The sequence below is a fragment of the Vigna unguiculata genome, chromosome 8 (genome assembly GCF_037176805.1).
Source record: "Vigna unguiculata cultivar grain cowpea cultivar isolate G323 ecotype 2 chromosome 8, ASM3717680v1, whole genome shotgun sequence".
Lineage (NCBI taxonomy): Eukaryota > Viridiplantae > Streptophyta > Magnoliopsida > Fabales > Fabaceae > Vigna > Vigna unguiculata.
This window is the reverse complement of record NC_140799.1, coordinates 33,552,208-33,613,155: the sequence shown is the minus strand read 5'-3', so window position 1 is coordinate 33,613,155 and position 60,948 is coordinate 33,552,208. Positions and strand designations below refer to the sequence as shown.

Here is a 60,948-nt window from a genome sequence, read left to right as displayed (position 1 = left end):
TGAAACGGAATATTGGCCTCGCACATTCTCCCCTCCGTGCCGGCGACGACGCCATTGCAGGTACAATTTTTCATTTTCCACCACTGAAAGTTGTTGGATTTTGCTTTGTGGATTGGTTTTGAGTTTTGAGCTCAATATTTATCATTTTCGTTCCCATTTGGTAGTGTTTTTCTTTCCCATATTTGGCCAGCCATTAGCACGTTCGGCCCCTAAGACCACTCTCCTCCAACTTCGATTTTGGTTTTGCAACGAGAGGTTAGCTTTACTTATCCTTCTTTTTGGATTTTGTAAGTGTGTTCATATTGTATGTTTAAAATTGATTTTTTTTTTTTACCGTTGTAGTTTAACATTTTGAATATTTTTTAGTTAGTTTTTTGGGTCTACTTTTTTATTTTGAATTTTTGTATTAATATTTACATAATTTTGAAAGAAATTTATGTTTATTGTTAGATTTCTTTTATTTAAAATATTTTCAATTTTATTTGATTTTTTAATACTATGGTTGCATTGTTGTTTTATATATGAAAATTTATTATAATTTTAATTAAATACTAAGCGAACCTTAGTTCCTATTTAAGATTTAGTACAAATGATTAAATTTTTAATCGTTTGTATTAAATCTTGAATTGTCCGATCGGACAGTTTGGAAGAATTATTTTTCATAATTTGTTATGATGCATACATTGAGGTTTATGCATAAATTTCACAAAATTTCGATTGAGGCTAATTTGTGTTGTTCTCTGGATGCATACTTGATTGTGATCATGATTAATCACTTTCATTTCGTGTACTTCAGAGACCAATGCGAAATGCTGTCGAAATTTTGTGAAATTTATGATGTTTGACTTATTTGTATGTGTTAGAAAATTATGAAAAATAATTTTTTCGAATGGGTAGGGCCTCACCTTGTGATAGTTAAAAGTTTGAGATTGATTGATTTTTTTATGAACATAGTATGGATCGAAGCTGGATGAATGAGCGTCGCATAAGTGAAAAGTATGAGAAGGGGGTTTCTGAGTTTTTACAATATGTTCAAGAACACGCAATCTCAAGTAACGGGACATATTTTTGTCCTTGTGTTCGTTGTCTTAATCAAATACGTCATGACTTGGGAACAATGCGTGATCATCTATTCATCTTTGGTATAATGAGAAGTTATACACTTTGGACTTGGCATGGAGAAGTATTAGACAAGCCTACGACGTCACGAGGAACAAATTATGTAGATGACTGGATGAATGATCATTTAGAAGATATGGTACGTGATGTTGGGGAGGAGAATTTTGGAAAAGTTCATTTATATGATTCTCTTAAGTCCGATTCAGAGGAAGAATTGTACCCAGGATGCACTAACTTTACGCGACTGTCAGCAACTTTGAAATTATTCAGTTTAAAAGCAAGGCATGGATGGACGGATACAAGTTTCACAGAATTGTTGGAGTTGTTAAAGGAGATGCTTCCAGAAAATAACACGTTACCTATCCGTAATTATGAGGCGAAGAAAGTTTTATGTCCAATGGGTTTGGAATATCAAAAGATACATGCATGCCCAAATGATTGTGTTTTATACAGAGAAGAGTTTGCTTCACTGAAGGCGTGTCCAACATGTGGTTTATCGCGGTTTAAAAAGAAAATTGATGGAAATAGTGGCGATGAAGACAAAGATGGTCCACCTGCTAAGGTGATGTGGTACCTTCCTATAATACCTAGATTCAAACGACTATTTTCCATTAAAGAAGATGCAAAAAACCTGAAATGGCATGTTGATGGAAGAAAGTGTGATAATCTTCTTCGACACCCAGCTGATTCTCCACAATGGAAGAAGACTGATGAAACATTTCCAGAATTTGGTGCTGAGCCAAGAAACTTAAGACTTGGACTTGCTACAGATGGTATGAATCCTTATGGGAACTTAAGTAGCAAACATAGTTCATGGCCAGTTTTGCTGATGATTTACAATTTATCTCCTTTGTTGTGCATGAAGAGGAAATATATGATGTTGTCTATGATGATATCGGGTCTCAGACAACCTGGAAATGACATTGATGTGTACCTAAAGTCGTTGATCGATGATTTGAAACTGTTATGGGAAGAAGGTGTCGATGTGTATGACTCATATTCTCAAGAATTGTTTTGTTTGCGTGCAATGTTGTTTTGCACCATAAATGATTTTCCAGCATATGGAAACTTGAGCGGTTACAGTGTTAAAGGTCATTTTGCATGTCCCATTTGTGAAAAAAACACGAGTTATATTCAATTGAAGCACGGTCAGAAAACTGTGTATACAAGACATCGAAAGTTCCTTCCTCGAAATCATCCTTATCGTAGAATGAAAAAAGCATTTAATGGAAGTCCTGAGGATGAAGTTGTAGCGAGACCCCGCAATGGTGAAGAAATATACAACCAAGTGGAAAACATTGACATTGTGTTTGGGAAACATCCAAAGAAAAAGACCACGGAGAAAAGCATTTGGAAGAAATGATCAATCTTCTTTAATCTTCCATATTGGTGTAAACTTGATGTACGACATTGTATAGACGTCATGCACGTTGAAAAAAATGTATGTGATAGCGTCATCGGGACTTTACTAAATGTAAAAGGAAAGACTAAGGATGGAGTTAAAGCACGACAAGATTTGGCTAAAATGGGCATCCGTTCTGAGTTACATGCACAATTAATTGGAAGACGAACCTACCTGCCTCCAGCTTGTCACACTCTTTCTAGAAAAGAGAAGCAAATTTTTTGTGAGTGTTTAAGAAGTGTGAATGTTTCCCAAGGTTACTCTTCAAATATTAGTAGCCTTATTTCTATGCAAGATTTAAAGTTAGTCGGTTTAAAGTCTCACGATTGTCATGTGTTGATGCAACAACTTTTACCAGTAGCTATTCGAGCCATCTTACCTACTTCTGTTAGAGGTATTCTAACACGCTTGTCTATGTTCTTCAATGCCATATGCAAGAAAGTTATTGACCCTCGAGTGTTAGACGATTTGGAAAATGAGGCCATTAGACTATTGTGTCAATTGGAAATGTATTTTCCACCTTCATTTTTCGATATCATGGTTCATTTGATAGTTCATCTTGTGAGGGAAATTCGATTATGTGGGCCAGTTTTCTTGAGATGGATGTACCCAGTGGAAAGATACATGAAGATCTTAAAGGGATATGTCAAGAATCAGTATCGACCAGAAGCTTCAATTATAGAGCAGTACATTGCAGAAGAAGCCATTGAATTCTGCTCAAGTTATATGCCAAGTTGTGAACCAATTGGAGTTCCTAAGACTAGACATGAAGGCAAATGTGAAGGTAAAGGTGTGCGTGGAGTGAAGATTCAAAGTGTTAGTAGAAAATTAGTTGATCAAGCCCATTTGTACATCTTAAACAACACTGTAGAGGTCATTCCTTAAATTACGCAACACATTGATGAAACGAAATCAGCAAATCCACGAATGAGTGAAAAATGGGCACTTAATGAACATAACAAAACATTCTTATCATGGTTTAAGAAAAAGGTTTATGCGACTCCAAATGTTTCTGAAACTCTATTGAGGCTAGCTCGTGGACCGAACAATGATGTCATTACATATGTAATATTGTCACATTTATAATATTTTATTTTTCTTGCTGTTTTAATATAATAGTCGTTAATTGAGTATATTTTCATTGTTAACATTTCCTAATGAAATGTTTCAGGTATGACAAGCTCTGGATCAGACCAGGAGGGACCTGGTAGATCTGTGACTCGGTTGCCGGATGTCACAAACCGACGAGAGAGGATGCCGGTCCACATTGATCCTCGATCGGGTGAACCCAGTGGGCCTTGGGAAAAAAAGTACCGTAGCTACATAGGAATGTTGGCCAAAACGAAAGTTTCTATTGCAATTGCATGTTGGGATGACGTCGCGGAGGTCAAGAAGAACCTCCTATGGCAGGATCTTGTGGTATGTTTACTTAAACCAACTATAGTATTTTTTTATGTTACTGTTAACATAACATATTTTATGTTTCAAACAGCACAAATTTGAGATTACTCCAAACACTGAGCGGATTAGAAAGAAAGTCTTATCTCACATAGCCACCAGATGGAGGGACTTCAAGGCAAGGCTCACACGTTTATATGTGTTTGGAGATAGACAACATGACACTCCTTGTGAGAAGTACAAAATCTCTGAGGAGGAATGGATGCAATTTCGTGCATGTAGAGAGTCTGGAGACTGGCAGGTTTGTTTGTTAAATTTGTTTATAGTGACACTAGTCATACATTTGTGTATTAAAACTATTAAATAATGTTATGTGTCACAGGAAAAAAGGACAGCAACCCAACAAAGACAAAAGCTTAATGATACACCACACGTACTCTCTCGAGGTGGTTATGCATTATTGGAGAAAAAATTGAAAAAGTCTCGTGCACAGTCTTTGGGACTTGAGTCCCCTGACCTAGTGGATGCAATTCCTAGGTACGAGATGTGGAAGGCTGCTCGGACTAAGTCCGATGAGCAAATGACATCACAATCTGCTCAAATCATATCTCAAAAAATAGTAAGTACAAACCTTATTTGACTATCATAGTTCATATGTTTCTCCTTTTGATTAAACTTTCTTTTGTGTTGTAGGATGAATTAATTGAGCAAGAGACTCAGGGTTCGTTTGTTGGCCATGGTCGGGACGATATACTCACAACGGCAATTGGAAGGCCAGAGCACCCAGGACGTGTGCGTGGTGTTGGAGGTGCCATTGGTCTTCGAGATTACTTTGGTCCTCCACAAAGAAGTAATGAATCGTTGAGTCAAGAGGCCTTGAGGAAGATGGAGCAACAAATGGAGGAAAGATTCAACCAACGCATGGGAATTATGGAGCAACGTTTTATGGAACAACTTCAACAACAACAACAAATACAAAGAACACTTGAAGAAAAGCTTCAGTCCATGCAGCAACAGAACATGGAATTACCCACTCAAGCTCCAACAGGACAACGTGTGAGTACAAAAGGCTCATGCTCTGGTGTAGATCATACTGACTACACAAGTCAGTATGAGTTATTGGTTGATGAAGACCCCCCGCGCGTAGTGGCCATAGGACGACAACTTCAGGGTGGGGAGACTATCCATGGTGTTCCTCTATTGCCCCAGTATGCGCGTGTGATGATTGATGAAATTCGATATCTCCATGCTCAAGTGCCTGTGCCAACTTCAGAAATCCAATTTGTTGGGGAAGCTTTAGGCACATTTATGGCTTGGCCTAAAGCATTGATCATGCCATACTTTAGCCCACCAAAGGTATTATGACATCATGTTTTTAGTAGTTCAATCTTACAATTTATAAAACTTTTAACGTCAAACCTTTCTAAATCTTTATTTCAGTCCACTCGTCCTGAAAAACAGCTGGTCCGACGTCCACGTGTTATACGTGAAGATGATGAAATGGCAGAAGCAGAAGATGATCCTCTAGGAAAGCTGCTTCTGAAATTACACAAGTTGAAAAGAGGACCGGTAGAGCTAGAGTGGGAGTTAAGAGTATTTGGCCTCCATTGTCATGTCCCATTGTACATAACCCTGAATGATGCACTAGAGATCATTACAGGAGACAAGATGTTAAATATTTCAGTCATACAACTATGGTGCATGTAAGATTTTTTTTCATTGTATTTCATATTTAAAGCAAGGAATTGGTACCTTTTAATATTATACCTAACTGTCTTCTTGTAGGTACATGGACAAAGTCATTGTGGACCAAGGTCGATCTTCCGTCTATGGATTCATTGAACCTCAAACAATTCAACCTTCGGGAAACTCACCTGACCACATCAAACTTTATTTGCAAACATGGATGGTTGAGTCAAATAGAGAGATCTACTTTGCGCCATACATTGATTCGTAAGTGTTTTTGCTAATAATATTTTGTGAAGTATTATTAATTATTTTGGCTAAGTACTTGTGATTGATGGTAGGTATCATTGGCAACTTTGTCTCATCATTCCAAGACAATGCCTAGTTGTATGGTTTTGTTCATGCCATAGGAAGATTCCACCAGCTTTTAAAAACATGTTACAAGAGTAAGTATTATTTTTTTTTTCAATCCTAACCTATGTATCTACTTAGTTATAAAAACTTATATATGTTTTATGTTTCCAAAATTTCATTAGAATTGTGGGTAAACCTAGAGGCCAACAACTTAAAGTCATATATCCAAAGGTTAGAACTCATTCATTTTAAAGTTATTAATTTCTGTATGTCAACTTATGACTTTGATGTGTTTATTTTATTTGTAATGTTCAGTGTAACAAGCAAGAAGATTCATGGGAATGTGGATATTATGTCATGTCTTGGATAAGAACAATCATTCGAGCTGCAGTTAAAGATGAATGGATAGAGGTAATTATATATATCTTTCACATATTATAAATCATATCAAACTTTAAAGAATGATATTCATACATAATGAAATTGTATTACTTTTTCAGCGATTCAAGAATCCATCACCTCTACCAGATGACATTATTCACACACTAAGACAGGAATGGGCAGCATATCTATTGGAGAGATGGAGTTGATACCACATGAATTAGAACTCGTTTTAAAAACTTTATTGTACAAGAATTTCATGTTGAAACTTTTAGTTTGTTGTTATTTATATTAGTTTAGAATATATGTTGAAACTTTAGTTCTATTATATATAACTGTAACTCTAAAATTGTGCTGAAAGTATTATGAAATTGTTCTGGGAATTTTCTGATTTTCAGGTGTGTGGATATTGTAAAAACAGTCAAATTTTTTAAAAAAAATGGAGCAGTTTGACGTCTGGTGTGCCCTAACAGACGTTATTTAACGTCGGACTGTACCAGGGCCGACGTTATTTAACGTCTGACAGTCTCTGACAGACGTTAAATTGCTCAGGTTTTTCCCTCTTTCTGGCGCGAAAATTGACGTCTGCTATTATTGGCCCCGACGTTGGATAACGTCGGACTCCTAAAGGACCGACGTCAAGTGACGTCTGCTCTTTTTCCGACGTTATTTTGACGTCACCCGATACGACGTCGGTGTTTGGGCAGACGTCAAAGGTCGAAAATGTCGGACGTTAAAAGGCTTTTTTGTGTTAGTGCAGATATATAGTGATGGGTGTAACAGGCAGAAGGTGAAAGTGTAAAACTGAAGAATTATCCATGCTTACAATGTTATATACATCCTTACAGGTAAATACAATCAGCAACCCTTTATATAATCCAAGCTTCTCAATGCATCAGTCTTCTGAAATGTATCTAATAAATGCATCAAGGTTCCCATCAGAGGACCCACCTGTGCCAATAGCTCTGTGACACATGGCCTTGATTTCACTTGCCCTGTCCCTGATCTGTTTTCCCTCTTGGCTTTCAAGATCCATAAACCTATTAACCAGCTTTTCTATCTTTTCTTTTGCCAAAATCTCTTCACTCTCCAACTTCTCTTGTTCCACCTTACACCCATTCCTCCACTCATCTACAATTTGGCTGCTATTTGGAACTTGATCCAAGAAAAGAGGGAATGTGAGCATTGGTACCCCAGCAAAGAGAGCTTCAAGAGTGGAATTCCATCCACAGTGGCTCCAAAATCCACCTATAGAAGAATGAGACAACACCTTCAATTGGTCACACCATGGCACCACCATACCCTTACCTCCACACTTGTCTTTCAACCAAGAAGCATCCGCTCTAGCCACCCAAAGATAACGAACGTTGCTACTGTTTAGTGCTTCAACAATTTGATCCATTTGGGCACTAGACACTGAAAGGAAACTGCCCAAAGAAATGTACAATACTGATTCAGGTGGCTGAGAATCTAGCCATTTTATATAGTCATGGTTATGATCATTGTTGATGGAAGAAGGGTTTTCTCCTAATTCTAGATATGGTATTGCAGGGCCAATAGGATAGACTGGAAATGAAAATATAGCTTTTAAGGATTCAATTGTTTCAGCTTCTAACTCATAGACTGTGGTGAGTAAAAGATAATTTGCTTTGGGAACCTTCGAAATACATTCCAATGCAAGCTGCAGGACTCGTTGATCATTTTCATGAAGCACAGTTCGAAGGTCTGCCAAATGAGCCGAAGAAATTCCGGGAACGTTCTCTACTTGTCCCTCTGCATCATTTATAAAACACCACAGATAAGACATGAACCTAAATATAATTGAATTACCCTTTTGAAGACAATAAGCAATGGTTTCATCCTTTAACAGTTATGCCAAATCACTACACCAGTCATCATAGTTAGAGATTGAAGACAAGAGATATAAGCAAACATTCTGCTAAATTATCACTACATCTCCAACTTAACATTTGTTAAGGAACGCAAATGCATCTTCTCCAACGAATATTCAACCAAATGTTTATGCATTAAGCTTCTTTTTCTTTTTCATGAATATAATACCACTGGCAAAGTAAATAAAAAAAATCAGAAGTAAAGAAGTGATATACCCAGCGTATCTTTGTCAACGTTCAAACGCCGTTGTTGTGCAAATACATCAAGGTGATGAAGCATGGAGTAAAACGACGCCGACATGGTCCAAAACGCAGCCACGGGAATATTCCTTCGATTTGCGAGGGCGATGGGCCAGCGCAGCTCAACGCAGCCTAGAATCACGGACGGCGGCGGCTCGAGCCGATCGAGGAGCCGATCAAAGGGCTCTTCCATGTTCGTCATGACGGCTTCGTAGAAAGCGGGAAAATTGGCGGCTTTGTGGCGCTCGTTAGGGATGACGTTGGGGATGGCGGCGAGGCGAATGGATTCCGGTTTGGAATCGGCGGCGATGAATCCAAGCCACTCCTCGGTGACCACGAAGGTTATGAGAATATCGCTGGGTCTTCTCGATGCCAGGATCTTGCACAGGTTCATCATGGGGTTGATGTGGCCTCTCCCCGGAAACGGCATGGCCACCACGTGGCACACGCTGCCGCTTCCGCCGCCGCTGACGGAGTTATGCATAGCCGGAGAAGTGTGTCAATTAGAGTCAGTGTTGGGTATTTCTTTGTCTTCTGGAGTGTTCTATGTGTTCGCATTTTTCTACACTGTGCACTATAGTATTAAACAACAACATGGCTGTTTTAAAAAGGTTAAATATGTTTTTGTAATTGGAAATTAGAAACAGTATTTTTTGAAAACTTTGAATGAACTAATTTGTTCTTCAATTATGTAAATATATAAATTTAGTTTTTTTAACCAAATTTTATTAAATTTAGTTGATATTTTAAACATATTTTATTATAATATTTTAATTTATTTACATTATTTGACACATATTTGCTTAGAAACGCGTTTGAAATGTTAAATAAATTTAAAAAAATTGGTTTAAAGAACTAAATCTATACATTTTTAAATATGAGGGACTAATTTGGTTTAAAGTTTTTAGAAAAGACTAATTCTAATTTTAACTAAAAATTGAAGGACAAAAACATATTTATCCCTTTAAATAATAACATATTTTGACACATAAATTTTAAACACGGGTCTACTTAGCTTTTTCAAAAATAATTTTTAATTTATTTTATGAAGTATTGATTAGGGTTTCATTTTTCACTAGAGGTGTCAATTTGGCCCCTAGCCTATGAGCCAGCTATGGCCCACTTTTCATAAAGCCCTTTTTAGGGGGCCCCCAAATGAGGGGGCAAAAAAAAGTCTCAGCCCCCAAAGCCCCTCTCTAGTGGGTTAGGGCTAGGGCTAAGGTGGGTTAGCCCCAAATAATACTACATCAAGTTAGAGTCAAAGATCAAGTCGAGCGACCCGGACGGCCCGATGACCCGGACGGACTCGACGACCCGGATGAACCCAATGATCAGGACGGGCCCAATGACAAGGACGGGCCCGACGACCAAGATGGGCCCAACGACCAGGGCGGGCCTGACAACCCGGACATGCCCGACAACACGAACGGGACAGACGACCCAGATAGGCCCGACAACCAGGACGGGCCTGACGAGCCGAATGGGACCGACGACCCGGACGGGCTCTACGACCTAGACCGGCCCAACCACCCGGACGGGCCCAACGATCCTAACAAGCTCGACGACCCGAATGAAACCAACGGCTCAGACGGGCCCGACGACCCGGATGGACACGATGACCTGGACGAGGCCGATGATAAGGATGGGCCCGACGACCTAAACGGGCCCGATGACCCGAAAGGGCCCGACGACCTAGATGGGCTCAACGACTCGAATAGTTCCGACGACCCAAACGGGCCTGACGACCCGAATGAGCTTGATGATCCAGATAGGCCCAACGACCCGAACGGGCCCGACGACCCGGACGAGACCGTTGATCCACACAAGCCCAACGCCTCGAACGAGCCCGACGACCCGGACGGGCCCGACGACATGGACGGGCCTAATCAGGTCATTGGTCCACTCTAGATCATCGGGGCGGTTCGGGTGAACGGGCCCGTTCGGATCATCGGTCTCGTTCGAATCGTTGGAAACGTCCAGGTCATTGGGCTCGTCCGTGTTGTCGGACCCGTCTGGGTCGTTGGGCCTGTTCAGGTCCTCGGGCCCATCCGAGTCATCGGGCCCATCCGTGTCGTTGGGACCGTCTGGTTCGTCGGGCCCTTCCGGGTTATCGGGCTTGTTTAGGTCATCGGGCTCATCCCGGTCGTCGGGTCCGTCCAGGTTGTGGGCCACGTTCAGGTTGTCGGGCTCGTCCGGGTTGTCAGGCCCATACGTGTCGTCTAGCCAGTCTTCGTCGTCGGGCCTGTCTAGGTCGTAGGACTCGTCCCAATCGTCGGGTCTGTAACATCCCTGAGGAATATTACTAAATAAATAATTAAAATAAACAATTAAATCTCAAAAGTCGCAATGTTATTATTCCCAACGCGGGAAAATTTACAATATAAAATTCGCGCGCCAAAATTTATAAAGTAGTAGTAATAAAGCTCTACAAGTTCCAAAATCCAAAGCCATAAATGAAAACATCATAAATATATAATGAAAAATCCTAGCTCTAATTCCCAAGCTAGCCCTCACTCCGTCGCCTGAGCATCCTCAGCATCACCTGTATCAACATCTGCTCCCATGTAACAAGTCACACAATCATCGCCATACACAAACAAAAAGGGTGAGCTGAGAAAATAAAAACAATATATAAACATATATATATTATCACCAAATAAGTCATACACCCAATCTTATACACTCTACAAAGTTCTTGGCCAAGACCTTAACCTCAAGACTTTTCAGCCTTCAATCACACAAATGGTTGGCCTTGGACCCGGGAATATGATGCTCACACGAACCTGCCCACTCGTGGTCCTGCCTCTACGAACCTCCTCGCTCGTAGTCCTGCTCTACGAACCTTTCCGCTCGTAGTCCTGCTCTACGGACCTACCCGCTCGTAGTCCAACACATGTGATCCACCAGCCCCGTACCTCCCCGTGCATGGCATCTCTCAAGTGTGAGCACGGAACATACGAACCTACCTTGCTCATATCCCCACGCGAGAGTAACTGGATATGAACCTCCCCGCTCATATCATCACATGTTAACCACCATCCATGAACCTACCCACTCATGGCACAACATCTCCCGATCCAAGTATAGCATCATTGCTAAATCTCAACACAACACAAGTCACAGTCTACTGGATTTCCGCCTGGCGCAACACCAAGCACCGCCAGGCGAAACTGGTCCAGACCGCCTAGCGATACAGTCCTCTTCGCCAGGCGCCAGACTTGCGCGCAACCCCTGTTCTCTCTGCTATCGCCTGGCGGTTACCCCTTGCCGCTAAGTGCCACTCTCACACAAACCCACTGTTGTGGCGTCTACCGCCTGACGGGTCACACTCTGCTGCCAGGCGCACTTGTGACAATATTCCACCCCTGTTACGCTTATCGCCTAGTGCACCTATCGTGTCGCCAGGCGCCATATCAGAAACAACACTTTACTGGTTTTTAGCACCTCAATTAGTCTGATTTGCTGCATAACTCAATTCCAAGGACCAAATAGAGACTCCAACATTGAATCCTCATTATGGTTAGTCTACAACTATTGTATGTAATCAAGTACCTATACTTTACAATGATCAATCCATCTATTCAAGTTTTCTCAATTAACAAGAGAATTATCATAATATAGCAACTCCATCCACACCTATGGAAACAACTAGCATTTCAATACCTTTAATCACACCCCCAAATATACCACACTGTAATGACCAACACTTTCCTTTCAATAGTCTTAATATATCTTTATTCCATGCTTATAGGATTGTCCATTTCCATAATACCCAACACCTAATTATTTTCCAATCCCTTTACCACAGCCCCACTAAAGGACTCAAGATTCACACTCAATACCTGCATAATGCTTGTTTAACTCTTAGCTAATTTCTAATACCTCACACCTATTTCTTACCTCATCCAATTATTATAATCCAATCATTCTAAAGTCCCCATTTTAATCGTCTTTCTATGCCCAATTCAACCACAATTCATTCACAAATAATTTCTCCCCAAAACAGACTCACAAATCTTCCCAACAGCCCTGTACGCCGCTACCAGAATTTCATAGAACAAACCCTGGCCTCGCTATCGCCTGGCGGCAAGCATAGCTCCGCCAGGCGGTACAACAATACCCATTTAAATGCATAATCCTCCATACCTGCCAGTGACTTCAAGCCTTTTATGAATCCATCCTTGTTGCCTAACACACCAAATTGCAGTAATACATATATGATAAACTGGACTTTCTATTCGCAATCAAATTCTTAATGTCTTTACTTAGCTTTTATCTTCTAGAATTAACCCCAATTAAATCCCTTCTCACACTTGAGCATATGATCACAGATTTCTATACACGGTATGTCCGAAACTTTGCCATGCCCTAAATTCGGGTTAATTTCATATCAACAATGCACCCAATATGATCTACACACATCAATTTCAGAAACCACAATGATTTCCACACGAACAACATCAAAACAACCCAGAAAGAACGCGAACAATGTCGCGTCGCCTGGCAGATATCCATCACTGCCAAGCGATTCAAGCCAAAACAAGAACAACACCCACTACTGATGAGCCGCCTAACAGTAGGGATTAAACCGCCAGGCGGTTTCTGGGAAAAACCCAGAAACTCGATAAAACAATGCAGAAAACAGATGGAAACATGCAATTTCGATCATTCAAGGCACAATATGGTGAATATGATTAAAAACACTCGAAAACAACTCCCCTTACATGGAATTCTCGCTCCAATTGAGATTCTCACTCTCCTTGCACACCTTCTTCCCTTTGCTAAAAAGAAGCACTTCAACTCTTCTCTCCTTGGCCTCTTTCACGAACTAGAATCACCCCCTCTCACTCTCAGAATTGTCTGCACTTTCCCAGGTTAATTTTCCTCTCCTTCTCTATTCTCTCTCAGGCATAATGTGCCCTAATTGTTCTTTAATTTTCTAAAACAAATTTTATTAAATAAAAATTATGACTAAGGCCATTCAATGGATATTAACCCATTGTGTTTCAGCCCCTACGTTGCCTCTCCATTAGCTGCTAGGTTTCCCAATCCTTTCATATTCATGCCAAAAGAAATTAGCAAAAAGAGGATGAATTTGTCCTTAGCAAGGTTTGAACTCACAACCCTACAATCACAAAGCAAGTGCACAACAAATTCAATTAATCATGTTTTGTGATAATAACTCTAATTCTAAGGTTATGTTATCACGTCCCACATCCAAATATAGAGCATAAAAATTCATAAATTCATAAAAATCACGTCGAACTCAAGTCCTCACACATAATCAAAGTACTCTCAACCACTTGAGCTAGTACTTTTTCACATCATAGCAATCCGCATTAAATACTTTAAATGCTTCTATTACCCGCAATTATTAAATAATTATTTAATTAACTATTTAATTTTCTCGGGTATTACAGGGTCGATACAGTTTGTCGTGCCCGTTTGGGTTGTTGGACTTGTCTAGATCATTGGGCCCGTTCGGGTCATCGGGTCGTCAAACCCATCTGGGTCGTCGGGCCCTTTCAGATTTTTGGGCCCGTCTGGGTAGTTGGGCCTATCCGAATCATTGGGCCCGTCTAGGTCGTATGGCTCGTCTGGGTCGTCGGGCTCATCGGGTCCGTTTGGGTCGTAGGATCCATCTGGGTCATCGGGCCCGTTCGGGTCGTCGGGCTCGTTCGGGTCGTCGGGCTTGTTTGGGTCATAGGCCCCGTCCGGTTCGTCGGGCCCATCCTGGTCGTTGGTCTCGTTTGGTTGTCGAGCTCGTCTGGATCGTCGAGCTCGTCCATGTCGTCGGGCCTGTCCATGTTGTCGGGTTTGTCTTGGTTGTCAGCCCGTTCAGGTCGTCGGGCCCGTTCGAGTTGTTGCGCCCGTTTGGATCATCAGGCTCGTCGTTCTTGTCGAGGTCGTCGAGCAGGTCCGGGTCGTTCGACCTATTCGGGTCGTCGTGCTTGTCCAGTTCGTTGGGCCTGTCCCTTAAATAGTAATATATTTCAAAAAAATAATATATTTTTCATGTGGAAGATGAAAGCCCATGGGTTGGCCCTGGCCCATAGGAATTTTGTAGGGTTTTTGGCCCTATAGGCTTCTTTGTTGAGAGCTTTTTTTCAATGTGGGCTTTTTTGGCCCTAGCTCGCATGGGCCAGGGCCAAACCCTGTGGGCTGGGCCAAATTGACACCTCTATTTTTCACAATGGCTTTAAAAGGTAATTGGTATCCATTTTTGTGCTACATTGGTTTGTTGACATCGATGGTCCATTAGTTCATTGTTTGTTTTTGTATTAGTAGGAGTATGTCGGCATCTTCGTAGAGATTTATTGTGATTGGGCTTATTTCTTTCATTTTTCTTCTCTACGACACCATTGTGGAAATTTATTGTGATTGGGCTAGTTTCTTTCATTTTTCTTCTCTACATGAAACAATGAAGAAAGAGTTGATGTTTGGTGTCACTTCGGGATCGATGCTTTTGTGCTTTTATACCTAATGGTGTTTTTTTCCACCCTTTTGAATCTCTGTAAGAACGCACCTCAGATCTACAATCCGCAAGGAAAAAAAATTATGGGTCGCTTTCATTTCCTTTAATCTACCAAGAAGAGATTTTTTTATTTGGTTATCGCTATGGTGAGAAGCTTCCGTAGATGGGTGTATGGGTGCGAAGGTTTCAATTTCAGAAAAACAACCCTTGCATTTGATGACTGACCTAACAAAAAATAAACAGGACAAACTAATTCTGCAACATAAGTGTGATACAATGAACAAATAAGTAAATAAGTGGGAAGTTAGGTTTTACTTTTTGTACAATTTTGTAAAACTTTTACCCATCAATATTTGTTGGTAGTCTAATGAGATATATTTCCTATGCACCACGAATTTCATTAAAAGTCACAAAAATCAACTCTCATCGCTTGCATTGGGTGACTGGCTTGAAAATAAAAATACGTCAAACCAAATATGCAACGTGAACAAATAAGTAGGGAGCTACATTTTACTTTTTGTATACTTTTTTAAAACTTTTACCAATTAATTTTTTTTTGTCTGTGGTAAAACACTCCCAATTGTGCCATACAACCACGACACAAATCCGCCTAAAGCAAACCAATCCACCATTAACCACGACAAGACCTCCATTTTCATGCACCTGGAGAACTCACCTCTATTACGCACACTATGAGCAAACCCTAACGCAGAACCATTGTCATCACTAGGGATGTTAACGGGGTGGGTAAGGTACGAGTAGTAGCTCCCCCGTACCCTATCTGCTGGATAAATATCCACCCCGTACCCGTACCCATATCCGTCGGGTATCCGTTATGCGGGTACCCGCCTATTTCTTTTATACCCGCCGGTATCCACGTTTAGTTACAAAATTATTTTTAAAAAAATATATTTAATCATAAATTCAAATAAAATAAAATAAAATACATCAATGTTATAAATTTTAAATAAAGTTCAAATAAACTCAAGTTCATACAAGTCCAAATAATTATAAAAGTAAATATAAAATGATGTTCAACACAATGGAAATTCTTTAATTAGTGTTTTAATCAACAAGCCCACTTTCTCCGATTGATTCCTGAAAAATAAACAAATTAACTAAATAATAAACCTCAACTGCCATGTACCAAGTATTCTTATTTTGATTCCATCATTTGACAACAAGCATACCATAAACACCATTGTCTATATAGGGCTTGATGTATATGCTCAATTTCAAAGAAAGGAAAGAGAAGAATGTCAATGGGTGTACCTGGAATAAGACAATGTACCAATACTTGAAGCTAGAAGAATGAAGATAAAAGACAAGACAAGATGTGCAGCTTAGAAAAAATTAGGTCAGAATGTTTTCTACTAATATATATATATATATATATATATATATATATATATATATATATATATATAAGGGTATTTTTATGAATTAAAGTTTAGCGGGTACGGGTATCCACGGATATGGATACTATGATACTCGTACCCGCCCCGTTAACATGCGGGTATAAAAAATACTCGTACTTGCAGGTAGTGCATATCCATTTTTAATATTTGTTTCCTACTCGTTGCGGGTTTTATCCGCGGATACCGGCGAGTACAATTTTTTTTGACATCCCTAGTCATCACGAACACAAATCGCACTTGTATCGTTGTGCCACTGTCAACTATCACACAAAATGTATTAACCACCTGTAGTAGTTCGTTTTCCAACATAGCGACGAAGCCTGTGTCCAAGCCAAAACCATCGTGAGCCAACTTAGGACTTCGACACACCTTAGCAATAACCAAATAAAAAAATATCACTTTTTGGTTGATTAAAGAGTTCTTGCAGAGATTCAAAAGGGGATAAAAACACCATTCTGGAGAAAAACACAAAGGGGTTGATCTCAAAGTGAGACAAAACATCAATTACTTCATCGTTGTTTCATGTGGAAGACAAAATGAAGGAAACAAGCTCAGTCACAATTAACCCCATAGCGACGCCGACATACTCCTACCAATGCAAGAACAAACAACGAACCAATGGACCATAAAGGCCAACGAACCAATGCAACACGGAAATGGAAGGCACACACAAGCAAATGGAAGGCATAAATGGAAAGTCATAGCGACTCTATACCAAGTACCTTTGAAAGCCATTGTAGAAAAAATGGAACCATAGTCAATACTTTAAAAAATAAATTAAAAGTTACTTTAAAAAAAACATGTAAGCCCGTGTCAAAAGTGTGTCAAAATATCATTTCCAAAAAAATAATGCTTAAGTGTGTTCCAGGTGACATCAATTGTCCTGTTACAGAGGCCAAGTGGGCAAAGTCACAATCGAATCGTGACATTTAAGTCTTACTCTCTTAAGTAAAAAGAGTTCCCCCTGACTAATGACTATAACTTTTTGCCTAGTGCGCCTAGTAGGAAATGTTGGGCTAATAAAAATAACACGTTTTGAAAAGTCCCACATTGCCTAGGATAACCTAAGGGGTGGGTGTTAGTGACTATATAATGGGCTCTAAGTCTAAGTCTAGGATAACCTTGTGTTTATTTTATTTAGATATATCATGTCAACAGGGCGGGTAAGGTACGGGAAATAGCTTTTTCGTACCCTAGCCACAGAATAAATATCTGCCATGTACTTGTATCCATATCCGTGCAGATATCCATTATACGGGTACCCGCATATTTTTTTAATATCGGATATCCACGGGTACTCGCAGGTATTTACCATAAAAAAATTTAATATTTAACAACATATTTTAACTATAAAATCACATAAAAATACAATGCATAACATTCATAAATTTCATACAAAGTGCAAATAATCCATTTAAATATTATTGAATGACAGTTTACAAAGAAATGAAGATTCTTTAAAACCAATTGATAAAATATAACACATTCAAAATCAATGTGTTAATGTTTCAATCACGTTTTTTTAATTTACATGAGAGTATAGCGGGTACGGGTATCCATAGGTATAGATACTATGATACTCGTACCCGCCCCATTAACATGCAGGTATAAAAATACTCACAAATATTCATTTTTTATCTGTTGCGGACTTTATCTACGGATACCCGTGAGTATGAATTTTTTTTTACATCCCTAGATATATATGTGATTTCCTTTATTATTACTGTTATACTAAATTATGTATTCATTTTTATTATATTAATAATACTAATTAAATATATAAATTTTTTGTGTATTATTTTGACTCCTAAATAAATATTGGTCTAAGATCGGAGAGGTAGAGAAAGGTAAAGGAATGTGATGGAAAGTAAAGAAAGATAGAGAAGAAAAAAACCAAATAATTTCAAGATAAAAATAACTTAAATAACATGTTTATAAAGACATTCATCTCAATTCAACCTAATGAAATCGATTGAGTTTTTTTTTTCTCTAAAAGAAATAATGATTCAATCGAATAAAAATAATACAAAACTCAACTGAAAAAGAAATATAAAACTCAATTAAATTAAAAATTATAAAAGTAAAAAAATCTAAATATAAATACTAAATTACTAATTAAACTTAAACATATCCATTAGATAATTACTTAAAATATAATATTTATGCACGAGATAATTAATTATATTTGTCCCTTACCACTTTTTACTCCAAGCGTTGAGTCATTTACTAACGTTTCTCTCTTTTCAATACCAACCATGTCACTTCCCTTTTTCCTTCTTGCTTTTCATGTAAACCAGTAAAAGATCAAATTTAATATTTTATAATAATTTTTTCAACTTGGAATCATTGACTCTTTTCTTCCTTGATTTTGTATGTGGGTTTGAACAATTGGTTAAAGATATGGTAAAAACTTCCATTTTTTCCATGGTATGGATTTGAATTTATCGAAATCACTTGTACAATATTAAATGGTTCTATCTGGTACGTTGGTATGAAAAACAAAAAAAAAAAAACTTTAATAACTAATTTCTGACATCGAAAAATTAATAAATATTCTGTATCAATATCACACTTATTATAGAATGAGCTATTCTGTATATTTAAAATAAAAAAGGAGAAAACATATATATTCCCAAAAAGAGGAAAATATAATTCACTAAAATGAGCTATTCACACATAGTGAAATCCCTACCAATTTCTTTGTCAGTCATAGTTTAACAGAGAAGGAATCTATATTCACTATCACAATTGTACTTTGAACAGGTCAACATTTGGAAAGTAACATGAAAATATCTCCAACTAACATATAATTCAGAAAAAATATACACTTTTTTTGTAGTTCACTTGCGAGATATGTCATGCTTACATGCTTAAGGTACAAACATAACCGAAAAGTTCATCACGCAACTAAATTGGCAAAGATAAAATGCTACTTTTAGTGCTGAACGTTTACTTAAGTAGTTAATTAGTACCCAAAAGATAGATTTGTAAGGAAATTAATAAAAAAGAAGATTAATTTTAATTAGTAGTATGAAGTTCTTGTGGAATATTATATGATTTGAGAATCGAATCTTTAAACCACTTTTGTACGAAATCAAATCATACCAAATCATAAAACACTTTTCTACAAAAAAAAATGAAAAAGAGAAAGACGGTGGTAGATCCACCATAACTTTTTTTTCGTGGTGTTTTCTATTATTCTCGTTTTGAAAACCGATGGGTATATTCATTTGAAAGTTGGAATCAATATATCAGGATGATCAACGACCATAGACCACACACCTTGGAAATAGGCAAAGGAGAAAGACAAGAACAAGAGATGTTAAGGTTTAATCATTAACCTAATCCTGTTTTATTAATTTGACGGTAACAAAAAACTATAAACTTTAGCGGTTAAACTAGTAAATTTAGTGTAGTTTCATCTCTGTCTTTGTTATCTTCCGAATCTGTTTATAATTAAAATTTGCAGTTTTTTTACACATAACATCAAAATAGTAAAGTACAGATAAAAAAGAGCACCAAATTAAAACAACAAGCGTGGACCTGAAGACACATAAAACTCCAAAATTGTTTTTCTTTTTTATAAATTTGAAACATGGAATGAATTTTATATTGAAATTAGAAGCAGGGTACTTGATTATTATTTTTTTTTTTTTTTGTTTGCTTTGTTTTGAAGTTGTGTAGGATGTGAGAGAGATAATTTGAATGGATAAATACAAGAAACAACGTTTGAAGTTGAAAATAAATGTACAGTGGGCTTAGATATTTTGGGAGATATTTTGGGTTTGAGATCTTTCCGGAGCAACTTCAGTGTCTCTTCACAAAGCGACCCTACAACAAAAATATCGGAAAAAGCTGCTTTCATAACAAAACAAACAAAATGACCATACTGCAAAACCCAATGCCACCAAAAAGAAACACAAAAAATTCAAAAGTGAAACCTTGATTCTTGGTCTTTTATCAGCGTTTAGTTTCCGAACTTGGTATCTTATCTTCTTTGCGAACAATCTGTTCTGACGTTTCTCTTTGTATCTAAGAACACTTGCTTCTCTTCTCGCTCTCTCTTCTTCCAACACCGGCACTTCTCCATTCTAAACAACAATTATACCATTCATGGCTACTCTCTTAATATGTATGTATATTACCAAACACAAAGTGAACAAAAATATCTATTCTAGATAGCAAAACTAACGTTGGACTTATCCAAAAATAAATAGACATACCCTAAAACTTTGTATCTAAGAATTTCAATCACTGCATATCAACCAGTTCATATATATCAAACACTTAAAGAAAGAGTACCATATTTATATGACAGTAAAAGAATTGGAGATATGAATATGAGAGTGTTGTAAATACTAACATAGTAGCCATTGTTGGTTGCCAAGGAAAGAGAACAGTCATCAGCCCATAGAGAGCCTCGGTTAGACCATGCATCCAAAACCTCTTGATAGTTCAAGTTCAAGTTCAAAGCCACCATCTTTTCATCATCCATTTCCCAAAACCCAACAATGTTTTCTCTCTTTATCTGCTGCTCCTCAAAAGGGTACCGGTTCGTGCTCTCTGTTACCTGTTCTTTTCCTTCGTTTTCGTCTTCTCCTTCCTCTTCAATGGGAGCAAATTCCTCCCATTCCATGAAATCCCAATGGAGTTCGCCACTTGAAGAGTCTTGTTGCAGCAACTTTTGTTCCTCTTTGGAGTTGAAGACCCCTTCCAGTTCCTCCAAAATATTGAAATCTTCATAGCTGTAAGATTGGTCAGAATTTGGTAAAACGGAGGTGATGGCTTCTGGTACCTCTTGTTCTTCTTTCTTGGGACTTCTGAGTAGTGAAGTGCATCCCATCTTATCTCAACCAAGTTTCTCTCTCTCTTCCTCTCTCACGCTCTCTCTCTCTCACTTTCTCTCACCTTTGGACTTTGTAATTGCATAATAATAATGCATGTGCTCCTACCGTACGTTATGTAACTATCAATAGGATGAAGTAGGCATGTTATATAGTGGGAACAATCACTATGAAATAATTGACCTTCTATCCCTTCATTTGCTCCAAATTTGTTTAGTCTTTGATTACTTACTTGCATATTCTTTACGTTTAATCCTCTTAATAAACTGTTAATTGCTTAAACTTTTTCATACATTTTCTTAACTCAATTTAATTCATATATATATATATATATATATATATATTATTTTAATTTTATAGACTAAAGGTGTTTAAATGTGTTTATTATAAGACTAAAACATAAATTGCAAAATAATGTGAGTTATGTTGAGAGTGTGAGGAGTGTGTGTCACACCTCTTCTTTACCTGTAAGATGTGAAATATGTGTGATAGGTGGATCGGGTGTTTTTGGTACATCATAATCAACCTAATGTTAATTTTTAACATTTTTACCTACTTAACCTAAATAGTAACCAAAATTTAATATGAAAAGACATATGGATTGCAATTAATTTTTGAAACATAGGAATGAGGTTATTTTTAGACAAAGAAGAGTGAGCTTTTTGTTTAGCTCAGTTGAGCATGTGATCTTGGATAAAACACAAGATCTCAAAAGTTAATTTCTCTTATAGTGATTGGTGTTTATACCCTTACTTATGCTTAAAATTTCCATGAATTGCTAATTTCTGTGTGTTTATTGTTGTCTTATGTGTTAAAATAGCATTAGATATGTCAAAATAACAAAATGAAGGCTTGGAGCATGGTTACAAGGGGAGATACATAATGATAAATATGCAACCATTTTTTTTATGAAGTGAAGAAAAAACACCAAAAACACCAAGTTTGGCCACTATGAAAGGCATGCTAAAAACACAAGGATTTGTGGCATAGTTCGGTTATCTTTTTTGTTTGTTTTTGCACACTAGGCTCCTTATGTATTGATGTATCTTTGGTGGGTTTTGAATCATGAGCAGGGTTTATTTGTTGAATCATAACCAAACCTATATACTGAACTTCATGTGGGAAGTTTTTTTAAGCAGATGTTCTCTTTGGATCTTTACACATCTTATGTAGATGTCTAACATGTGTAATTTTTGTAAAAGAGTTAGAATACCCATAAATGCTATATATATATATATATATATATATATATATATATATATATTCATTTATGATAAGTGTGAAAAATAGTTATTATTCATGTTTGATTGAACATCTTAATTGTATTCATTCATGTGTTTTGTGGAAAGATTTAGGATGTTTTTAGGTTTTTTTAAGATAGATATACTTTGTCTTTTTCTGGAGATTATTGTATAGGAAAGTGAAGGATTGCAGAAGAAGGGAGAATTGCTTTGTTAGGACCTTGTCGCCCAACGAGCATGTCTTTTCGCCTAGTGAGATTGTTCGTTCGTCCAAGGAGAATGTCATCTCGCCCAACAAGAATGTTATCTCGCCCAGTGAGAATGTCATCTTGCCTAGTGAGAATATCATCTCGTCCAGCGAGAAGATAGTTTCTAAAGTGGTTAAAGTTTCAGAAGTTACACGAAATATGTGTGTTGGTGTGTGGAAACACAACAGAGCCAGAAAAACACGGGAAAGTTCTTTCTAGGGCAAGAAGAACTCAAATTCCTTCATTCATTCCATCAATTTCATCCAACTTTTGTGCTCTAGATGTTTAGGAGTGACTAAACTCCTCTTTCATTGAGATTGGATGTAATGAACTTGTACTCTTTGTAATTTTCCTATACAATTTAATCTTTATCTTTGTCTTTGTCTTTGATAGAACAACCATGAGATTGGGTTCTAGGAATAGATGTAACCTCTAGGTCATTCCAGACATTGTATCTTAATGTAAGTCTTGCGTTATAATAGTTAAGGAATTAATGTTTTGGCACATTAATTGACTTAGAACTAGCCTATAAGGAATTAGGGCTAGTATGTTTATGATATGGATGTTTGAGCAAGATAAAGATATTGTGTAGGAAATATTGCAATATTATGGTTCATAAAATTCGATCTTAGTGAAGTCTTTCCTAAATTATTTTATAACTTTATTGTTTAGTAATTTTGTATGTATATCTTGTGAATTAAATCAACAATTAATGTTGTCACCATTGCTAAGATTAGTAAATAATTATAATTAGACAAACAAATACAAATCTTTCAAGAAAACTATACTTGAACTTCTATTTTAGTACTTGTAACTAATTGGTACATTTATCAAAAAATTAATAATTTATTCTTTACTAATAAAAAAAAATCTATAGATGTGAAGAAATGATAAGCTATTTGAAAACGAAATAGAAAAATGGTCTACTTGACATCATGAATCATGCATAAATCTAAATCGACACCAAACAAAATGGAATGTGTTCAACCTAGCGTACATTTTATCGACTTTCTTGTTGTTTAATTATTGTCATTAATGTTCCTATTATTATTGCTAAGAAAATTATATCATAATGTATAAGACTGATTTGGCGGTGCAAGTGGAAAAGATGGAGATAAGTTGTGGGTCCGAGTGCTCTCTAGTCATAAAATGGCATATAAATAATTAATATTTTCTGATGAAAAAAAAAAAATAACGCTATATTACCTTTAGAAGTTTGGGAAGTTAAAATTGCAATAAGGTTTATAATAATTAGAGAGGACAAATAAATCTGTTCCGTGAATATTGTTAGAATCCGTCTTTGTTTTGATGAAAAATCTCCATATTGATTTGAATATGAGAAATTTCTTACTTTTTCAGTTGGATTTGGGAATGAGTATAAGAATGTACATATCTCTACCATAATACTTGTTCTCACCATATCTCTGTCAACATTTAAATTATTAAATATTCACAATTAATTAAGTTAATATATATATATAGGGTATCCCCATTTAAATTTTTTACTTATTATTATTAATTTTTGTTTCATTTGATGAACTCTTTTCTTTCGCTAAAACAATGTGTTACTTCTCAACCATTGAGTATATATATTGATATTTGAAAAGTTTTCTTAAATCTCTAAAGTATTTTTCATCTTATCATACCCTTAATTATACATTTGTTTCTTTTTGTGCGATTTCTTTCAATAGTCTCTCTAATTGTTTATAAGACACACATTTGTTAATTTTTTAATATTTTTATTTGTTGTTTATATTTTCATCATGTAAAATACTATTTCAATATATTTTATCTAATTATTTTTTATTTTCTAAATCATTATCAATTATACTATAATTTTTTTACTATAATTGTATAAATAATTTTTATTTACTACAATATAAACATTTAATGTAATTGCCATAAATATTTTTTTATCACCATCCAACATATATTGGAGTTCAAAAGATATAAGATCTATGTTAAAATTTTATTATTTATTCTTTGCGTCATTTTAATCAAGTGATGTATTAGTGTATACAAAAGAGATTTATTAGAATTTAAAAAATTGAAGTAAACAAAAATTTAAAATATATTTTAATTTGAATATTTGTTTTCCTTTTATATTTTCTTTAAAAATATTTTTAAATTTTATCAACTAGGTTTCATTAATGTTTGAAAATTCAATAAATGTTTTGGTTTTCATGAAATTTTATTTTGTATTCTAATCTAAAATGTAAGCAATTATATATTTTTTTCAAATTATTTGATAAACATCCTCCTAATATTGAATATTTGATAATATTATGTTTTCTTTACTGTAATTTTTTATTATTTTATAAGAATTAATTAAAATTAACATTGAAGTAGTAAGAAAACAGATACAGGTATAGGTACAAGATTATACCCGTTATTTGGTGGGAATAGGGATGGGACAAAAATTTGATACCTGTTTTTGGGTATAAGAATGAATTTTTTTTTACAGAAATGGATATAGAATAGCGAAACCCGTCCCTGATCCATCTCGTTGTCATTTCTAATATTAACTATATTTGAATCTTTTTATTAAAAAATAAATAAAGAGCCATTTTTACCTTTTTGCGTTCTTAATTATCTTTAATTTAATATGGTTTTTTTTCTTATTTTCTTGTAAAATGAAGAATGGGATATAGCTTTTTCCTTTAAAATATTTTTAAATTTAGTTTTACTTCATGCAAAATCTTAATGCATTTTATTCCTTATATTTTAGCAAACACATATGAACATTAAGCATGCTATGTAGCATTTAGTACATATACATCTTAAAAGTATAACCTTAAATCCGACACCGCCACACTTCAAATCTACTCAACCCCTATCTATTTTAATTCGTCCTCGCCTATGTATTTGTGTATCTTGAATATGACGAATTTGATTTCTTTTTGGTTTGAATTGAATATCTGATATATGACTTGTTATTGATTATACAACTGCACATATATTGGTTAAATTAGTTAACAAATATTTGGAATTAAATTAACATTCAAGTTCCATAAAAATCGAACTGATTTGGAAAAACATTTACATTAAATTGTTATATTAATTTAATTTGTAAAAGTTAAATTACTTTGTATGAAGATTTAGAAAATAATTAAGAATAGATGTAGTATTTATAAATTGCAATTGAATATTTTATTATTAAAATATAAAATTTATAAATAGAAAAATATTTTACTCAAGTTTTATTTTATAAGACAATAATTTTTTTTAAAACCATATGTTTTTCTTTTTTTACATTCTCTCGTGGGTTCTGACCAACCTACTCATCCTTTTTTAAAATTAGAGTCCACCATAGAAATTTTGGTGTAGAGTACAACAATTTTATTCGATCACAATTTTTATCAAGATAAGTTCATTTTTTTATCCTTATCCTTAAACCATTTTAATAAGTTTTTCATGTATGTGTTATATATGGTTCAAAGTGATTCAAGATGAATCTTTATTTGAAGAGGACTGTAAGAATGTGTTCACATTTTAATAAGTTTTTCATGTATGTGTTATATGCTATTAAAAGTAATTCAAGATGAATTTTTATTTGAAGAGGATTGCAAGATGAATCCTAAATTTCTATAACTATATTCCTAGCTAGTCTTGTCTCTCTCACTTTATCTTTTTGCCCCAATCGATGATAGGACACCACTTCAAACATTCGATCCCTGAAATGAAATAAAAAATACTTATAAATTATTCAATTTCAATGTTTATTTTAATAAACTAATTTAATTTCTTAAATAAACTGCTGAATTTTACTTCATTAATAGAGGGATGTTCCAAACCAGTAGTCATAATAGCAAAATGCTCAGGAACATCATCTCTAGAAGCAATGTAGGTAAGCATCATTTTCATTTGGTTTTTGACAACTGTGAGTTCATTTTCCATCTTCACAAACTTGTCCTCCATATTTGTTGATGTTGCACTACATGAAACAAAATTCATACCATTTAACCTTGAGTGGAACACTTAAAAGCAAGAGTAGCATAAGCTCCATGTGACAATCCTCGGACTCTGAATGCTCCTTACCAATTTGATACCAAAGATGTGTCCTAACTGATCAATGCTCACACAATCACACAAATGTCTCAAATATCAAATTTTTATCAACAATTTCAATCACAACTCAAGTATACTAATCCAATCAACATACTAGATTTCTCACAACAAAAACAATGATCATATAATTTCTACTACCATATCATTCAATTAAAGCATTATTAGAAAATAACTAGGCTTCCTTTCCTACTCTTGCTCTCACATATGCCACTTTTTTTCTTTTCCATATCTCTTTATTCATATCTAACACGCCTGAGAAGGCATATTCTATGTGGTTAACCGACATAATGAAGACGAAAGTGAATTAAGACCAAAATACGTGTGAAAAAGGAGCAAAATGAATATTAAGTCCATAAAGGCTTTATACAACGAAGATAAGACATAAAATGAGGAAAAAGTTCGTGGTTACAAGTATTGTCACAGAAGAGAGAAAAGAGCATTCTCATGGTTATGTACCACCATTGGTGAAGGTAAATTCTTGCTCCATTGTTATGCTGAGAATTTCTTCCTCAACTACTGCAAGTTGCATTTCTAACTCGGAAACTTGAGCTTCTAGGTTAGATATGATTCCAACACAACCATAAACAAGGTTTATAATTCTTGCATTTGCTTCATAAACTAAACTCTTCACTGCATCTCCTCTTAGCTCAACGGAACATTCTGCAAGCAAACACATACAAACAAGTTAATCAAAATCCATTGATTATTTCTTGATGAAGTTCTCTTACATTTATATAAAAGAAGAAATAAATGTCTTAAACCGATCAAACCTTTGGGATTTTTGTGATATTGCTGCAGCCAAAGACCTTCTCCCACTACAAGAAAATTTTTAAATATTAATTAATTTTAGTGATCAATAATTATTAGTAATTATAGTGACCAATTTAGATACTAATTTACAAACTAAAAATTATTGGTTACTCTATTATGAATAAAAAATTATAATTGATCAGTAAATTGATCTTTAAAATTAACCACTATAGTTTTACTTACTAAAGAAAATTAACCACCAAAATTAATTACTTAGATTTTGACTATCAAAATAAGTTATTTTCTAAATTATTCTCTAAGTAATTAGTGATTAATTATAATTTTTTATTTATAATAATAACTGTTTAATAATAATAATTTTTTATTTTGTAATTTAATATTTAAAATGGTCGTTACATTGATTAATTATTTTTAATTTTTAAAATTAATTTGTAATGGAAGATATTTTTTTAGTGTGTAGCATGACAAAGTCGTCGGATGGAAAATAAGGAGCAAAGATGCAATCCTGAGAGCAACTGCGCCTCAACAACTTGCAGGAAGCACGAGTTGAAGAATTATTCAAAATCCAAGAATCGATGTTGACCAACCTATAGGAAGCAAGTGCTCTTGGTTTCCTGAATTTGAATTTTATATGCAACCAAGGTAACATATGTAACATGTTTATAATGATGTTGTGATTACAATCTCTTGCCGAACAAAAACAGTTGTACATATTTGACGTGTATTGTGGAAAGTGTTCACTGTCTAGGTCGATGAAAGTACAATGAATCATGATACACATGTATCATACGTGTATCGGATACGACACATATATGATACGTTGATATGTTTATTTTTAAAATAATAAGATACGATACGTGATATATAAATATTAAAAAATGTACAATAATTCCTAAAAAAATATAATAGTTATATGATTGTTATTGTGTGAATTCAAATTTCCTAACTAGAGACCAATTATTTTTGTAGTCTAGTTAATTTAGTGACCAATTTAGAAACTAATTCATAATTGAAACTATTCTAAATATCAATTTAAAGACCAATTATAATTTTTTGAAACTATTTTAGTTGTCAATTTGGTCACTGTATAATGACTATTTTTTTTTGTCAACTAAATTTGGTCATTATTTCAAATATTTTCTTGTAATATACTATGACTTTATAAATTAGATACTTCATTGATAATTATTGATAAAATATCATAAAGTATCGGATACGATATGTGTCAGACACGGATACGTGACCCAAATTGAAATATCGGTGCATCATAGCTTGTCAATAAAAGATAATGGGTAATATAGTAATTTTGCTAATATCTTATTTTCTTAATATATAATAGATTAGTCAATATACAATTATTTGTTTTTTTTTTCCTTTTATAATTAGTCAGTATCCAATTATTTTTCCAATAAAAAAGTTTATCGGGTTATTTTTTTCAATAAACAAGTTTAACCGGTATTTAGAATAAAAATACGTATGGCCTATTAGCTCAGTTGGTTAGAGCATTGTGCTAATAATGCGAAGGTTACAGGTTCGAGACCTGTATAGGCCATTTAATTTTTTGTATCTTTTATTTTTCCAATAAAAACGTTTATGGTGTGATTATTTTTTGTCACTAAAATTGGTCATTATTCAAAGATTTTCTTATAGTGTACTACGACTTTATAAATTAGATACTTCATTTATAAGTATCCTAAAGTATCAAACACATATATGTGTCAAACACAGATATGTGATTCAAATTAAAGTATCGGTGCATCATAAGATAAATACAATCAACTAGTAGAACAATGCATTTTAGGAGATAGAATAAATGAACTAAATCCTATTAGGGTAAATTTTTCTATACCAAGAAGATATAGATAAAGATAAACAAACAAGTAAACTTCTTTAATATATTAAAATTAATTTGCCTGTCTCCTTTTTCTTTTTCTTGAAAATTTAGATAAGGGTTTTGAATTTATAAAAGTTGAAGAATATAGATTAATACATCTTATCATCTTTTTTAACAAAGGTTAATGAAAAACTTATATGAACAAATAAAACCTTAAATGTTATTTTTTAAAATATTTCTATCCTTATTTTGTCAGTTACAAGTGAAATTTTATCATCATAAATATTAATAAGTTACTTAGGTAAAATTTCAATTCTTATTAAAGAATCACATTACAATTTTATTAATTTGTAAACAAGTGAATATATCATTTGTGTCTAAAATATATAAGAATAATCTAATTGGTTCTTAAAAAAAAAAAATTAAGGCGTGCTTATGTTTATAAAGTTTTATTCTATATTTAAGTGATGAGATACCCCTAACCAAGGAATCAACCACCAAAACTATGGTTAGGAGGATAGAAGAATATTGGGTCTCCTTTGAGTAGAGGTGTCAATTTGGCCCAGTCCACAGGGTTTGGCCCTGACCCATGTGGGTTAGGGCTAAAAAAGCCCACATCGAAGAAGCCCATAGGGCCAAAACCCCCCACAAAAGCCTTGTGGGTCAACACCAACCTATGGGCTTTCATCTTCAACATGAAAAATATATTATTTTTAAAATATATTATTATCTATGGGACAGACTTAACGACCCTGACAAGCACGATGACTCAAATAGGCCTAACGACCAGGACCTACCCAACAACCTAGACGGGTCCAACGACCTTAACGGGTTCGACGACCCGAACGAGCCCAACAACTCGAACATGCCCGACGATCTGAACGGGCCCGAGGATCTGGTCAGATATGACTATTCGGTTGCGCCCGACGATCCGAACGAGCCAAACGACCCGAACCTACATGACGTCATGGACAGGCCTGACCTGGACGGGCCCGACGATTTGAACGGCCAAACAAACCAAAGCATGACAACCCGGACGATCCCGACCACTTGGACGGGCCCGACAAACCATAAGGGCCCAACGACCCAGACAAGCGTGATGACCCAAACGGACCTGACAAACCAGACATGCCTGATGACCAAGATGAGTCTGACGACCAGGACGAACCTAACGAATCGGACGGGCCAGAAGATCTGAACAGACCAAATTACCTAGATGGGCTCGAGACGGGCCCAACGAACTTGAAGGGCCAAATGACCTGGACGGGCCCATCCAACACATTGGGCCCATTCGAATAGTTGGGCTCGTTCGAGTTGTTGGGCCTGTCTGGATCATTGGGCCCATCTGAATCGTCGAGCTCGTTCAGGTCATTGGACCCATCTGGATCGGACCCGTTCGGATAGTCGGTCTCATTGGGGTCATTGAGGTCGTCTTGCTCGTCCAGATCGTCGTCATTGTTCGGGTCATCAGGCTCGTCCGGATCATCACGTCCATCCGGGTCGTCGTGCCCGTCCGGATTATCGGACTCGTTCGGGTCGTTAGGTTCGTTTTTGTTTTCGAGCTCATCCTTGTCATTGGGCCCGTCCGGATCGTTGGACTTGTCCGGGTCATCGTGCTTGTCCGGGTCGTCAGGTCCGTCTGGGTCATCAGGCACATCTAGGTCTTCAGATCCGTCTAGTTTGTTGGGTCGGTTTGGGTCTTTGGGCCCGTTCGGGTTTTATGGCATGTATGGGTCGTCGGGCCCGTCTTGGTCTTCAGATTTGTCTGGGGGATCAGACATGTTTGGCTCGTCAGGCTTGTTTGGATCTTCGAATCCGTCCAAGTCGCTCAACTTGATCTTTGACTCTAACTTAATGTAGTATTATTTGGGGGGCCTAACCCACCTCAACCCTAGTCTTAACCCACTAAAGAGAGGGCTTTGGGGGCTAGGGCTTTTTTTTGGCCCCCTCATTTGGGACTCCCCTAAAAAGGGACTTTATGAAGAGTGGATGAAGGCTGGCTCATGGGCTAGGGGCCAAATTGACACCTCTATAAATAGGTAGACACCCAAGATAAAAATGTTAGTTTTTATAGACTCATTATATCCTTCCGAAAATGAACTATTGATTGAAAATTATCTTGTGCATAGGAGTGTCTTTACATATATCTTATCGCCAAAACCTAGATTGAGATAAAATCTGACCTACAAGAACAAAAACAAAAAACGTTAATGATTTTAGGGTTAAATATGTTTTTAGTCCCTCAAGTTTCAGTGAATTTTGGAATTAGCCCCTCATCAAAACTTTATACCAATTTAGTCCTTCATCTTTCAAAATGCATGAATTTAGTCCTTTTAACCAAATTTTGTTAAGTTTATCTGACGTTTCAAGCACATTTCATGATAGTATTTAAGTTAACATTAAAGCAAAAATGTGTCAAACAGTGTAAATAATTTAAATACTATCATGAAATGCGCTTGAAACGTTAGATAAACTTAACAAAATTTGGTTAAAAGGACTAAATTCATGCATTTTGAAAGATGAAGGACTAAATTGGTCAAACATTTTGATGAGGGACTAATTCCAAAATTCACTGAAACTTGAGGGACCAAAAATATATTTAACCCATGATTTAATAAGGTGTATTCGACCTTGTAAACGAACATTTTTTTTTTCATTTTGGTTGATAAATTTTTTTTCTTAAGTAAAAATATCAGAAAATAAAATAACAGTAAAGTTAGTGTTTTTGGTATGTGAAAAATATAGGTGCTGGTACCTAGTTCCTTTAAAGAAATTTTTAAACAAGTGAGCTTTTATGTTTGTCCTTTTTATTCTCTATATATATATAAAAAAAAAAAAAAAACTTAGTTAAGCGATAAACATTTTATATTGCTAGTCACGTGTAATTATTTTTTTTTAACAAATAATATAAATGTTATTTGAGTTAAGTTATTCATTTATATACGCTGGATTTGTTAAATAGTATGTAAGCGTTTTATTGAAAGAGCATAAGTGAAATTAAACAATACATTCAAGTTGATAATTTTACAACATATTATGAATTATTAGAAAATGTGCTCGGTCAAAATAAATTGAGTAATTTTGACTAACATTTTTCACTAAAATGTGACATTATATTTCACATAATAACCAAAAGTGTTGAACTATAATAAATATAACCATATCAAAATAATTACTTGCATTCTTGTTTGCATGATAATTTATAACAATATATTAAGGAAATTTTTTTTTGTCAACTTTTTATTTTTTTAATTTTATCCTTAATTATTATTATTGTGTCCACCGTAAAGGGATTCCAATTTTTGAAACTTACGATTCTCATTTTCATCTTCAAACATCGGCACACAAACTAAGTTTTATTTTTGTGTGTGAGAAATCTTACACCATACAATACTCAAACTATCCACTCATTCAATTCAACACGTTTAACTTAACCTCTTTTTTTTGTTAACATTGCTTTCATACGTGGGGTCTTTTGAAACTTTATTAGTTTCTGTTTCAAAAATTTTAAGAATTTGTTATAATTAAACTGATTTTTTTGTAGAATGAAAATATAGAAGAATTTATTGTAAAAATTGTCTTTAAGCAATGAAGTAACTTTAGAAAATGATTCTAACATATTTTTTTCCCAGAGACTAGAAAGTTTTATTTCTTATTTTTCAATCTCTTTTATTAGTGGATGTTTATATATATATATATATATATATATATATATATATATATATATATATATATATATATATATATATAAATAAAATTTTTACTTTTGTATTTTTTCTTTTCTTTAATTAATTTTATGGTCCTCTACTTATGTCCACAAATACTCTACATTTATGTTTTAACTGCAATATTTATATAATATTGAAATATTATGTCGTGTTTGGATCCAACCACGGATTTACATCGAACGTGAATTTGTTAAGAAAATTCAAATATCAATGCGTTTATGCACGAAAAACGACATAACTATTTTTTTGAAAACTTTCTTCACAATGATAAGATTAGCGAAGAAATATATATATATATATATATATATATATATATATATATATATATATATATATATATATAGTAAAAAAGATAAAATATAATAAAATATTTATCTTTTATTCTAATGAAAATAATTAATTTGAACTTAATAAAATATTTATTTTTTATTCTAATATAGTAAACATTTATAATACAACAAATATTTATAATAAATATAAATAATTGTAATTATAATAAATATAAATAATAATAATAATAATCTTTCAATTAAAACATTTTTTAATCTATTAAATATATCACATCATTTACTAACATATTTTCTTCTCAAATCCTTTAATCCAAACAACTTCATCTCCACCTCCCTTACCTCTCAAATCCATTCATTCCCAATCTCTTAAATCTACTATTCAATCCAAATACAACTTTAGTGTCTAGTATTCTATGTGTATGAAATGTAATTAGATGGTCAATATTTGCAATTTGTTGTCCTCTTAACTTATATTTTATTGAGATGTTTAACGGAATTTCCTATTAACATTTGAATTTTTTATATCTTTGACATAGTAGTTAGTATTCCAAAATCTCTCCATTTATTACAATAAAATATTTTTTAATGTCTCTCTATTTATTATTCAACCTTTTATCATCTAAGTATAATCACATTAATGATTATCAATCTTTTACTACCACATTTATTAGCATCGATCTTAAAGATCTAGTCGATTTTAAATCTACTAACCTAATTAGCATTGGGGGTCTATGATGTACCGATACTTCAACTTGAGTCACTTATCTGTATCTGACACGTATTGTGTCCGATATTTTAGGATACTTTAACAATACTTATCAATGAAATATCTAATTTATAAAATAGTAGTACACTACAATAAAATTACTTTTATATATATATATATATATATATATATATATATATATATATATATATATATATATATATATATATATATACACACACACACACACACAATTTCTATTTTTTATTTTTTTTAATGGTTTGGTTTGTCATAAAATTCATTTGCATCTCCAATATATTTTTCATCTTATCATAACATTTATGCAATTATGTTCAAATAATGCATGTCAATTAAATATTTTTTATGTCTCACATTTGAATTTTTTTTAAAATATTTTTACTTATTGTATATTTTTCTTTCACAAGAGAATATTTAACACTATCAAGTGTTCAATAGCATAAACCTTCAATTTATTAGGTAATATAAAAAATTTATCTTTTTTGCTTTAGTATTATTTATTTTTGTTTCATTTGAAGAACTAATTTGGTTCGCTAAAACAATTTTCATTATTTCTCAATCATTGACTATATTGATATTTGAAAGTTTTCTTAGATCTCTAAAGTATTTTTTATTTTATCATATCCTTCATTATATATTTGTTTATTTTTGTGCGATTTCATTCAATGGTCTCTCAAATTGTTTCTAAGACACACATTAGATAAATTTTTAATATTTCTATTTGGTTTTTATTTTTATAATGTAAAATATTTTTTTGATATATTTTTTTTAACTCATTATCATACTGTAATTTTGTCACTATAATTATATAAATAAATTTTATTTATTACAATATAAAATTTTAATGTAATTGTCATGAATTTCTTTTTATCCACATCTAACATATATTGAAGTTCAAAAGATACAATATATATGTTACAATTTTATTATTATTAGTTTAATATTTGTTCTTTACGCTTTTTATTAAGTGATGTATTATAATTTTCATTAATGTATAAAAAAGATATTCATTAAAATTTTAAAAATTGAAGTAAACAAAAATTTAACATATATTTTAATTTGAATATTTATTTTCCTTATATATATATATATATATATATATATTTAAAAATAAAATTTTATCAACTAGAATTCATTAATGTTTGCAAATTTAATAGATGTTTTGATTCTCATAAAATTTTATTTGGTATTCTAATTTGAAACGAATACAATTATAATATAATTTTGTTATAAATATTTGATATCAAAAAAATAATCTTCCTCTTAATATTGAATATTTGATAATATTATGTTCTCTTTGCCGTAATTTTTTATTATTTTATGAAAATTATTTTGTTTAAAACAATAAGAAAGCGGGTACGAATTTATACCCGTTATCTGATGAGGATGGAATAAAAGTTTGATATTCGTTAAGTTTGGTTATGAATATGAAAATAAGGATAGATTTTTTGATAAAAATAAATATGTGATAACAAAACTCATCCGCCTCGTTATCATCCCTACTCTTGATTAAGTCTCCTGGTTGAGTAACTTTAACTCAATATCAATTCTATACTTAGTTTTCATGTTTTTTTTTATTCGCTCATTCACGAGCAGATTAAAGTGTCCTATTGGAAATCATATTTAATACTCGTTAGAATCAATGTCTCCATTCAGTTTTAAAGTCATCCAGACCATCATATTTAATACTCAATTCAGTTTCAATTAAAAACAAAACCAAAATTGATTTTGCAAAAGTAGAAACCCATTCAGACTTACAAAACGAAAACTATAATCCAATAATCTAAACAAACACGAAAACTTGCGTTTAAGCAGAGTAAAATCTCAGTGCGGCACTTTTAAGCTTATAAGAAAAACAAATTAGCCTTCTGAAGTTTAACAGGTCTTGCTAAAGGAATATACACAGGAAAATTGAACCTACTGAGCCTACCTGAACTGAATAAGCACGGTGATAAATATATACAAACTTTAAATTTATGAACATTTTCAGATATCAGTAAAGTAAAATTATATGCTCTATTGTTGAATGAGTTTCATTTGGGGGAAAGGAGACATTGCATTGCTACGTTACATTTTTTCAACTTTTCTTCAAAAATGAAAGCATCAACAGAAGCCTACCTAGGTACTTGCGTACGTTGGTGATCATAAGAATGATGTAAGGGTGCTCCGGCTGCATTTTGAGAATGTGAGTCAACCCCAGCTTGCATCTGAAAAGTTAAGCAAATTTGAATTATTTATCCTCCTATATGCATATGAGGTTATGCGGATGTAATGTATTAGGAACACGGTCAAATATGAAAACAAAATATCCATTTGGATACATAATTTCAGCAATATAGAACTCACGTAAGTTAGCGGAGCAAGTTTTTGTTCCCGGAAAATAAGATGACTTCAAAAACGAAAACAAGAAAAAACTGTTGAGTAAGTCAAAGGTAGTGCGTCAAATGACCAATTTGGCAGCAATTTCCTATTTTTTAAAGTTGGATCTTTTTTTTTTCATTATTGTAAAGTTAAATATGTTAATAAACATTATATTCTTTTTTGTTTTTCAAATTAATAAAAACAAATGTTTGCATTCAAGAAACATTTGTATTGTTGACATTTTTAAGCGTGACTAAGTATATTTCAGAATTAGACTGTGGACTCTTACGACCTGCTTGGTTTTGAAGGGGAAAATGCAGATAATTGAAATAGAGAATAAATAGATAACAAATAAAATTGAATGTTTAATTATTTTGTAGAGTAGGAATACAAATAAATTGTTTTGAAAATTGTGTAGATTGATCTATTTAATAAGAAATAAAAAGAGAGAGGAAGAGATGAATAAAAATGGATAAGAAACAATAGAGTGGATCTCCTGATTTTTAAAAATTGTTTCCTTTCTTTTTTCCCCTCAACCTAACACACTGTATTAATTCTCTCCCTCTTCATCTTTCCACCTCCACCCCACTGATCAAGGCAGAGTTCTGCTCATAAATTGATAACTGTTCTTGCTTAATAAAACGTAGGTAAGCAAGAACAATAACATAATCTAATGTAGGGTTTGGCGTTTAGGGAAAGTTTTGACAGGCATTACCAAAACAAATAGGCAGTTACTTTCTGCGTCCCAAAAATTTCTTTTTGCACATATCTGGAATGTTTTTCTACCTTCTCCAGTCCAGAAATCACCAAACCAGTATGCAATTTTACAGTTCGAATTGGTGAATCCCAAATGTAAAACCGACAAAAAACATTTTACATTCTGAATTGGTCAATCTCAAATATGATTTTAGATTCTGAATTGACGAATCTGACTGATGAAAAGACTCACAAAGAAAAAAAATTTAGGTGTAGAAAGAAAATGCCAAACAAAAATAAATTGTTTCTGCAAAGTTTTTATGGATTTGAAGTGAAAAAACACAATGTTCATTCATAAATCAGAACCAGATGCACACTACTAGACTAGCCTGCAAAAGGCAAATCAAACTGGTGAGAGAGTGAGATATATACCTGATGCATGCTATAAGAACCAGGAGGGTATCTGACTCCTCCATATCCCATCTCACGATTGTCATAGTTATCAGGAGGATATCCAGGACCTGTATAGAAAAAAATCCATAGATTTTTAGTATGCATCTACGAAGAACTAAAAAATTTAGTCTCTGAAAAAGTATTAAGAAACGCACTATATCATAAAATCTCCTTTTCCAAAGATTTTATACAAATGGATCAAATTTTCTAAGGTTTTATTTATTATAATAACTTTAAGAATGTCTTTTGTAATTAAAAGTATTTTTCTTCTTTTTAAAAAAATTAAACAGGTCCCTAAAGAACGAAGTTTGACCAAGTTTTCAAGTTATACTTCTGTTGTATCTATAAAGAACTTAAGATGAACGGCCGAGAAAGTTAAATTACTTGGTTTTGCATCTGCAGCCATTGCAGCCCTTGCCCTCTTTTCTGCATTAGCCAACTCAGCACGTAACTTTTCAACCTCACTGGACATTATAATCATATTGTTGTCCATTGCCCGCCTGTGTTCAAGGTTACTAGCATGTGTCTTCTTCTCAAATTCAATAGCATTTCTGTAGCATCAATAAATGAACTTGTAAAGCATGCACATTGCACAATATTTCAGACTTTGTGAATTTTTGTCGCTGATTAGATGAAGGAAATATCACTCTTCCAACAGGAAAAGATAGAGTAGTTGAATAAGGAAGCCTGGAATCAGTAGAGACACAGACAATAACAAAATCTAGTTTGTCAGATTAAACACTATTTTGTTATATAGGCTGACAGGTATTTGAACTGATCACAGGGTTCAATATTTGAAATCAAAATAAACAAGGAATGAGATATATTAGTTTTTTCCTCTTTTGCGAGCTCCATGGTGGCATCATTATTCAAAGTTCAAAGGAAAGGAAATTAATATATTAATAAAAATACGATGTTATCCTTCTCTGATTTTTACACATTTGGGGGAATAATTGACGACTATAAAAGACTGTGTAATCAATTATATGTTGACATATATCAACATATAATTGACAATACAGTTTACAGAATTCATTATATGATCTTGTCCATCCTTATCTCTATTTGTGTGTCAATGTTGCGTTATGGTGAGTGCAAGCTTGCAGTGCAGAGGCAGAAAGATGAAAGAGTGTATTTGTAGCAGATATCATATAAGTTTCTCACTGTTCACATGCACACGCACGGACAGCTTAAGAAATAGAAAAAATCCCCTTTTTGGTTCCTGTTAATTGGCTGTTTAGAGATTTTGATTAATGTATTATGCTATATATCGTGTTTATCTAATACTGTCCATAAGGTTTCACAAGGATATAGCCATAAAAAGAATGTGAATGTCTAATGATACGAGTTCAACCCATAAGGTTCCAACAAAAAACTTTAAAATAATGAGTTTGACTATTATTCTATATATATTGTTCAACATTCACATTTCTACTTAATATTGAGACTTAGACTTATATTTGGATCCCAAAAATGTCTTTGCATTTCTTCTTATATTTGTGTGGATCCTACATGTTTTCCAAATATTTCTTTGCCATTTCTAACCAGAGAACCCCATTTCCTTCTTCGCCACTCAACCCCACCAAACAGAGCATAAAGGAAATAACATCAATATTGTCAATAGCTCGAATCAGATGCCAGGCATTTGCAGAAAGCTAAAAAGAAAACCAGGGCACGTGGTGTGTTAGCTGCCTTATTGACATGATACCCATTTGGGAGAACAAAAATTAAAAAATACAACAATGAAAGGAGTAGTGAGTGACAAACACGAAGAACAAATAAAATTACTTTACCCCCATGATTCAATGATCGAAACACGTGTTTCTATGCTACAGTTCATTCTAGTTCTGAAAGCCTTCCACAACATGCTCAGAGAAGGGAAACCTAACAACTAACGTGGTCCTTGGGACAGTACCTACAACCATTTAGTGAAAGATTCTGCACAAACTACCCTTACAAGAAAATCACATAAAAATATTGGTGCTTAATCAGAAGCACACCGTTATTTTAAACCATTGCATTCACCCAATAACATTCAGCAACCGATATCTGAAAGGCTTTCAAGTTGCGCCTTCCTTTCTCTACTTTTTTCACGCCCAAGCCAAAAACGAAGACCATTCACCAAAATGCAAAATGAAAACCAAACAGTCCAAGCCATCTCACTGGAAGCCATAAACAAATAAATGACTGTCCTAAAAAATTCATGGCCTCAAATAATCGACGATTCGCATGAGTAAATAAATAAACAATTTACCTTCCTCGTTGAATCTCATGGAGCATGGCCTCTATATCGGCTTTGATCGCCGGCACAAACTTCCCCTCGGCGCGCGCCCTCTCGAGGTCACTCTCCACTGTCTGCAGCTGCGCCGCAAGCCCCTTCTGCGCCGCCGCGAGCTCCTGCACGTCTGCCCGCACCCGATTTAGCTCGGCGCTCATTGCGGCAACGGCGCGTACCTCCGCGTCCACCTTCAGCGACTTCTCGTAGATCTCGCGCACCTCCTCGTCGCGCTCGGCCTTGACCTCGGCAGCCGTGGCGGAGAGGCGACGGAGCTCCTCCTGAGTGGCGGCGAGGTCCTGCTTTAGGGCCACGTGGATGCCAGCGAGGCGCTGGTTGTCGGCGATGAGGTTCTGGATCTCGCGATGGCGCTTGTCGACGCGGTCTTCGAGGGCGCGGACCGCCGCAGCGGATGAGGAATGTGCGAGGCGCGTTTCGTCGAGGCGCGTGAAGGAGGAGGGCGCGTGTTTGCGCCCCGCCATTTTGCGGTTTTGAGAGAGTCTGGTTTTAATTTGAGGTACAATAGAGAGGATTGAGCGGCAGTTGAGTGAGCGAGTGTGGATGTGGATGCTCTGCAACTGCTTTCTTCTGTCTCTCCCTGTTTTTATTTTACACCTTCTTAACTTTCAAATTTTACGTAAATGTCGCTCCAAATTTGATTTAACTATCATCATACTTAAGCGTTTTAAAGCTTTTAAAAGGACATTTAAAAGCTTAACATATCTTTAGAAAATTAATATGGTCTTAAGCTTATTTATAAATAAGAACGTTTAAAACTTGAAGAATTTGCTGAGCGAATAGAAAAATGCAAAAGAAGTTCATGAGATGAAATCGTTCAATTAATTAATCTCTGTAAACAAATTCTAGATAGAGAGTAAGTGGGCAAATTTTAATAAGCAAAATTTAAACATGTAAAGAATTTCAAATTCATTTAGTTTCCACTTTTACAAAATTTTCGCTTGAGTCCTATTTAAAAAAAAAAAATATGAACGTGACATCTTCTATTAGATCTTAGTTAATCTCGATTGAAATTCACACGTTAAAATTTGAGTATGTTATATGTTAAAATCCAGATCATCTTCTATTTAAAAGTGTCACATATCATAATTAGATGAGTTCTAGAATAAAAAAATTATCCAAATTTTGACACGTGACAAATCTATATTTTGGCATATACCACTTTCAAATTGTGTTACCATTAATTTAACAAAATGGGTCACATTGAGTTTTCTTACAAAAATAAAAACTCAATTAAGTAAAAAAAAAAAAATATATATATATATATATATATATGTACTAACATAACATGTATAAAAAGCCTAAATATAGGGCTAAATTATTAGTTAAGCCGTCATCTATTTGATGAATTTGAAATTCTTTAGAACAAAATGACATGTTTGAATGAGAAAATTAGAAGGGAATTAAAATCTAAGAATTTTAAAAAAGTATTTCAAATAACTATAACAATAAAATTTGAAATTCACTCAAAAAATAAGGAAATTAAAATTCCATAACTAGTCCCTCTCTCTTTATTAGATGTGTTAATTTGACTCATGGCCAATAAGTCAGCCTTCTTAACTAACTCTTAAATAAGTCCCCATTTTATTGGCCCACCAATTCAATTTGGGTCAACCTTTAACTTTAACCAGCTCGCTTCAACCTTTGGCCCTATCTGGCTTGGCTTATCCTTCTACTTAGATTGCTTAGTTTGATCCAACTTGACTTGATCTTCCGCCTAGGTCGACTCGACTAGATTATTTAGTTCAACCAACTTGATTCGACCTTTGGCTTAGATTGACTCAGGTCAATAATCGGTCCAAGCCAGCTTGCCTTAACCTTAGGTCCTAGCTGATTTGATTCAGTTCTTCGGGTCAACCGACTTGAGTCAACCTTTAGACCCCAACTGACTTAGGTTGACCTTCGTTTAAGCCAACTCAAGTCAACCTTCAGCTCATGTTAACTTGCCTTAAATTTTGGCCTTAATTGACTCGCCTTGACCTTCGACTCTAGCTGACTCAACTTGATTCTTTGGGTTGGCTAACTTGGTTTGACTTCTATCTTAGGCTAACTCAACTTGACCTTCACCCTTGACTGACTCGACTCAACCTTCGACTCGATCTGACATGGCTTGATCTTTTGACCTAACTGACTTGGGTCGACCTTTGGCTCGAGTCATCTCGGCTCCATCTTTGACCTCAATCGACCTAGTTCGACCATCAATTTGGGTCGACTTGAGTTGATTCTTCGGCCAGGTCGAGTCTGCTCGACCTTGATCCCTTTAGCCTAATCTAGCTCAACTCGACCTTCAACCCGGATCGGCTCAGCTTGACCTTCAAGATAGGCCAAATTGGCTCAACCTTTGGCTTAGTTCGGCTCAACTTGACTTTCGACTCAGTCTAAGTTGATTAAATTCTTTGATTCAACCTTCAACTCAGGTTATCCCAACTTAATTTTCAACTCGAACTAACTTAACTTGACCTTCGACTATTTTGGCTTTTGTTACTTTTTTTGTCTTATAGACTTTTTTAGCCTCAATTCATGAAAATAAAGCCAAATCTTGTAGATTGAGCTAAAATGACAACTCTGACACATCATGTATACACATATTGAAAAAATTAAATTGCTAAATATTCTTTTAATATTTAAATTTAACTAATATTTTTTTAAAATTTTAATTTCAAAATATATACTTTTAAAACGAAAGTTTATTTTAGAAGAGAAATTTGACTATTTTATCAAAACAAAATATTTATGAAAAGAATTTGATTACAAATAATTTAAATATAATATTCCAAACAAAGCATGTAAATTTCTACACTCTTTTTTATAATTTTGTCTTATATATAAAAGGATAATTTGTCATTAATAGATATTTTTGGACATTATACAAAAGGACAAAACTATTCCCATTGATAACTCCTCCCATCTCCGTTCCATTCTCTTCAATATTTTCATGTATTTCGGTATTATAAATATTTTTTTTTCATGCTTTTTTTATGTTAACATAATCAAATAGTCAAATATGTAAAATTTATATTAATCCGAAATTATTTGATACCTTATTATATTATATAAATTAAAATTGGTATATCTCTCAAATATTTTTAAATATAAATTTTTTAATATTGTATTATTTATTTTTAGCAATATATAACATGGTTAAATATATGATATTAATTTTTTAACTTTTAATAAAAATTGAAATTAATTCTTTTTCGAAACTATCTTTTTGACACAATTTAATCTACAAATTAAAAAAATGCATGAATTCAATTATTTTAACAAAATTTTAAACTTAATATAAATTTATTTAACATTTCAAATATATTTTATGAATTGTTTATAACATTTAACGCATTCTCACTTCAATTTTAATTAAGAAATATAAATATATTTAAAACATCAAATCAAATAAATTTAATAAAATTAATTGAAAAGATTAAATTTACACAATTTAAAAATAAAAAACTAAATTAGTTCAAAATTTTAAAAAAAAATTAATTATAATTTTCACTTAAAATTAAAAAAATCAAAAACATATTTCACTAAATAATTAAAATATACTAACGTAACTCAAACATATTCACCAAATACATATATGTTACTTATATTTCATTGCAATCAATTCATTTTAATCAATCACTTGATTTCATTTAATTGTGACTCTTATGTATATAAGCTACCACATTTGTTCTAGAGCATGTTAATCTATAGTTATATACATCATATCAAATCAAATAAATCATAATTGGTGGTGACTAAACAATTTAATGTTATATGATGAATAATTTGTAAATAAACAGTCTACTGCATAGAATTACCCGTTCAAGTCGCATAATCAATGTATGATGATCTTCAAATACTCATACAGTAAACTTCATTTAAAGTTTGATCATGTCAAAAAAACAACTCAAAATATCATTGTATAAATGGTAGTTATTAACTAGTTACTAATTATGAATAAAAGATTACCAATTTTTATAAACGTGTTTATGCACTAAATCAATCCTGTATTGAGCCATTACAAATATTAAAAACACATTCCCGAATCAAATTTTCCGAAACGAAAAAGTATTTGTGGCCTATCAAATTCTCATCCAACCATAGCATATAAAAATCTTCGGCCGTTATTACATAAATGTTTTTAACAATCAATAGATTTTATATCTACCTACAAGACGGTCTAGTGGACTAAGAGAGAGACAAAAGCTTAAATATAATCTAATCTATCTGCACTTCTGGGATGGAGAACAAATCTTAAAACACAATTATGTCAACAATCTATGCAATAGCTCAGCCACAAGGAAAACATAACATATTTTGGCACAGCCAAACGACAAAATTCCAGACAGCTACTTGCAAGATAATCAAAGCCAAGAGAGTCCAACACACGGCAGAGTTTTAATCCAATCAGAACTCTGATGGAAGACTATGAATCCTCGAGCACAAACAACCATATACCAGGCACCTATTACAAAAAATCAATCGGAACCAAAGGGTCGAAATGGCATATTCTTTACCATTCAGAATAATAGGTGAAAACCTATGGAAACCTTACAAAGACAAGAAGCAAAACGAAAGTATTTGCTTGATGATAACAGATAAGAAAAACCACCGAGGATTGCTCATGTGCGAACCTAAAGTCTAGCAACTCTTCCCAGCACAACTATCCTCGGTCAAAATTAAACAATTGAAAGAATCATGCAGCCAACCAGACAACTGCTATGATCACCCATAGCTATAGGCTCACCATGCAGTAGCCATAACCAACACAAATTTTAATAGATAATAAAAAAACTATTTACTAACTGGCAACAGTCATAAAGGTTCCAACCAGATGCAATTTGACAAAACAATAAAAAGGAATCTTCAAAACCTCTCGGATGGGTAGTAGTTATTTCAAAAAGAAAACTTGATGCAAACAAAAAAAAAAAATAACATGAATCTTCTAAGTGCAACAAAATAGACAACACGAAAAAATTCTACGAACTTTAAAAATAAAGGAATTTCATTAGTTCGAGAACTCGCACTCTTTTATTAGGTCATTATAGGTACAATTAACACTATTGGCTTCAAGTAACTTAATATTGATGAACTTTTTAGTAGCTAATTTAAGGTTTAAACAGTTCAAACCAATATACTCATCATGTAACCTAAATTAAGCATGAATTCAACATTCAGTTTATAAAGGTTACGAGTATATAGCTCTAACTTATTGTATAGATTTTAAAGTTAAATGCAACATGCAGTCAGGAAAAACCTTTTTTTCCCTAGGAAAAAAGCAATTAGATTACAATTCCAATATTCTCCACTTGGGATTACTTGATCCGTAGAACTAGGACTTAACATAAAACATACAACCTGGCTGTTTTTGAAACATATAACACATGGATGAGCTAAAGATGCAATAATTTATCCAGAAAATAACACAGTTTCCAACCAAGACTAGAACATGTTTTCATGAAAGCAGTAGTCACTCGAAATAAAAATAAAACCTACTTTGGTAGCAGATTGTGCACTTGCCCCTTTAAAGGCATTCAGATGATCAAATTAATTCCTTAATTCCTGCCTAGAATTTAAAATCCCACCAGCAAGTGACAAAACAAAAAAGGAGCAAAGAGGTGATGTAAAAGTAAGTGAACAACCTACCTCTTTGCTATCATCTCAAGCTACCCGCCAATAGAATACAACAAATCCCTCAGACCATACATCACAGTACATAAAATGTTCTCTCTTGAAGCCCTCAGTATGGCCGTGAACGGTTCCCACCATAATTGTCACGCCTATCTGGACCAGAACCACCTGCATCTCTATAATTGTCTCTGCGTCTATCTCCACCATAGCCACCCCTGTTGCCCCTGTGGAATTTAAAAACATATAACAAAAGTTACCACATTGATTTAAAAATACAAACATTTATTACCGAGAATTAGGAAGTCATTTGTATAGTTAATAATACATTTAAAACTATTATAGCACAAAATACATCCCACTCTAATCAACTCAAACCCCTAGAATAAAAATCAATAGCAGCCTTTCATCAATTAATTATTATATTCTGAGTAACTCGTTCACACATTTCAAGAGCAGTCATTTTCAATGGCAAAATAAACGGTCAGCAACATTGTGAAAAATGATAAACAATTGAAATATGGAATACCCATGGTTATATGCAGGTGGAGCTTTTGGTGCAGACTTTTCTGCCATTGTAACAGCGATTTTGTAGCCCCTCAAATCATAATCTGAGATGAAAGATTAATGTTAAGTGTCTCTTTATGATAGAAGATAAACTGTGGTATCACAAAAGTAGGAGTAGGAGCAGTTAGATCAAATACTGTTGTAAAAACCGCCAGCAGAATGAGCTGCGGAGGGGTCTTCATACACAAGACAACCATCACCCTTGTTATTTCCTTTCTCATCAGTGTATAGCTTTATGTTCCAAGGCCACTGATCTTTGTACCCCCTCTTTTGTTTTATTCTTCCAACCTAAACAGTTACGAAGACATGAGAGAGTGAAGCTCAACACATCAGCAAAATCAGAGATATGCTAATAAATACAGAAAACAAAATCTATAGCATGTTCTGTCAGTTCACAAGAAAAATCAACAAATGTGCTCAGGGAGAAACGAGGGGGTTAACTATTTCCAGTGTAAATAATGCAGAATTCACTGACATACACATGCATGTTGGATAAGAAGATGGATAATATGTTAATTTACTTTGAAAAAGCCAATTTCATTCAAACCATTGCTCATAGAACAAATAACTCTCTTTATAGAGCTCGCACAAAAGTCAACAGATCAGAATATTACTTGTCCAATGCCTCCAAAAAGTTCTCTCAATTCTTCAATAGTCACATCCGGAGGTAAGTTTGATATGTAGATTCTAGAGTTGTCACAGGAATCCCCACAATTCTCATCGCATTGCTTCACCTTAGCAGGGGGCTCAGCAGGAGCTCCACCAAATCCACCTTGACTACCGGCACCATAGCCACTATCATATCCAACCGGTTGCCCAGACCTACCACCATTATGTGCATCTCCGCCACCATAACCACCAGTATTACTCCCATATGGTGGAGGATAAGATGCAGGTCCACCAGTATAGCTAGCAGGTGGAGGAACTGCATCAGTTTCATAATTTGAACTCCCACCGGAAGAATTGTATGCAGGTGGATAGTTTCCACCAGCCCCACCATAAGATTGGGCTGCAGGTGCAGGAACTTGACCATAGCCACCATCTTCTCTGCCTTGACTACCTCTATGGCCTCCCCCACTTCTACCAACACTATTATTCCCCCTACTACCATTATAGCCATTACCTCTTCCTCCATCATAGTTACCAGATCTACCCCCACGACTGTTGCCATATCCCCCTCTATTATAACCACCACCACCACCACGATCATTAGCACCAGCAGGAGAAGGAGCACCACATTTGTTACATTCAACCCTTCTCGCAAAGTTCAAATTCCCACAACTATATAATAATACCAATTTTCCAATCAAATATAGAAACGTAAGAATCATTAGGTGTATTACATATCCACAGTTCCGTTCCAACTACTGAAAACACAAAACATCCTCCAGAAAAAAAGGGGCAAAATAAGAAAAGCAAATCGGAGGATAAAATCTCAAACCTTGAGTTAGGGCAACGCCAGTCACCGTCTCTACCACTTCCGCCGCCGCGGCCACCACCTCTCCCACCACGATCCCCGCCTTGATACCCACCAGTAGCGATTAACACACAATTAAGACATTTTACGATTCAAAAAAGATAAGGATGAAAAAATAGAGAGAATATTCGAAACCTCGTCCGCCAAATCCTCCGCCTCCCCTACCACCGTAACCGCCGCCGTCGTGACGCCCATATCCGCCACCATCTTGGTCGTAATTCCCAGACATGATTGGAATCCGATAAGGAATTGTGGAGACGGGAAAGAGAGGAAGAGAAGTTGTACAAGTACAACGGAGCATACAGGGACTGTTACTCTGAAGTGTTCTTATACATACTAGAAACACTTCTTTTCTCATCATAAAAAAAATAATTATTATAATAATTAATAAAATTAAAACATATTATTAAATTATAAATAATTTTCATGAAAATTAATTATAAAAATAATTTTTATTATAAGTAATTAACTAATTTTTTAATGTGTATAATAATTTTAATTTAAATGCTTAAATATGTTTTTTATTTTTCAATGTAAATTGGAATTAGTCCTCAATTAGAAACTTGAATCAATTTAGTCCTCTAATTATAGAAATACGCGGACTTAATCCTTTCAACCAAATTTTATTAAGTTTATTAGACGTTTTAAACACATTTCATCATAGTATTTAGTATTGTAGTTTGTTTACACCGTTTGACATATTTTAATTTCCATGTTAACTAAGAAACAGCGTTTGAAACGTCAACTAAACTCAAAAAATGGGTTTAAAGAACTAAATTCATGTATTTCTAAAAATGAATAACTAAATTGGTTTAAGATTTCTATCGGGACCTAATTTCAATTTTTGCTAAAAGTTGAAGGACCAAAACATATTTAACCTTAATTTAAAAAGATAATAATTTAAAAAATAAAATTATAAAAAAATTATAATTAAAAGTTGTTAAAGGAAATTCCTTCATTAATGTTATTATAAATAATAAAATAAGAACTTAATTTAAATGTGAGAATACCTTTTTAAAATATTTCTTTTATAGTTAAGCTTGTTTTACTTATTTAATTTAAATTTATGAAATAAATTTTTTTTTCATTTTAATATTTTTAGAATTCCTTATTTATAATAATTTTGTCATGTTTAAATTTTTTATACTAGATGTTGTTAATTGTTGAAGTGATAAATATGGAGAGATGAAAATAAAAATGAAGGATATTATACATGTAAGGAGTTAGAAAATAGTTAAAAGTAGTAGTAGTTTTAAAAGGAGAAACTCAATTATTTTATTATTAGAAGTCATAATATAAATATAATTGTCTATTAATCGAGTTTCATTTTATCAAAATAATTTGTTTAAGACTTTTTTCTAAACTTTTTCTTTATATCTTATTTAACTTTTTAAGCTCGTCTCTCATATGTCTAGAGACTACAAGTGGATTCACGATAGAGAGATCTACACTTCTGATCAAACAACAGAGTAAGTTCATTCTTTACTCTATTTTTGAGTTAGTTTAGCATTTTGAGACACATGAAGTTCTAGGGTCCATGCATGTGACTCAAAATAGCTCATGGTGAATCTATGTGTAATTATAATTATAATTATATGCTCTGATATGTGATCTAATATAGGAAGTTAAAGTATCGTGTGAGAATTAGAGATCTAAGAACAACCTTGATTCAAGGGTGTTTTCTACACCAAGTAAAGGAAGTTAATCTTAATCTTTGTACATTTGATTTATACTGATTAAATTTATTATTCATACCCTGTGATTTGATTGTGAATTCGTAACGTTGCACTTGTTGATTTGTTTGATGTGTGTGTGAATTGGTTGAATGAGTAATATGTGTTTGCATGTTATTGGATGTTCTATGAATTATAGTATGAATATCTGGGGTGGTATCTTTGACTTCTAATGAGTCATTTTAAATGAATTGGTTTTGTTTTTAACTTGAATAGAGGATGAAAAAACTTATTATAGCCAAAGGTACCACTACTTGTTGGTCGAGTGTTAAATTTGGGTTTGGCAGAGTGTTAGGGGAGGCTTGCTCGTTGGACGAGTATAATCTTGCTAAGTGAAAGCCAAACTCGAGTTTGGTAGAGAATCAGGGGAGGATGGGTAATCAGCGAGTCTGGTCTTAGTTGGGCACATTCGTTATGCATTTTATTCGTGTGCTTAACTCGATGGGTGAGTCATTTAGTCGTCGAGTGAGTGTCCTTCCAAAAGTAACTCGTTGAGCGAATCTGTCATATGTGGTATGTGATAGGTGTTTTGAAAATGAAAATGATCTTTGAGAAATTATTTCATTTGGAGTGATTGGGAATTTTAAGAGAATGAAAACATGATATATTGATTAAAGATTTTAGTTATGATTGTGTATATATATAAATATGATGTGGAATGAGAAACTAGTAATTTCTAAGGGGAATTACTACTATGTTATGATGATGTGTAAAGTGTATTGATGTTAATAGTTTGTAGTTAGTTTACCCTAACTTTACTAAGTATTGGACTTAGGGACCCATGTAGAGGAAAATACTGAAGGTGAGAGTTGAAGGAGGTCGTCATCGATAGATTTTGTGTTGATAAAAAGAAGAAGATGGACATCTAACTTTAATAGAGTGTTGATGACGATGATGACTTATGAAAAAGTATGGAAGACTTAATGATGATTCATGAAAAAATGTTGAAGACTTAAAAAATGTTTGGATTCAAGAGATACATTGAAGACTTAAGAGTTTAGTTATTAAAGTATTGTAATTTATATATCTTATTTATGGTAGCTAAATTAGTAGGTCAAGAGTCAAAGGCAGAACCCAAGCAACATAGCACCGAGAGAGTTTTAATTTTTACAAAACTCACTGAAATAATTGATTATCTTTTGTGATAATCAATTATCTTAGTAAAAATTGATTTTTAGGAAAGTTTCTGTAATAATCGATTAATGAAGTTAAAAGATTTTTGAGAAAAGCCTCTGTGATAATTGATTATTACTTATGATAATCAATTATCTTTGATAGTTGTAACTTGACTTTTCATATTCTTAATCTAATTTGGAAAATGACTTCTATAAATGAATGTGAGAGTTCATTTTACAAAACACAAAAGTTACAAAAGTTTGAGTATTTGAGAACTTTTTGTGTGGAAGGCTTTGAAAAACTTAGTATGGGTAGAGCGATAACTTTTACCAAGTGGGTTCTTGCGTGATTGAATGTTGTTGATGTTGTTAGGAGATGATGTTCATCCTCTTTCTGTGACAAAGGAGATGTTCATTTTTTGTGTGTGATTCAAGGAAGGTGTTTCTGCATCTCTCATGTGATTCAAGAGAGGTGTCTTCGTCCTTTGTGTGATTCAAATGATTCAAAGGAGGTGTTCATCATTGGATTTCAAGGAAGGTGTCTTTATCTTTTGTGGATTCAAGAGAGGTGTTTTTTTATCCTAAATTGCTCTTACTCGTATTTGTAATCTTAGTTTATTTTTAGCATTTAGTTAATCCCTCTTTAGAAAGATTAACACAACTGAACGTATGATCTTTTCATCTGAACCACTATAAATACCTTATGCAATTTTCTCTTCCCTACTCTCTTTATTTTATTGTGGTTATTAAAATAAAGAAAATAATTTTAATTGAACTTTGATATTATAAGGGGAAAAATTTAAAAGCACAATTTTTATTAAGAACCCAATTCACCCTCCCTCTGATTTTTGTCCACACGCGAATATTCCACTACACAATTCTAACATTTGGCATCAAGGATTAAATCTACTACCGATCATATTACTTGGTAGGGGAGGTGACCCTATCATGAGATGGATATAGTCCTTAAAAGGCAAAGGGGGTATGATGGTGCATGGTCTCAAATTCTAATCAATATACTAAGTCTTTAAGAGATCGAGATTGAGGTATGATGAGTATGAAAAAGTCATAAGTACCTTTATGATTATATTATTCTATGGTTTGTACAAAGTGTTTTGGTGCATGATTTTTAATTGTATGTATCATCTTTTATTATTACCATAATCTATAAATGTTAGTATAATCTTAAATAACTCTAGCTTACTCTTGTATTTGTATTTGTTTGTGATTTATTCACTAGCATGATTATATTATTATACGTGATCACAAGATAATGCAGGTAAGAGGTTGAGAAGTAGTGAAACAGTTAATGATCAGTTAGAACATAATTATTGTATATGTATATATCTTTTGAAATTTATAAATCTTTGTTGAAAAATTTTATACATTTTGAGAACTTGTATCTTAATTTTCGATGAGTACTATAAATATATATATATATATATATATATATATATATATATATATATATATATATATATATGTGGTTGATTATTGTCTAATATCCAAATTGTAATATTTCGGTTAGTTAGCCGTGTAAATCTATTAGATTGGGATGCTATATTAAGTAACAAAATTAAAAATTGCATAAAGGCTACGTTTAATAATATTTCTAAATTATATTTTATTTTTTATTAACTGAAACTTTATGTAATTTTGTTGCCAATATTCGATGAGTACTATAAATATATATATATATATATATATATATATATATATATATATATATATATATATATATATATATATATATATATATATATATATATGTTTATGTGGTTGATTATTGTCTAATATCCAAATTGTAATATTTCGGTTAGTTAGCCGTGTAAATCTATTAGATTGGGATGCTATATTAAGTAACAAAATTAAAAATTGCATAAAGGCTACGTTTAATAATATTTCTAAATTATATTTTATTTTTTATTAACTGAAACTTTATGTAATTTTGTTGCCAATATTTGATAAATAACATTTTTAACAAAAACTAATATTTTAAGACACTTTTAAATAATATTATCAAAACACTATTTTTTATTTTTTGAATGATTACAATATTTGCCATATTTTTTTACTTCTTACATAACCTAATAATTTCATTAACTTTCTACGTCGTTCTGCAATTGTGTTACTCAATCATAGATTGTATTGTATTTTTATTACAAAATTATATTTTGTAGAATTTTATTTTAATTTCAGAGTGAATTAGTTCAGTTATGTCATATAAAAATTTAATATAAATCGGGTCAAATAATTCAAATATTAATTTAGTTTATCGATTAGATTATAACTGAATTAGATTTATAACCATTAATTAATCCCTTTAATACCATTTTGTGTATGGAATAAGCCATGCTTAGAGTATTCACATTTAAGTATAGAAAGTAGCCACCTTACGGAGTAAGGAATACTTTTGTCAATAAACTTAAAGTTCCATAAAAAATTAAATTATATAAAAAAATCATAAATATATTTATTTACACATTCTTATATATTTTTTCAGTAATCGAGCAAATAATTTTAAATATTTGGTTTATTGAATATATAACCTACAATATATCCATAATAAAATTATATATATATATATATATATATATATATATATATATATATATACACACACGTAATTTCCTTCTAAATCCTCTTACTGGCAGAAAGTTTAACGTAATTGTTTTTTCGTTTTCCATGTTTTCTATACATTTCTTTGTGCACAATACGTTTACGCATTTCCATCTTCATTATCAGAAAAGAAACAAACAGGATTCTTAATCACGTCATGCCACTGATATGCAATTTCCTTTTTCTTATTAATGGAAAAGAGTCAGATTAACGATACATATTGAATCAGTCAATTTGCAGAGGCATTGAGGTAACATATTCTGCAGAAACATGGGCCATAAGGACTCATATTGCAGCATTATGAAATGAACCCTTTTCTCTTCAAATCCTCTACAGCATCCTTTATAATCTTCTCCATTGGAATGAATTGCAAACCCAAATCCATAAGTTTCTTTGATCCATCCTTCACTCTCAACAATCCTGGTTGGGTATCTCGTTGCATCCTTCAAAGGGAAATTACAAAGTACATCATGTTCAAGTTATGTATTAAGGTATCACTATAAGAACTATATGAACCTTCTATTTTTGATTATGAAGACAATATACAAACAAGTCTATAAGAACGAATTGCAAAGTGCACACTACCTACAACATACACTATCCATTGCAGCACAAGGGTACATAATAGTTCATAACCATAAGAAACCACAGCCTGAAGATGAATAGCATGCAAGATAGATAGATTAGTAAGCGCATGAATGAAAAGTGAAAACCAACGTTGCACTACACATGAACCAAATTGTGTTCAAATAAGAGTAAGAAGTTTCTTCAAGAATCAAGCAATATATCTAATTCCTGAATTACCGACCAAAAGATTATTGCATTATATTGTGTATACAGAATCAGGTGTGTGGCTTACTTAGGCACATTGTACTCTGGATAAAGTTCAGCAACTTTTGCTACAAAATCACCATAGTGAGAGATAGCTTCAACACACAAATGCCTACCAACTGCAGATTTGTTCTCATACACCAAAATATGTGCCAATGCTACATCCTTGAAGTGGACTGGTCCCATAAAAAAATTCTCATATGTATCATCACAACCTGCAACACAACAAATACTCAGTAAACTCCTAAAAAATTATAAATAGGGTAGCTTGATAATGGTGTCAGCAATGATTAACACTTTGTAGATTGCAAAAGCTAATGAAAGGAGTACTACTACTTAATCAAACAAGTCTAATACTTTTCACGAAGGTATCAACTTCTAAATATCTACACAGCTATACAATCAACTATGCAGTAATAGGTCTTATAAAATGAGTCTAATAACTTGGTAACAACGACTGTAGCTGTATTTACATGTTAAAAAGTTATACATTATCCATCACAGGATCCCAAACAAGGTGTTAAATAGTGCTAGCACATAATCAAGATTTTTGGGTATCCACGGCTCTGCAAAAGTGGCCGCCTTTATTTGCCATTTCAAAACCTTGTTCCCTTTTAAAAATTTCCTTTATCCTTCTAAGTATATCTCAAACCCCTTTTCGCACAATTCAATACTATGCAATCTACTTTTCTCGTGGCTCAAAAATACTTTGGTAACATTGCCACAATATTTTAGCACTTCTCCAGTATACATTCCCAATATTCAAGGAAATTCCTACAACAAAATTATCAAGAAATATCTGCAAAATCAACCTGATTAACCAGCAGTCTCTACCTTGTAGTAGGCGAACAAACATGACCATGCTTGCATTAAGCCTCGGTGCAATAACAGGACCCACAACAGTGCCAGGATTCACCACAACAACATCTAACCCAGTCTCCTTTGCAAAATCCCAAGCTGCTTTCTCGGCCAAAGTCTTTGACAATGGATACCACAACTGTTACACACACACACACACACAAGAATAAGAAGCCGAAAATGACAAAAATGAAAACACTTTCTTACCCCCTTTTGCTTGCAAAATTCAATATCAGTCCAGCAGTTCTCCCTCTTGGGAACGTCACCAGGCCAATTGGGGCTCGGAACAATGGCGGAGATGGAGGACGTGACCACCACGCGACGCACCCCTGCTTCTTTCGCCGCCGTTAGCACGTTCAAGGTGCCCTTTATCGCCGGGTCCAGAAGCTCCTTCTGCATTAAGACCCAAATGGGGTCATGCAAAAACCAAAAAGATTGAAAATTTTCCAGGAGCTCGACGGAACAAGACCTGAGGGTCCTGGACTTGTTCAATAGTGCAGGGAGAGGCCACGTGGAACACGCCGGCGCAGCCGCACACGGTGGCGAGGACGGAATCGTAGTCGAGGAGATCCATCTGGAAGAGGCGGAGGCGTGCCGGTGCTCCATCCAAGGCTTCTAGATGCTTCGTCTCGGCCTCATCGTCTGTTAGAAAAGTTGTCCCCATACTGTGTAAGTTTTGTGATGAAATGAATGTATAAGTGAGAGAGTAAGGAATGTATTAACTGAGAATTTGAACGGTGGCGTGGACGGTGTAGCCGCGGTCCAAAAGGAGGTGGACGAGCCATGAACCGATGGCGCCGCTGCCGCCGGTGACACACACCACCTTCTCCATTCTGCAACTGTATTTTATCAACCTCCCTCCAGTTTTGTTCTGTAATAATTATATGTATTGCCTCACTGAAATTTATTTTCTTTATCGTATCATATTGCAATTATCAATAAATGTCAGTCTAATGGGTAAAAGTTAGACTATATTTCTAGCTGTTAATATGAAAATTTTATTTGTTAGAGGTCTATAATTATATCTATAATTTCTTTATTCATAATATATGTCTACGTGCCAGATCTTGGAGAGTTCTCACGGAAAAAGTAATCAATATATCTACTATCAACGCGATGGAAAGACTTAGGTCTTTGTTTTAAATGACGGATTTGAAATCATTTACCATAAACATAGAAAGCGAAAAGAAAAAGATTAAAAAAACACAGAAGTTAATACAAATTTGTTAGTATATACTTTTTTCATATAAGAGAAGAGATTTGCAATTAAATTTGAGAAAATTAAACGTACTTTATTATATTATATTATATATATATATAATAATAATTTATTTTAACTTAATAAATATTCTGTAAATAATAATAATATAAATAATAAATAATATAATATAATAATATAAATAATAAATTATATAATATAATAATATAAATTTGGTGGTCGAGTAGAGTTTCATACTAATTTTTTATTTATTTAAAATAAAATATCATTCACAAATGTTTTGTAATATTTTTTTCAATACTATGAAAAATATTAATTAATTTTATTAATTTTTTTAATTTATTTCTTTAAAGTGTAGTATTAAATAAAAATTTAAAAAATAATTATAACTCATACAGACATTAATTTATACTACTTATTATTTAAAGAGCAAAATGGTAATCTCTCTTTTATATATATTAAAATATATTTTTTATCTATCACATCAATCAAATCACTCACAAACTCTCACAAACTTTACTTCCAAAGTCACTCACAATCACCTCTAAATCCCTTAAAAAAAACAACACACATTTCCCTTTCAAATTCACTCAAATCCATCTTCTTCCTCTCCCACAAAACCATCTATCCAAGTGAACAAAGCCTTAAGGAGGTATGCAGGGGAAGGAGAAAAATGGAGATAGTTTGACCAAAATGTAGAATGAAAAGTAGGGTTAGGCTCCATTATAAATTTTTGAAAAAAATACATGGATTGGATTAAATTCCTTAAAGCTTAGATTTCCTAGGCTATATGGAAATTCCATATTTAAGGATAAAGTTATAAAGGAGTTTGGGAAATGGGAAAACAACAAGTGGAAATGGAGAGTAAAATGGAGAAGGAAATGGTTTTAATGGAAGTTGCCTCAAGTAGATGAATTTGAGAACCTAATACAACAAGTAACAGTAAATAAGGAGAGTGTGTATTCTTGGTTTTGGAAAGATGAGAAAGGTAAATATACTGTTAAATCTGGATATTCAAAAATACAAAACTTTTCTAATGGGAAAACTCTTATTTGTACAATATGTTATGGATTGTAAAAGTAGCTCCCTTTGCACAATTTTTAGCTTGGAGGGTAATCATGAATAAGGTGCTTACAAGGATAAATATGAGGAGGAGAAGAGTAAAATTAACTGATGTTTCCTGTATATTTTGTGGGCTAGAAGAAGAGACTAATACACATTTATTCCTCACTTGCAATGTAACAATAAAGATTTGGAACATGTGTAACAGGTGGGTGGAAGTGAGTGCGGTGCATCATAATCAACTTAAAGCTCATTTCCAACAATTTGAAGTATTGACCCTTAATAGTAAGGGAAATAAGTTATGAAAGGGTGTATGGGTTTCAATTATAAGGAACATATGGGATCACAGGAACAAAATTGTGTTTAGACAAGAGAAAGTAGATGTAGAAGAAATATTTACTTTGGCACAATTAAATGCTTGGGCTTGGATGAAGTATAAAATTGGTAAGGTTAATTTCTCTTATTCAGACCTGGATTCTTTGTCCAATTCAGTGCCTTCATTCTATTACTTAGAAACATAATCATAATCACAAATAGGGGACTAGGTAGGGACCCCAGATGCCTATCAAGAAGTAAGAAATGTGATTCAGGTGCTTTGTCCCTTCTCAAGACATCCTAACCATGTCAGGCTTTTAGTTTTGTACTTGTTTTGTTTGCGCAGGAAATCAGGAAAGATTTGTCTCATGCAACCCTTATCATATTTAGAGGCAACTTGGAAATACCAAGATCAGATGCAAAACAAAGGTGTATCAGTAAATGGATATCAAGGAATACAAACCCAAACTTTGGACCTGATGTAGCTTTGTAATCACTCTATATAAATGTCTAGAGGGAGAGTTAGCTGAATTTTGTTAAATTTAAATGTATGATGTTTACAATAGATAAATGCTTTTATAATAAGAAAGCACAATAAAAAAAACTTTGTAATTTTTTATATTAATTTATATATATATATATATATATATATATATATATATATATATAATGTTGTTTCATATTACTCATCTTTGATTGCTAGAGAAGATCACAACCGAGGAGATACAACACCAATGAGCATGAGCCAAATTCACATATAAGGGATTGACACCACTCTTAACCCAAAACCTTACCTTGTGTTTGGATGGAACATTTCAATAATACTTAGAAATTGAAACGCTTTGTATTTGAATTGTTTGTAATTAAATTTCATTCATTTTTTAAATAACTTATTTGGATAAGGAAATTAAAATACCTTACATTTCAATTTCTTGTTTGAAAAAAAAATTGAATTTATTGTGAGATAAAATTTAATTTTAACAATATTTCTTTTACGCTTAATTATGTTTTGCGTTCATGATAAATTTGGAAACATGCTCGATAACCCAGATGGGTCGGGCAGACCCAACTACGCAATTGGATTGGTTAGACCCGACGACCCACCCGAGCTGGACCGACTGGGAAGCCCAGACAAGCTGGGTGGCCCGATGATCTAGAGCCTGATGGCTCATACTACACGATTGTGCCGTCAAGTTCGTCAATATGGCCCAGTTCAACCCGTCTAGGTCATTGGCCCAATGCTCCAGACGGGTCTGACGACCTAAACGGACCTAAGTTGGGCCCGTCCGGATAGTCTGGCTCGTACGAATCATCAGGGCTGTCTGGATCGTCGAGATCGTCCGAGTCATCGGGCCCATCCGGGTCATCATTCCCGTCAGGGTTGTTAGGCCCGTCCGGGTAGTCGGGCTCATCCGAGTCGTCGGGCCTGTCCGCGTCGTCCAGCACTTCCGGGTCGTCACGCACGTCCGAGTCGTCGGGCTCGTCCGGGTCGTCGGGCTCATTTGGGCCGTCGGGCTCGTTCGGGTTGTCTAGCTCGTCTAGGTCGTCAGACATGTTTGGATCGTCCCGCCCGTCCGGGTCGTCCGACCCATCCGAGTCGTCGGCCACGTTCAGGTCGTCGGGCTCGTCCAAATCGTCTAGAGTGTATTTTAATGAAGCAGTTCATTTTTTTGAAGAATTTACATTTCTTTGTAATGAAATGCTTTGTTTGGATAGAGAAATTAAAAATCATTTCATATGCAAGAATTTTTTTGAAGGATTTCAATTAGCTAAATTAGTAGAAATTCAAATACCCTCAAAATAAGTGGAATTTAAAATTCTTCTTACTCAACCTCACATTCTAGACGATCTGGACGGACACGACGACTCGGACATACGCGACGACCCAGACAGGCCCGACGACCAGAACATGCCCGATGACCCGGACGGGCCCGATGACCCAGACGGGCCCGACGACCCGGACATACCCGATAACCCGGACATGCCCGACGACCCAGACATGCCCGATAACCCGGACATGCCCGACGACCCGAACATGCACGACGACTCGGACGTACCCGACGACCCGAACGGGCCCGACGACCAGAACATGCCCAATGACCCGGACGGGCCCGACGACCCAGACATGCTCGACAACCCGGACATGCCCGACGACCCGGACTGGCCTGACGACCCAAAAGAGCCCAACGACCCGGATGGGTCCGACGACCCAAACAGGCTCAACGACCCAAACGTGCCCGACGACCCGGACGGGCCCGACGACCCAAACGAGCACAACGACCCAGACGGGCCCGTACGAGTCGTCAGGCCTGTCTAGGTCGTCGGGTCTGTCCAGGTCGTCGAATGTGTCCAAGTCGTTGGTCCCATCCGAGTTGTCGAGCTTGTCCGGGTCCTCGGGCCCATCCTAGTCGTCGGACCTGTCCAGGTCTTCGGGTCCGTCTGGGTGTACGGGCCCGTCTGGGTTGTCAAACTTTTCTAGGTATTCAGCCCCGTTCGGATTTTGGGCTCGTCCAGGTCGTTGGGCCCGTCCAGGTCGTCGGACTCGTCTTGATCGTCGGGCCCGTTCGTGTTGTCGGACCTGTCTAGAGCATTGGGCCAATGACCTAGACGGGTTGGATCGTGCCATATTGACGAACTTGACGACACAATCGTCAGTATGGGCCATCGGGCCTCTAGAACATCGATCCACCCAGCTTGTATGGGCTTCTCAGTCAGTCCAACTCGGGTGGATCGTCGGGTCTAACCAATCTGGTTGCGTAGTTGGGTCTGCCCGACCCATCTGGGTTGTCGAGCATGTTTCCAAATTTATCGTGAACTCAAAATATAATTAAGCGTAAAATAAATATTGTTAAATTAAATTTTATCTCACAATAAATTCAATTTATTTTTTCCAAACAAGAAATTGAAATGTCAAGTATTTTAATGTCCTTATCCAAACAAGTTATTTAAAAAATGAATGGAATTTAATTACAAGCAATTCAAATACAAAGTATTTCAATTTCTAAGCATTGTTGAAATGCTCCATCCAAACACAAGGTTAGAGTATTTGAATTTCTACTAATTTAGCTAACTAAAATCCTTCAAAAAAATGTTTGTATTTGAAATGTTTTTTAATTTCTCTATCCAAACAAAGTATTTCATTACAAAGAAATCTAAATTCTTAAAAAAATGAATTACTTCATTAAAATACTCTATCCAAACACACTCTTACCTTGTCTTTGGATGAGGTAATTTAACAATTCTAAGAAATTGAAATGTATAGCATTTGAAATTCTTGTAATTGAATTTCCATCATTTTCTAAATAACTTGTTTGGATAGGGTAATTAGAATACCATACATTTGAATTTCTTGTTTGGATAAGACAATTGAATTTCTTATAAAATAAAATTGTGACTTGAACATTTCATCGAATATGTAGTAGGCAAATGGGAAAAAAATGATAAACACAAAATATTAAACTAACATTGAAACCTAAATCCCAAATGCAACAACCAAAAAAGGAAGAACAATGAAAATAAAACAAAAAATAGAGAAGAAAAGGGAAAGAACAAGTTGTGATGGTGTGAAGGAAATAAAAATGTGGTGGAAGAGGAAGAATCCA

The 60,948-nt window shown here is 34.1% G+C and overlaps 6 protein-coding genes and 1 non-coding gene across 9 annotated transcripts; 2 read left to right on the top strand and 5 right to left on the bottom strand.

The window, feature by feature from the left end:
- Positions 1-881: 881 nt before the first annotated feature.
- On the top strand, positions 882-7,483 carry LOC114195073 (uncharacterized). Its single transcript, XM_028085468.2, has 6 exons — positions 882-2,407; positions 4,700-5,275; positions 5,360-5,872; positions 5,947-6,051; positions 6,142-6,190; positions 6,275-7,483. Exons 1-3 carry the CDS (start codon positions 956-958, stop codon positions 5,624-5,626), a joined length of 2,295 nt encoding a protein of 764 aa, XP_027941269.2. The 5' UTR covers positions 882-955; the 3' UTR covers positions 5,627-5,872; positions 5,947-6,051; positions 6,142-6,190; positions 6,275-7,483.
- Positions 7,118-9,055, bottom strand: LOC114193024 (UDP-glycosyltransferase 87A1-like). Its single transcript, XM_028082715.2, has 2 exons — positions 8,449-9,055; positions 7,118-8,113 (listed from the first exon to the last, which is right to left on the bottom strand). The coding sequence occupies exons 1-2, from the start codon at positions 8,954-8,956 to the stop codon at positions 7,236-7,238; spliced, it is 1,386 nt and encodes a 461-aa protein (XP_027938516.1). The 5' UTR covers positions 8,957-9,055; the 3' UTR covers positions 7,118-7,235.
- A 10,998-nt stretch (positions 9,056-20,053) lies between these two features.
- On the bottom strand, positions 20,054-21,330 carry LOC114193804 (CCT motif family protein). Its single transcript, XM_028083746.2, has 3 exons — positions 20,729-21,330; positions 20,307-20,456; positions 20,054-20,196 (listed from the first exon to the last, which is right to left on the bottom strand). The coding sequence occupies exons 1-3, from the start codon at positions 21,206-21,208 to the stop codon at positions 20,173-20,175; spliced, it is 654 nt and encodes a 217-aa protein (XP_027939547.1). The 5' UTR covers positions 21,209-21,330; the 3' UTR covers positions 20,054-20,172.
- A 7,685-nt stretch (positions 21,331-29,015) lies between these two features.
- Positions 29,016-29,089, top strand: TRNAI-AAU (transfer RNA isoleucine (anticodon AAU)). The gene has a single exon. It is a non-coding gene; the product is annotated as a tRNA-Ile (tRNA).
- A 6,956-nt stretch (positions 29,090-36,045) lies between these two features.
- LOC114193430 (protein FLC EXPRESSOR-like) lies at positions 36,046-40,555 on the bottom strand. Of its 2 annotated transcripts, XM_085665367.1 has the most exons (5): positions 39,899-40,555; positions 38,029-38,195; positions 37,624-37,712; positions 36,481-36,523; positions 36,046-36,341 (listed from the first exon to the last, which is right to left on the bottom strand). In XM_085665367.1, exons 1-5 carry the CDS (start codon positions 40,399-40,401, stop codon positions 36,325-36,327), a joined length of 819 nt encoding a protein of 272 aa, XP_085521493.1. In that variant the 5' UTR covers positions 40,402-40,555; the 3' UTR covers positions 36,046-36,324. The 2 variants fall into 2 exon arrangements, with proteins under 2 accessions (XP_085521493.1, XP_027939030.1); XM_028083229.2 differs by lacking the exon at positions 36,481-36,523 and having other exon boundaries at positions 39,899-40,550.
- Positions 40,556-45,311: 4,756 nt separating this feature from the next.
- Positions 45,312-47,915, bottom strand: LOC114195227 (transcription initiation factor TFIID subunit 15b-like). Its single transcript, XM_028085623.2, has 6 exons — positions 47,730-47,915; positions 47,559-47,637; positions 46,732-47,398; positions 46,255-46,405; positions 46,080-46,161; positions 45,312-45,777 (listed from the first exon to the last, which is right to left on the bottom strand). The coding sequence occupies exons 1-6, from the start codon at positions 47,893-47,895 to the stop codon at positions 45,663-45,665; spliced, it is 1,260 nt and encodes a 419-aa protein (XP_027941424.1). The 5' UTR covers positions 47,896-47,915; the 3' UTR covers positions 45,312-45,662.
- Positions 47,916-53,225: 5,310 nt separating this feature from the next.
- Positions 53,226-55,725, bottom strand: LOC114193789 (NAD(P)-binding Rossmann-fold superfamily protein). Of its 2 annotated transcripts, none has more exons than XM_028083724.1 (6): positions 55,474-55,725; positions 55,220-55,392; positions 54,958-55,143; positions 54,727-54,889; positions 53,921-54,107; positions 53,226-53,504 (listed from the first exon to the last, which is right to left on the bottom strand). In XM_028083724.1, the coding sequence occupies exons 1-6, from the start codon at positions 55,580-55,582 to the stop codon at positions 53,360-53,362; spliced, it is 963 nt and encodes a 320-aa protein (XP_027939525.1). In that variant the 5' UTR covers positions 55,583-55,725; the 3' UTR covers positions 53,226-53,359. The 2 variants fall into 2 exon arrangements, with proteins under 2 accessions (XP_027939525.1, XP_027939526.1); XM_028083725.1 differs by having other exon boundaries at positions 54,727-54,868.
- Between the last annotated feature and the right edge of the window lie 5,223 nt (positions 55,726-60,948).

Coding starts and splice junctions, on each gene's coding strand:
- LOC114195073 (XM_028085468.2), top strand. CDS start 956: ATGGATCGAAGCTGGATGAATGAGCGTCGCATAAGTGAAAAGTATGAG. Junction 2,408..4,699: donor GTGAAGAAATATACAACCAA/GTGGAAAACATT, acceptor GGAAGGCCAGAG/CACCCAGGACGTGTGCGTGG. Junction 5,276..5,359: donor CATACTTTAGCCCACCAAAG/GTATTATGACAT, acceptor TCTTTATTTCAG/TCCACTCGTCCTGAAAAACA.
- LOC114193024 (XM_028082715.2), bottom strand. CDS start 8,956: ATGCATAACTCCGTCAGCGGCGGCGGAAGCGGCAGCGTGTGCCACGTG. Junction 8,114..8,448: donor CGTTGACAAAGATACGCTGG/GTATATCACTTC, acceptor TAAATGATGCAG/AGGGACAAGTAGAGAACGTT.
- LOC114193804 (XM_028083746.2), bottom strand. CDS start 21,208: ATGGGATGCACTTCACTACTCAGAAGTCCCAAGAAAGAAGAACAAGAG. Junction 20,457..20,728: donor CAACCAACAATGGCTACTAT/GTTAGTATTTAC, acceptor ATTGTTGTTTAG/AATGGAGAAGTGCCGGTGTT. Junction 20,197..20,306: donor ATAAAAGACCAAGAATCAAG/GTTTCACTTTTG, acceptor TTTTTGTTGTAG/GGTCGCTTTGTGAAGAGACA.
- LOC114193430 (XM_028083229.2), bottom strand. CDS start 40,401: ATGGCGGGGCGCAAACACGCGCCCTCCTCCTTCACGCGCCTCGACGAA. Junction 38,196..39,898: donor CATGAGATTCAACGAGGAAG/GTAAATTGTTTA, acceptor TTGATGCTACAG/AAATGCTATTGAATTTGAGA. Junction 36,342..37,623: donor GTTCTTATAGCATGCATCAG/GTATATATCTCA, acceptor TTAACTTTTCAG/ATGCAAGCTGGGGTTGACTC.
- LOC114195227 (XM_028085623.2), bottom strand. CDS start 47,895: ATGCTCCGTTGTACTTGTACAACTTCTCTTCCTCTCTTTCCCGTCTCC. Junction 46,406..46,731: donor TTTTTGGAGGCATTGGACAA/GTAATATTCTGA, acceptor GTAACTGTTTAG/GTTGGAAGAATAAAACAAAA. Junction 46,162..46,254: donor TGCTGGCGGTTTTTACAACA/GTATTTGATCTA, acceptor CTTTCATCTCAG/ATTATGATTTGAGGGGCTAC.
- LOC114193789 (XM_028083724.1), bottom strand. CDS start 55,582: ATGGAGAAGGTGGTGTGTGTCACCGGCGGCAGCGGCGCCATCGGTTCA. Junction 55,393..55,473: donor CGCCACCGTTCAAATTCTCA/GTTAATACATTC, acceptor CTTTTCTAACAG/ACGATGAGGCCGAGACGAAG. Junction 54,890..54,957: donor AATTTTGCAAGCAAAAGGGG/GTAAGAAAGTGT, acceptor TGTGTGTAACAG/TTGTGGTATCCATTGTCAAA.